This window comes from Nerophis ophidion, linkage group LG12 (assembly GCF_033978795.1).
Source record: "Nerophis ophidion isolate RoL-2023_Sa linkage group LG12, RoL_Noph_v1.0, whole genome shotgun sequence".
Lineage (NCBI taxonomy): Eukaryota > Metazoa > Chordata > Actinopteri > Syngnathiformes > Syngnathidae > Nerophis > Nerophis ophidion.
The window spans coordinates 25,239,334-25,311,422 of NC_084622.1; the positions used below are offsets into that span (position 1 = coordinate 25,239,334).

The 72,089-nt window shown below is 40.2% G+C and overlaps 2 protein-coding genes across 2 annotated transcripts; one reads left to right on the forward strand and one right to left on the reverse strand.

Moving 5' to 3' along the window:
- Positions 1-3,286: 3,286 nt before the first annotated feature.
- Positions 3,287-43,251, forward strand: smad3b (SMAD family member 3b). Its single transcript, XM_061917145.1, has 9 exons — positions 3,287-3,760; positions 10,475-10,668; positions 19,082-19,216; positions 22,165-22,239; positions 22,347-22,397; positions 28,527-28,739; positions 30,229-30,366; positions 30,453-30,597; positions 40,392-43,251. The coding sequence occupies exons 1-9, from the start codon at positions 3,558-3,560 to the stop codon at positions 40,513-40,515; spliced, it is 1,278 nt and encodes a 425-aa protein (XP_061773129.1). The 5' UTR covers positions 3,287-3,557; the 3' UTR covers positions 40,516-43,251.
- A 190-nt stretch (positions 43,252-43,441) lies between these two features.
- On the reverse strand, positions 43,442-48,580 carry aagab (alpha and gamma adaptin binding protein). Its single transcript, XM_061917146.1, has 10 exons — positions 48,402-48,580; positions 46,584-46,774; positions 46,415-46,511; positions 46,221-46,310; positions 44,611-44,694; positions 44,456-44,535; positions 44,289-44,379; positions 44,110-44,214; positions 43,987-44,036; positions 43,442-43,906 (listed from the first exon to the last, which is right to left on the reverse strand). Exons 1-10 carry the CDS (start codon positions 48,493-48,495, stop codon positions 43,829-43,831), a joined length of 960 nt encoding a protein of 319 aa, XP_061773130.1. The 5' UTR covers positions 48,496-48,580; the 3' UTR covers positions 43,442-43,828.
- Between the last annotated feature and the right edge of the window lie 23,509 nt (positions 48,581-72,089).

Consider the following 72,089-nt stretch of genomic DNA (forward strand, 5'->3'; position numbering starts at 1 on the left):
CCCCGCACCCTTTTTGTTTTAGCAATCAAGACTATTTAAGTTGTCGTTGTCCTCCTTTGTGTGGACATTGTTGATTGTCATGTCATGTTTGAATGTACTTTGTGGACGCCATCTGCTCCACACGCTGTAAGTCTTTGCTGTCCTCCAGCATTTTGTTTTGGTTTACTTTGCAGCCAGTTCAGTTTTAGTTTCGTTTTACATAGCCTTCCCTAAACCTCAATACCCTTTCTCAGGGGCACTCACTCACCTTTTTTTGATTTTTGGTTTGACTAAAGGCCTTAGTGGCCACATGCATGGACAGCACCTTTTAGCTCTTATTTCCAAAATTGTGTACACTACTGAATCGGGGTCTTATGCCGACACATGGACAATTATACTGCTATCTGGTGGTGTCAGAAGAGTATAACATAAAATGGAATTTGGAAAAAAAAGTGTAAAAATAAAAAATTGCATGTCATTACACATGAATTACACGTTTGTGTACTTATGGACTATAAGTACATCACATTAAAAGATGATTTTTAGTTGTTATTCTAATTAGGGTCCAATAAGCCCAAATAGCAAAGAGAAATACAAAAAGCATGTAAACAAACAGCTTGGGCCTTAAAGGCCTACTGAAACCCACTACTAACGACCACGCAGTCTGATAGTTTATATATCAGTGATGAAATATTAACATTGCAACACTTGCCAATACGGCCTTTTTAGTTTACTATATTGCAATTTTAAATTTCCCGTGAGTTTTTTGTTGAAAACGTCGCGGAATGATGACGCTTACGCGTGACGTCACGGACTGTAAGGAAATATTAGCGCTGCACCAAACACAGCTAAAAGTTGTCTGCTTTAATCGCATAATTACACAGTATTTTGGACATCTGTGTTGCTGAATCTTTTGCAATTTGTTCATTTAATAATGGAGACTATAAAGAACAATGCTGTTGGTGGAAAGCGGTGGATTGCAGCTGTCTTTAGCACCGAGACACAGCCGGTTTTTGTTTGTTGTGAAGCTTTAAGCGAACATGTTTTCTCTACATCAACCAGCATGTTTTTGGATGGGGAAATTGTGATTTATATTTTACCGGAGACATCAATTGATTATTCGTCGTCCTGCAGCAGCTGTCAAAAAAGGCAGCTGTGAGCTTGGCTCCTCGGCTTCTCTCTGAGACACTGCGTGTTCACCACAGCCAATCCGACCTGAAGGTATGTCTTTACAATCTTTAAAATCTCACTAAAACACTATTAAAACAATAAGCAGATAAGGGATCTTCCAGAATTAACCTTGTAAATGTGTCTAATTACATCTGAAACGCTCACACTGCTGCCGCCCGGAGCCGTCGCTTTTTTTTTTTTTCTCCTAGTCCTTCACAATCAATATTCTAATTCACAAATCTTTCATCCTCGCTCAAATTAATGGGGAAATTGTCGCTTTCTTGGTCCGAATTGCTTTTACTGCATATTCACATTGCTAAACAATGTGAATATGTGTGGAGCCCTGCAACTCGTGACGTCACGCGCACATACTTCCGGTAAAGGCAGAGCTTTTTTATTAGCGACCACAAGTTGCAAATTTTATCGTGGATGTTCTCTACTAAAACCTTTCAGTAAAAATATGGCAATATCGCGAAATGGTCAAATATGACACATTCTGTAGAATCGACCTGCTATCTCCGTTTAAATAAGAAAATCTCATTTCAGTAGGCCTTTAAAAGGTCAAAGGCCTACTGAAATGAGATTTTCCTTTTAACCTCTTAAAGGCCTACTGAAATTAGATTTTCTTATTCAAACGGGAATAGCAGGTCCATTCAATGTGCGTTACTTGACCATTTCGCGATATTGCCATATTTTTGCTGAAAGGATTTAGTAGAGGACATCCACGATAAAGTTCGCAACTTTCGGTGTTTAGAGAAAAGCCCTGCCTCTACCGGAAGTCGCAGACGATGAAATCATGTGTGAGGGCTCCTCACATATTCACATTATTTTTAATGGGAGCCTCGAAAAAAACTGCTATTCGGACCGAGAAAACGACAATTTCCCCATTAATTTGAGCGAGGATGAAAGATTTGTGTTTGAGGATATTGATAGCGACGGACTAGAAAAAAGAAAAAAAGAAAAAAAAATAACTTAAAAAAAAACGCGATTGCATTGGGACGGATTCCGGTGTTTTTAGAGACATTTACTAGGATAATTCTGGGAAATCCCTTATCTTTCTATTGTGTTGCTAGTGTTTTAGTGATTTAAACGGTACCTGATAGTCGGAAGGGTGTCTCCACGGGTGTCTTGACGCGCAGTGTCTCAGGGGAGTCGACGGCAGCTATGGACAGCACAAGCTCAGCTTTTGTCCGGTAAGAACTGACTTTTTAACCACAATTTTCTCACCGAAACCTGCTGGTTGACATTTGGTAGGGATCCATGTTGGCTTGACCGCGCTGTGATCCATAAGAAAGTTTCACCTCCAGGAATTTTAAACAAGGAATCACTGTGTGTTTGTGTGGCTAAAGGCTAAAGCTTCCCAACTCCATCTTTCTACTGTGACTTCTCCAATATTAATTGAACACATTGCAAAAGATTTAGCAGCACAGATCTCCAAAATGCTGTGTAATTATGCTGTTAAAGCAGACGACTTTTAGCTGTGTGTGTGTGCAGCGCTCATATTTCCTTAAAACCTGTGACATGTTGCGTACACGTCATCATTACACGACGTTTTCAAGACGAAACTCCCGGGAAATTTAAAATTGTAATTTAGTAAACTAAAAAGGCCATATTGGCATGTGTTGCAACGTTAATATTTCATCATTGATCTATAAACTATCAGACTGTGTGGTGGGTAGTAGTGGGTTTCAGTAGGCCTTTAAGCATTAGATATTTTTTTGCCTGCACAGCGCCTCCAGCTGTCGTCAAGTATTACATGGTTACTCTTCTGAGCTTGAGACAGCACCAATACTCAACAATGGCACATTTGCGGATTATAATTACTATTTTGCAAGTAATATTTTTAACCCAAATAGGTGAAATAACATCATCATCCACGGCACACCAGACTGTATCTCACGGAACACTAGCATGCCGCAGCACTGTGGTTGAAACACACTGAACTATATGAAACAAAACATTCTAAGTTATTTCTGCAAAGATGCACCAGCCCTTTGCCTCGTTTTACTTTTCTTTTTCCCTCATATCCGAGACTGAGACTTGTGCCAGTCCCTTTTTGTAATGAGTGTACTTTGTAGAATGAAATTAGTATGTTTATGCAGCAGGTGGAGGGATGGTGGAGCAGCTGAACGGCGAGCAGCAGCAGCAGGAGGAGGGGCGGGCAGAAAGGCAGGCAAGAGGACACAGGCGCCAGGCGGGTGTTCTGCTGCTGTCTGACCGACATTCAGTCGACTTAAGCGGACAGACACGGGAGACGCTGCCCTCCCCTAAGCTACCAGCCACCTTTTGGGGAGAGGGCGAGTAAGCAGGCGGCTTAGCTTACACATTCGCTGGAGGGAAACGGCAGTTTTTAAATGTCTTCCTGCACTTAAAATCAAACTAGTGTTAATTAATTTCGACATTTAAAAATGTCCATATTACCCTTCACGCCTCCGATCGTGAAGAGGCTTCTCGGTTGGAAGAAGGGGGAGCAGAACGGCCAGGAGGAGAAATGGTGCGAAAAGGCTGTGAAAAGTCTGGTGAAGAAGTTGAAGAAGACGGGACAATTAGAGGAGTTGGAAAAGGCCATCACAACACAGAATGTCAACACCGAATGTTTAACGATACCGAGGTAAGCAGCCTGAGCGCTGGCTAAAGCTGAGCTAAGCTAGCAAGCTAACGTGATGTTGACAGCGAGCGCCTGCAGAGTAGTTAGCTGTTAGCTTTAGCATTGCTAATATCACAACATGACAATTCTACAATGTGTTGAATGTACTTGTGTTAAAAATAACACCCAAACATATAGCGAAACCCAATAATAGCGTGCATTGTGAGTACTTCCAAAACATGCCATAACCTACTTTTCACATTTTTGCTTGATTCGGTCGTAATAATTAAACTTACCAAAGCTTTATGGATAACCGTTCAAATGTCAATTTTTCTTTTAGTTTTATTTTTAATATTGAACAACACACTTACATTTATGATTCAGACACAAGTCAATGCACTTTCAACATCAAGGAAAGAAAACACAATTAAATACAGAGAGTAATAATGTTATAAGCACAATACCAATGGCGCGCAATTTGCAAAATGCGCTACCGCATTTTGCTAATTTAATGTCAAATCAAATCAAATCAAATGTTTATTGGATTCATCACTATACAGTGTACATCCACGACTAAACTACTGACTCAACTACTATCAAGTGTGGATTTAGGCCGGGTGGCCTATTTCAGGTTCCAGGTAACCCTACATTATTATATTTTATAAATAGTAAACCAAGTTGTGGTTGTAGTTTAGTCAGTAGTTCTGTCGTGGATGTACACTGTATAGTGGTGAATCCAATAAACATTTGATTTCATTTGATTTGACATTGCGTGCCATTGGTATTGTGCTTACAACAACAATATTATAAAATGTTTAAAAACTGGAAAAAGGGGCTACCTAAATCACTTTCACTGTTTTTAACAAATATATCAATTTAAGGCTTTTTTCAATCTTAATTACTCTCCAATATCCATCCATCCATTTTCTACCGCTTGTCCCTTTTGGGGTCGCGGCGAGTGCTGGAGCCTATCTCAACTGCATTCGGGCGTATTTGATTGACAATTGTCACCCATTCAGGCAATTAGAAAATGTAGGCCCATCCATCCATCCATTTTTACTGCTTATTCCCTTCAAGGTCGCGGGGGGCGCTGGAGCCCATCTCAGCTACAATCGGGCGGAAGGCGGCGTCCACCCTGGACAAGTCGCCACCTCATCACAGGGCCAACACAGATAGACAGACAACATTCACACTCACATTCACACACTAGGGCCAATTTAGTGTTGCCAATCAACTTATCCCTAGGTGCATGTTTTTGGAGGTGGGAGGAAGCCGGAGTACCCGGATGGAACTCACGCAGTCACGGGGAGAACATGTAAACTCCACACAGAAAGATCCCGAGCCCGGGATTGAACCCAGGACTACTCAGGACCTTCGTATTGTGAGGCAGACGCACTAACCCCTCTACCACTGTGCTGCTCTGAAAATGTAGGCCTTACATTCATAAATTGACATTTATGTAGAACTTTTTTGTCTGGAGCATAATTACGTTGACACGTTCAAATATATAATTTTTTGTGATTTGTGATGCTCACTCGATGAGCGTCACACTTTGCAACCTAAAAATCCAAAACGTGAGTGAGTAGAAAACATTTAAGCATTGTTTTCTATATTAATGTATTGTAATGTATATGTAGCAGACATGTGCCTCACAATACAAAAGTCCTGAGTAGTCCTGAGTTCAGTCTCGGGCTCAGGATCTTTCTGTGTAGAGTTTAGTCCTGAGTTCAATCCCGGGCTCGGGATCTTTCTGTGTGGAGTTTGCATGTTCTCTCCGTGACTGCGTGAGTTCCTTCCGGGTACTCCGGCTTCCTCCCACCTCCAAAGACATGCACCTGGGGATAAGTTGATTGGCCACACTAAATTGGCCCTAGTGTGTGAATGTGAGTGTGAATGTCTGTCTATCTGTGTTGGCCCTGCGAGGAGGTGGTGACTTGTCTAGGGTGTACACTGCCTTCCGCCCGAATGCAGCTGAGATAGGCTCCAGCCCCTCCCTGTGACCGCAAAAAGGGACAAGTGGTAGAAAAAGGATTGATGGATGTTGGAGGTGTGACTCGGAGGATGTTGAGACTGGACTTTGGGAATGATGGAATAACAGTGCATCACATGTGTTCACTACAGTATAATGCTGGTGCTAAAAAACTGATGGCAATGTCACCTGGATCAATACGATCACTATCTGACTGACTTTTTTTTATTTCTGCTTATGGGATGATGGCCTATGAACTTTGGAGTGCCCCTCTTGTGACGTCTTCATAATAGTTGCCCAGTTTTTTGGGTGTGAATCAGGGCTGGGCGATATATCGATATACGATATATATCGCGGGTTTGTTTCTGTGCGATATAGAAAATGACGATATCGTAATATTCAAGTAGACGTTCTCACGCAGCTGCGGGCATTACACTCTCCTCGCTATTTCCTGTGTCTCCTCACAGACAAGCAGGCGCACATTCCTACGTCACTTACTGTCACGTCATACATCACATACGTATACGATCTCGCCCAGCGGAGAGGGAGCAGCGTGGCTAACGTTAGCTGTGATGCTAGCGGGTTGTTGCAGAGAAAGAAGGTGCTAATCTCGTAACAAATGAAGGAAGAACTAATTCCCAAGAAAAACAGCAAGGGGCTCATCGTCTGGCGGTGGTTCGGCTTCAAGCGGGAATTTGTCAAATAGAAAACTTTAATTTGTCAACTGTGGGGCACAAGCGTTGCTACCAAAAGTAGCATTACTGCTAATATTAAGCATAATTTGAAAAGTCACCTGCTAATAACTTTACTAAATACAGTGTTGGTCAATTGACTTAGTTGTGATTTCCCTCTCTGCATCAAAGTTTAAAAGTAGCATATATTAGTGCAGTATGAAAAAGAATGTTTTAATGTAGACTCATAGAATCATCATACTGCTGTGATTAAGTGTTCATTCAAGGCTAAGGCAAAATATCGTAATATATATCGTATATTGCGATATGGCCTAAAAATATTGCGGTATTAAAAAAAGGCAATATCGCCCAGCCCTAGTGTGAATGCGCTTTAAACTCCAGGAGGGCGTGGGCCACTGTTTAGATTATGGTTTAATTTCACTGGTTGAGAGGCTGCAGGTTTACAAAGTAGCAGCTGTCTGCTGGATGCATGAGAGGGAATCATTTGTTCTATTCTGCTTCAAACTTGCACTTTCCTTCTCTAGTGTGGTGGAATAGGCCTTGTTTGTCAGCATTTATCCTGAAGCTCAGTCAAAATTCCCCGACAAGAGACATATCAAGTGCAATGTTGGTGTTCAAATATCACCCAGTATTTGGGTGCCTTTTGATTTCTTATTACAAATAAGAAAGACTGTTTCCTAGTATGCAGTGGCATGCAAAAACACCAAGGTGGATACTGTGTGGGGTTACTGCTTTAAAATTAAAATGGCATCCCCAAAATAAACCCCAGAATATTATTACGCACGGACGCGCGCAATTTTTCAGGACTTATACAGATCAGCAGGTGCCAGAAGGTAAGAAAAGTTGCATTTGCATAATATTGCAAAACAAAACGCCAGATAATATGTCTTACTTATTACACACACCATACTAATACTCTTATGTTTAATGTGCCGACAATCCTTCAAACGTTGCGGCTTCATAGCTTACCAAAGTGGTACTAAAACATTTTGATAGAGTTTTGAGTGGTATATGTAATGTTCTATATTTTCAATGAAACATTTAAAATGTTGGTGTTTACTTGAGACATTTTGCCATCATAGTGCAGCCTACACTTATCTCTTATGTTTGACTGCCATTTACTGCTCACAATTATCATTGCACCATGTACCAAATAAAATATTTTGAGGTGGGTAAGCTCAAACAAACTTATTCCTTATACTAGGCACAGCGGCTAATAAGGCGCACTGTCGAGTTTTGAGAAAGAAAAAAAAAAAGATTTTAAGTGCGCCTAATATTCTGGAAAATATGGTAGATTCTTCCAATTCTTGTTGGTTACGTGTTGGAGAAAATGTGCACCTTCGGACAGTTGTTCTCAAACTTTTTTCACCATGTACTACCTCAGAAATAACTTGGCTTTCTAAGTGCCCCCATAATGACCAACATTAAATATACAGTAGTGTAGTAGGTCTAAAAAGACATCGAAATCAAGGCAGAAGCTTTATTTAACAAGTATGTTTACAAACCCCGTTTCCATATGAGTTGGAAAATTGTGTTAGATGTAAATATAAACGGAATACAATGATTTGCAAATCCTTTTCAACCCATATTCAATTGAATGCACTACAAAGACAAGATATGTGATGTTCAAACTCATAAACTTTGAATTTCATGGCTGCAACAATTGCCAAAGTAGTTGGGAAAGGGCATGTTCACCACTGTGTTACATCACCTTTTCTTTTAAAAACACTCAATAAACGTTTGGGAACTGAGGAAACTAAATGTTGAAGCTTTGAAAGTGGAATTCTTTCCCATTCTTGTTGTATGTAGAGCTTCAGTCGTTCAACAATCCGGGGTCTCCGCTGTCGTATTTTACGCTTCATAATGTGCCACACATTTTCGATTGGAGACAGGTCTGGACTGCAGGCAGGCCAGGAAAGTACCTGCACTCTTTTTTATTTTTACAAAGCCACGCTGTTGTAACACGTGCTGAATGTGGCATGGCATTGTCTTGCTGAAATAAGCAGGGGCGTCCATGAAAAAGACGGCGCTTATATGGCAGCATATGTTGTTCCAAAACCTGTATGTAACTTTCAGCATTAATGGTGCCTTCACAGATGTGTAAGTTACCCATGCCTTGGGCACTAATGCACCCCCATACCATCACAGATGCTGGCTTTTGAACTTTGCGTCAATAACAGTCTGGATGGTTCGCTTCCCCTTTGGTCCGGATGACACGATGTCGAATATTTCCAAAAACAATTTGAAATGTGGACTCGTCAGACCACAGAACACTTTTCCACTTTGCATCAGTCCATCTTAGATGATCTCGGGCCCAGAGAAGCCGGCGGCGTTTCTGGATTTTGTTGATAAATGGCTTTTGCTTTGCATAGTAGAGCTTTAACTTGCACTTACAGATGTAGCGACGTACTGTATTTAGAGGCAGTGGTTTTCTACAGTGTTCCATAGCCCGTGTGGTGATATCCTTTAGAGATTGATGTCGGTTTTTGATACAGAGCCATCTGAGGGATCGAAGGTCACGGTCATTCAATGTTGGTTTCCGGCCATGCCGCTAACGTGGAGGGATTTCTCCAGATTCTCTGAAACTTTTGATGATATAATGCACCGTAAATGTTGAAATCCCTAAATTTCTTGCAATTGCACTTTGTTGACTATTTGCTCACGCAGTTGTGGACAAAGATATGTACCTCGCCCCATCCTTTCTTGTGAAAGACTGAGCATTTTTTGGTAAGCTGTTTTTATACCCAATCATAGCACCCACCTATTCCCAATTAGCCTGCACACCTGTGGGATGTTCCAAATAAGTGTTTGATGAGCATTCCTCAACTTTATCAGTATTTATTGCCACCATTCCCAACTTCTTTGTCACCTGTTGCTGGCATCAAATTCTAAAGTTAATGATTATTTGCAACAAAAAAAATGTTTATCAGTTTGAACATCAAATATGTTGTGTTTGTAGCATAGTCAACTCAATATGGGTTGAAAATGATTTGCAAATCATTGTATTCCATTTATATTTACATCAAACACAATTTCCCAACTCATATGGAAACGGGCCTTGAATTATTTTTGGCCACTTTAACATTATGCACAATTTAAACTTAGAGTGCCCTTTACGTCGATTGCCAGCCAGGCAATAAAATAATAAGACTTAAAAATTAGCGATCATCCATCTACACCACTATCGTCACTTGATTGACATTCACGGCACCCGAATGTCTTGAGATTACGCTAGCTGCTCATTATTAAGAAAAAAATGACTGATAGGAAGGCGATAAACACTTTAATGCTTTGGGGCTGTTTTTCTACTAAGGGGACAGGATGATTGATCTGTGTTAAGGAAAGAATGAATCGGGCCATGCATCGTGAGATTTTGAGCCAAAACCTCCTTCCATCAGTGAGAGCTTTGAATGGTTGACCAAATACTTATTTTCCACCATAATTTAGAAATAAATTCTTTAAAATTCATTCAATGTGAATTCCTGGATTTTTTTTCACATTCTGTCTCACAGTTGAAGTGTACCTATGATGAAAATTACAGACCTCTGTCATCATTTTAAGTGGGAGAACTTGCGCAATTGGTGGCTGACTAAATACTTATTTGCCCCGCTGTATATACTCTGATGATTAACTTGTGTGAGGACTGTATTATGCTGATAGTATTTATTTGTACCATGAATTGATTTACATGGACCCCGACTTAAACAAGTTGAAAAACGTATTCGGGTGTTACCATTTAGTGGTCAATTGTACGGAATATGTACCGTTCTGTACAATCTACTAATAAAAGTTTCAATCAATCAATCAATATTCGACACTGGAAATTTGGTTTCATGCCTGGGTATATTATTTACTATGCACTGATGCAACCGTGGACATTTATTGTTTAAAAGGATACTGCATACATGCAAGGAAGACTATGAGCTGTAAATTTTAAAATAGTACTTATTACCCTTCCACCTCATTCATTTTGTGTTCAACATCATTTCAAAAACCACATGGTTCTCGTCGTAATAAAGATCCCTCATCTCTTCAATTATGGAGGCTAATAATTCATTAATTGTTGGTATCATTCAGGTCACTCGACGGTCGACTCCAGGTCTCGCACAGAAAAGGTCTCCCTCATGTCATCTACTGCCGCTTATGGCGCTGGCCCGACCTGCAGTCCCACCACGAGCTGAGGGCCGTCGACCACTGTGAATACGCCTTCCATACAAAGAAAGATGAAGTGTGTGTGAACCCTTATCACTACCAGAGAGTGGAGACGCCAAGTGAGTGCCACTCCCTTTGATGTAGGGTTGGACAATTAATCAAATGTTTGTCTCAATTTCAATTTTGACTTCTCACAATCATGAAAATATAATATAAAAAACGATTAATGGGCCGCGCAAGGTGCATGTAAATTCCTGCGCTTGTAACGGTGAAACGGATGAGTGAGCGTAACAGTAAAAAAAAAAGACGTCTACCTGAAGTTTGAGATCTCACCATGGTTGCTACTTTTTATTTCACACAGCGCTAGTGTGCCTTATATGATTTCCACGTTAATGTCACTGGGGACAAAATCACATAATTGACCATAAACTGTAATCCGCTGTGAAAAGCATATCTTGGTAATTAACATGCATGCAGGTTAGTTACTGAAAACCACTAACTAGTTACTTTATTTCAGAAGTAACTCAGTTACTTAGACCAAAAAGTAACACGTTACTGTGAAATGTAAGTATTTAGTGAATTCTATTTTATTTTTATTTTTTTATTTCTATTTTTTTAAAGCCCTCTTTAATGCCCTTTTAGCCTTCATTTCAATGCTGTTATTGCACTAAAAAAATACAATCTGTTGATCAACTTGACATGCATTTGCATCACTGAACTCTGCTAAGCCATGTTGTCTACATACAACACACAAAAACAAATATATGTTTCTAAGGGCCAATGTTTTTCAGACCAGATTAAATTGACAACACTAATTTAAATAGCTGCAACAAAACATACATAAGTAACAAACGGCATAACAGCAACGTAACCGTTAAACCAAGGAAGGCACACACTGCATACATAAAGCCTAACCAAACGTTTTCTTTCCCTTAAGGAATTCTGAAATAAAATCATGTCTGAAGCCCAGACACTCTACACATTTCCCCAGTTTTAGTTTAGAGATAAGGAAAGATTGGTCTGGCCTTAACTTTATAGTCTATACATTTAGAGTGATGTGATAATCAAACACTCTAGAAGTCTAGAATGAAAGATTATATAGGAGAATTGACAAGAGTGTGTGTACCTTCAGTGCTGAATGATGAGCAGAGGCAGAGTTTGGAGTGTCTTCTTTCGCTTGCTTTCCATGTTTATGTCCTCACAGTCCACTGTGTCCAGGTACGTGGAAAATGTTTTCCATGCCATTTGCTGTTTGATGTCCGATATCATACTAATTAGCTGCCTGAAAACGGGTGACTCCACTGTAGAAATAGCCTGCATGTCTTCTAGCACATACACTGCAATGGCTCTATCAATGTTGTCCTGGCTAGCAGTCCCTCCGTTAAAATCCAGCCGCCGTTGCTTAGATGGTGTTGGGGGTGAAGTGTCTCTCTCTTTACTAGCTTCGTCGAAGCATGTTGCTTTTGTAGTTGTTTCGGCAGATTTGAATTGCTGTTTTGGGCAGTAGATAGGATCGTTTATCCAAGACACAACTTACATTAAACTAAAATGTTCTTTTCTTTGTGCTCGACAAAAGAAGAGTAGTGAGAATATCTCCATGTTAAGAAACTCGACTTAGGCTCAGCTTTAATGTCTTGTTAGTAAACACAGACCTCCCCCCCACCCAACACACACACACACACACACACACACACACACACACACACACACACACACACACACACACACACACACACACACACACACACACACACACAGCGTGCCTCTTCTCCCGCACCTCTTCTGCAGCTCTCCAGTAAAACATACTCAGATCTGAGTTACTGAATATAAAAAATAACGCCTTAGACTACTAGTTTCTGCCAAAAATAACAGCGTTACAATAACGCGTTACTCTGTAACGCGTTAGTCCCAACACTGCATACATGTGAGTGAAATGCTGTCATTGTGAGGAGAAAGAACATTTGTTTGGGAAAATACAGTCCTGACCTGTATAAACAATGTCGAGATGTCCACTTGAAACAGCGATTAAACAACAAAACTAACGCTAACAAGAACAATCCATACACCCACATCACATCTTATCTGGTTGTGTTGTTGTGAACGACATCATTGATGCAACTAGGGCTGCAACTAACGATTCATTTGATAATCGATCAATCTGTATATTATTACTTCGGTTAATCGATTAATAATCGGATAAAAGAGACCAACTACATTTCTATCCTTTCCAATACTTTATTTAAAAAAAAACGCATACTGGCACCATGTCCTTTCGACTTGCCAAATAAAACAAGGCAAGTGTTACAAAAATATATATATATTTTTTTTTATAAAGTGCACCATTGTCATGCACAATAGCAATCATTTTGCTTAGGGGAATTTCAAACTTGGCTTTTACCTATTTCAACTAATCTGCAATGTTGGATGCTGAATGTCTTTCCTCTAGTGGCATGGTCGTAAGGCAAATTGACTTCATGTTCCATTCGTCTCCAATGTAGTGGCAGGTATTGCCAAGGTAGGCTACACTTGTCCACACATCAGTTGTGAGAGCAAGTTTGCTCTGGGTGGCTTTTATGTCAGTTTTTACAGCTTGAAATGTCTGCTCATACTTCCTCTCCATCAGTTTGGTAAAATGGGTCTTCAAGGGAAGAGTGCAACCAGGGTTGAGGACATAAATCATTTTTCTGAAACCGTCATCCTCCACCATTGAAAGTAGCCTCATGTCAGTTACCAACATATTCAGGATAGCATCAGTCAATGCAGCCGCTTGCTGTGGTGTGCACACCTTCCTTTGTACCAAGTCTCTAATGATAGCTTGTTTCTTTCTGAAATGAGAGAAACCATATTATGAACGTACATAGTAGTATCATTTACATGTAACTTAATACACACCTAGTTGATTTATTTAATAATTTCTGATGTAAAAGGCACATTTTTTTATATCATGGTTACTGCTGCCTAGTTTGTCTTGTTATATGGTTATTTTTACTATTATATTTTTATTCTTATGTTGCTTTTTTATATTTATTCTTATTGTAATATTTTCTTTTTCCATTTAAACCCGCATTATTTACTTTTTAAATTCGATCTCAATTCTGTACACTGCTGCTGGAATTTAAATATTCCTGAGGAAACTCCCTGAGGGTATCAATAAATGTATCAATCTATCAATGATTATCTATATAGCCCTAAATCACTAGTGTCTCAAAGGGCTGCACAAACCACAACACAAACCACAACGACATCCTCGGTAGAGATCACATAAGGGCAAGGAAAACTCACACTCAGTGGGCCGTCAGTGACAATGATGACTATGAGAAACCTTGGAGAGGGCCGCATATGTGGGAAATGGGGAAATTGTCGTTTTCTCGGTCCAAATAGCTTTTTGTTGGAGGCTCCTATTAAAACAATGTGAATATGTGAGGAGCCATCAACATGTGACGTCATCGTCTGCGACTTCCGGGAAAGGCAGGGCTTTTCTGTTAGCGACCGAAAGTTGCGAACTTTATTGTGGATGTTCTCTACTAAATCCTTTCAGCAAAAATATGGCAATATCGCGAAATGATCAAGTATGACACATAGAATGGACCTGCTATCCCCGTTTAAATAAGAAAATCTCATTTCAGTAGGCCTTTAAAAAAAAGTTACATGAAATAAGTTGACATAGGGGATGTAGCATACAACAATAATAACACAGACATGTAACTCATCGGATCAGAACTGAATCAGAATTTGTACACGTTTCTGTTGTGAATTATAAAGGATTCATTTTAGGCTGCCTCTGAATGATAGCACAAAATATTCCAGCACCTTCATAACGTTTAGTTATACTAAAGCGTCACTCAAGTCTAAATAGATGTATATAGCTTTATTGGGCCTGGCTACATTGATCCTATTATGAAACCAACCTGAGATATTTCTCTCCGTTACGTTTATTTCCAAACTGGTAAACGTGCGTGTAAACAACTCCAGCCGTCACCGTGTGGGTTGCATGGACAATTCAGGAAGGACATCGCTGAGCAGGTTTGACTCTCGTTTATTCTTTCAATAAACAAAGTTTCAGTGTCGATCGGGGCGCTTTTCAGCTCCTCCTCCTCCGTTGCTCGTCTTGGTCGGCTTTTCAGCTGCCGGTGACGTCGTCTTCCTCTGAGGCTCATTCTCGGATCGTTCTTGTTTTGCTTCTGCTGCAGTCCTGCGGACACTCCACCTTCTTCCTCCTGATCTTTCCTCCTTCTCCCCTCTTAAACAATGTGAGGAGATAGGCAAATTGTGAACCGGTGTGTGAGGCACGCACCTGATCTCTATTGCTGCAGCGTGGCTCCAGTTACACCCCGCATCTTCGTTCCGCTGCATTCTCCTCGTCCCGGCCGCCGTCTTGAGCTGGGCCAAAGCGTGTCCCGCCCCGCCATCGGCCCGTCGGCTCCGCCTCTCCACAGTGCGTTTTCTTTCTCAAAACAGAGTCAAATGTGCCGGAGACACACTATTAGCCCCGCGTTGCAACAAAGGGATAACGTCAACGTTACTCACAAAAAAGCTGAACTTATGAATGCCTGTTGCCACTCATACCAACATGGACAATGAAGACGTCGCATTCTCCAAAAAGTTCCTAACACTCTGAAAGTTAATACACAACAGTTGCTGCTGCGCTTCCTGAAAAAAATCTCCTCGTTAACAAAATATTAAAAAGACACAAAGACGGACACAACGGATCAATGTACTCGGACTATGGACTGAAAAAGTTACGTACCGTGAGTTTTCCCTTCATTCATGGCTCCCACATGCTTCCTGTTCAGGTGCTCCCGAAGCGATGTAGTACTTCCGTGCCACGCAGGAAACGGTCTTCTTTGCAGTGTTTAAAGTGAAGTATTCCCACACTTTTGATGACTTAGGTCGTACACTTTTCTCCATTGCAACGTTACCTCCGGATGATTCTGCGCCAAACTATCGGTACTGTTTACCGCCATTTTCCCAATATTTCCAAGCAAATTAGACTGTGTGGTCATGTGAGCTGCACATGACACATCATTGGCTGGCTTACTGCCACCACATGAGACGTAGCCTCAGCGCCGCCCTGGCGCTATTTTGTACTTATTTTGATTATTGTTTCTCAGCTGTTTGTAAATGTTGCAGTTTATAAATAAAGGTTTGCGAAAGAAAGAAAGAAAACCCAAAAACAAAAAACTGCATACATCCAACGAATCGATGACGAAATTAATCGCCAACTATTTTAATAATCGATTTTAATCGATTTAATCGATTAGTTGTTGCAGCCCTAGATGTAACATTAATGTACAAACAAGACAGCCGTCGCAACTTGAGGCTCTTTTTTTTTTTTTTTTTTTTGAACAGCCTCAAGTCATCTCCTTAGTTGTTGAGCTCAGAACAACAGATCATGTCCCCCTTATACAATAGCAGTGCTGTACGGCACAGCCGGTCGTGAGTGTGCCTACAAATTAAAGGTTTCAAAAAAGTACCTTACACCCATGGAGATCGCTTGATGTGTTTTTTTCAGGGCTGCTACCAATTATCTGTAGTGAATGAGGCCGATAACCGATATTTGGAGCCAATATTTATTTACAGTAAAAGTGACATATTGGCGACAACATTTCGAATAATAGTTTTAAAAATTCCAACACTTAACTTTCTTTAAATGACTGAAGCATGCTTATCCAAAAAAAAAAGTGCCAGTTGGCACAGTAGCATCTCTTATAAAGTTAAATAAAAAATTGAATAAATAAATAGCTCCCTAAAGTTTTGTATCCCTGTCACACAGACAGGCTGAATGAAATATGTATCACTAATGACGCCAACTGTGATAAATTAAATTATTCCAAATTCAAAAGTGTTAATTCTGACAGACCGTTAGCAGGCTGATCACCTAGCAATATGACACTTTCTTACAAAATGGAAAACGTTTTTTAAGACATTGTCATGCAGTAACAAAGTACAAAATGTAATGGACAGGTCAAAAAGCATTATTTAGGTACCGGTAGTAATATCATAGGTTACATTATTAACATCTTCATCAATGCTTAATCGTAACAATCCACATTTTGTATTATTATACACACACACACACACACACACACACACACATGCGCACGCACGCTTGCACATATAAACACACGCGTATATATAGCGGCATATACTAATTATTTCAGGATCTCTCACGAAAAACTGTTTGCTGTTCTTTAGCACACACAAAAACATGCTTCTAGTCAGTGTTGGGACTAACACGTTACAAAGTAACGCCGTTACTTTCAGCTGTAACTAGTAATCTGACACGTTTTTAATATTCAGTAACTCAGTTACCGTTCCTACATGATGCGGTACAGCGTTATTTTACGTTATTATTTTATGTAGTGTTGGCTAGAAACTGAGAAAAATTGAGTGTGTTTTATTGTAGAGCCGCAAAAGAGGCCAGGGAGAAGAGGCGAGCTGCGTGCGTGCGTGGCGTGTCTGTCTTTACTAACACATCATGGCGTAGCCGAAGCCGACTTTCTTTAACATGGAGATATTCTCACTACTTTTCTTTTGTCGATATTCGAGCCCAGTGAAAACAACATTTTAGTTAAATATAAGTTGTGTCTTGGTCCCAAAAATACTATCTACTGCCCAAAACAGCAATTCAAATCTGCTGAAACAGCTACAAAAGCAACATGCTTCACATTCACCTAAGGATTTTAACGGATGGACTGCTAGCCAGGACAACATTGATAGAGCAATTGCAGCGTATGTGCTAGAAGACATGCAGGCTATTTCTACAGTTGAGTCACCCGCTTTGAGTCAGCTAATTAACATGATACCGGCGTCAAACAGCAAATGGCACAAAAACATTTTCCACGTACCTGGACATTGAGTATATAAACATGGAAATGGAAAACGAGCTAAAGAAAACACTCCAAACTGTGCCTCTGTTCATCATTCAGCACTGAAAGTACACACACACTGTCAATTCTCTTATATACTGTTTCATTCTAGACTTCTCGAGTGTTTGATTATCACATCACTCTAAATGTATAGACTATAAAGTTCACAAACATAAAGAGGGATCCTAGTGGGCCAGGCCAATCTTTCTTTTTCTCTAAACTAAAAGTGGGAAAATGCGGAGAGTGTTCTGAGCTTCAGTACAGTGTTGATCTCCTGAACACATGATTTATTTCGCAATTCCTTGAGACAAAAAAATGCCTGATTAGGCGTGTGTATAGCAGTATGTGTGACATGACATATAATCATGTCATGTGTACCTTCCTTTGGTGAAGCAAGGTTTACAGCTATGTTGTGACATGTTGTTATTATGTGGTTTGTTACTTATGTATGTTATGTTGCAGCTATTTAAAAAAGTTTTGTCAATTTGTTCTGGCCTGAAGTAAATTGGCCCTCTGAAACATATCTTTGTCTTTGTGTGTTGTATGTAGACCACATTGCTTAACAGAGTTCAGTGATCCAAATGCATGTCAAGTTGATCAACAGATTGTATTATTCTCCAGTGCAATACCAGTACTGAAATGAAGGCTAAAAGGGGATTAATGGGAGCCTTAAAAAAAAGAAGTAACTAAATAGTTACTTTTCAGAGTAATGTATTACTTTTTGGTGTAAGTAATTAAGTTAGTAACTGAATTACTTTTGAAATGAAGTAACTAGTAACTGTACCTAGTTACTGGTTTTTAGTAATCAAGCCAACTCTGTTTCTAGTCTAAAAGACTTTTTTCATATCCATATTTTGATCCACAGACACGTCACAAAGTGCCAAGAGCTAGCAGCTGCCACTTATGTTAATAAAGTTTTTTTACGGTATTCTGCTCATTGCAACGTTAGTAGTATTTGTGACATGTAGAGGACTGGGATGTTTATTACAATTATGGGAGAGTTGTATGTGTTCACATACCTTTGACACATCGTACAGCCACCTAAGTTAATATACACACTTTTCTCTCCGCCATGTGTATGAGAATAAGCCTGCAAAAGACCCCGGTTTCTGATAGGCTCTGTCTCTTACAAGTGCGTGGTTTGCATAACTAATCAAGTGACACAGGAGCAGAGCGGCTGCATCTGAGCCAAAATAACCAGTTTTAAATGTGTCCGTCGAATTTAAAATAGGTATTTGTTCAATGATTGTTACTTTTAAAATTATAGTAATGATGGTCAAGGTAACTATTACTATTCAGTATCAATAATGAAAAAATACAATTTAATAAAAGGGCTGACACCAATATACATCAAAATGCCAAATATTGTCAAAAATAATTAGCCAGGCCAATAATTGGTCAATCTCAATTACACAAGCATAATGCACTTGAAGCACTTATTGATACATTTACAAAAGTATTATGCTTTTCACTTAAATGTTGGTCAATATTGTCCAAAGATGTATTGCACCAATAAATGTAAGGATTTTTTAAAATGTTGGATTTTATATATTGTACCAAATTAAACGTGAATATTATTTTAGCCATAATCGTCCAGCCCTACTTTGACATGATCCAAATACCTACACAGTGGTCTCTGATGAAAATACATGTGTGTCTCCAGTTTTGCCCCCTGTCCTAGTTCCAAGACATACGGATATCCCTGCAGAGTTCCCACCGCTGGATGACTATAGTCCTTCCATCCCTGAGAACACCAACTTCCCTGCTGGTATTGAACCACAAAGTAACTACACACCCGGTGAGAGAAAGTGTACATCGGTAACACAGAAATGAAAGCATTGCATGTAACAAAGGGTCTTCATATTTAGCATGGGTATGATGTGAGGATGAACAAGTGAAATTTCATCACTACCATATGTATTGTAACATGAATTTGGTGTTGAATTTTAATAACATTTGCTCCATTGTTATGGTATGACCAAGTCGTATTTTTTTGTAACTGAATTCCACATGGATAATGGGTTGTTTGAATAATAAAAAAAGTGTTATGACAAATACTGCAATATTGTGACATAATCAAGACGGCTCAAGTCCGTACAGGAAAGGATTTGTTTTGATACAATTACACCACAATCACAGTCGGGATGGGCGATATGGCCTAAAGTCTTTATTACAATATATACTGAAGCCTCTTGCGATAATCGGATGGGATTAGGGATGTGTACTGAGTGCCGGTATTTTTTGGTACCGGTTCCTAGTTGGGTCAGTCCATGAAGTCCTGTGAAGATTCTGGACTAACGATACAGCTATCGGTATTTTTTGTAATTATGACACACTGTCACATTTAGTTCAGCTGCCGCTGCTACACATTTTTATCAGCTTTGAATAAAACCTAAAGGGAAGCAACACCACGCAAAAATTCGAAACACAATATTTCCTCCTCAAAGTCACGCACGCTTTACCAGCTTGAAGTGAACATGAGGAGTCACGATCGGTCACGATTGCGTTTTATGAACCGTACATATTAATATTGATCCACTCCAAAAAGTGAAAAATTGAGATAGTATAATAATCCATGAAGTTGTTTTGAAGCAAGATAGTATCCATTGTGACTGACAGGTCTCTGGTTGCCATCTGACGTCACTTCTTTGCGCCGCGTTTGCATGTCAATAAAACACATTTTGCTTAAATGTTTTTCAGTTCTGGCTCTTGACTGCAAACTGGACGATCAAGCATTCCATTTGCTCACTGTCTTTTTTATATATATAATACACACTACACACACACATACATCAGTAGCTGCTCTTACTCAATATGGCTTCCAGTCCATCACTCAAATAAATTTCTTATTGTTACACAATACACACACACACAGCATGCTAATTGATTGTATTGATGTATATGATACATCTGAAATATCATGTAAAAGGTATGTGCTTTGCACAAGCATGCAATACATACATATTATTTCCAGCTGAGTGTATTTGTAACGAATAAAAACAGTGTGCATCTTTACAAGAAGATGACATAATTGCATTACACCTTGCACGGCACATATAGTTGACGTCTTTAAGAATTAAAAACAGCTGCTCATAAAACACTTTCCTGCTCATCATGTTGGAAATGTTATGGTTTAATTTGTACTAATAAAAACGCTAATTAAAATGCATTGTTCACATTATTTATTTCCACAAATTACATACAGTACCGATGAGAGTCGCGATAAATACCGGTACTCATAAGGAATATTGATAAGGGTATCGTACCGATAAAATCTTTACGATACAGCCCTAATCACGATATATTTTTTGCCATATACTGTAAATGATAATTGTGAATAATTTCAAAATTATTGAATTATAAAAACATGTATCACAATTATAAAAACACAGGATGGCTGTGTAATACTATCAATATTTACTTTTTTTTTTAAATTCCCTTTCATCATTTACAAAATGTATATTAAAGTCCAGTTATCTATCAAATTTTTATACCGGTTATCCTCATTAGGGTCGCCGGGTAGCTGCAGTTGGCCCAGCTACTTCGGGCGAGAAGCGCAGTACACCTGAGACTGGTCGCCAGCCAATCGCAGGGCTTACAATAAAGTCAATAGTGCAAAATAATTTTGAAAAAGCAAAAAACTACTATTGGCTCTCATTTCCTGAGTTTTTTTAAACAATAACGAAAACAATTTTGTGATAATAAAAAATATCAATAGTATCAACCATTTACTGATTCTATACAGAGTATCGTTACTGTCAATATTTTTAACGAACCGCTCACTCTTGTTTACTTTTAGCTTAGTAGTAAACTTAGCTTTTTTTTAATCCCCCTGCGGTGTGTACTGTGTTTAGCTATTCCTCGCCCTCTAGTGATGATGTACGTTTATTTGCTACTGTGGAGGCAAGGATCGTGATATAAATGTTGCACTGGGGAGGGGCGTTAGCCACGAGCGAGAATGCTACATTGTGTTGAGGACGCGTTCGTTTGCTTGTCGCCTTCAAATTTGCAGGACATAACTAGAATATCACAGTCAAGGTTTATTTATTTATATAGCGCAATTCGGAAACAGCTACTAGTGCCCAGAAGTGCAGTACATATTAAAAACAAAAAGATAAATACATTTATTAAATAAAAATCACAATAAGTATAGAACATTTTGTATAAAAACACAGTTTCTACAAACCAATTACAAAAATTGTAAAAACAACATAAGCACAATGGATAAAATAAAATAAGGAATCTCCATAAAAATGGTTAAACATTATAAATAAAAACATTAAAATGTCCATAAATATGTCCAGTTCAGCTTGTGTTAAATGCCAGCGCAAATAAAGTGTTTTTAAAGAAGATTTAAAAGTCTTAAGAGTTACAGAGGTAGAGCGTTCCAGAGTTTAGGGCTTGCTTCTGCAAAAACTCTCATCTGGTCTTCAGTTTCCAACTTGTAGATGATGTGTCATCAACATCCATGATCACAATATGATGATAAAAATAAAAGCTCCACTGTATCGTCAGCCAAATGTATTTTGCATATTGTTCATATTGCACAACCCTAATTTACAGGCACATAAGGAAATATCTTAAACCAGACAATAGTAACTTTTAGTTATGTTTGAAATACTCATGTAGGTTCTACTGTAGTTTAATTTTGTGTTAATTAAGGTGAGGCTAAATTATTTGAGGCTTAATTTTTTTTTTTTTAATCAGCAATTTTTGTGAGTTTTTTTTTTTCTTTTTCCCCCCCAGAAACACCCCCACCCGGATACCTGAGTGAGGATGGCGAGACAGGAAATCACCAGCTCAACCACAGCATGGATACAGGTTTGTCCATGTGCACAAAAGTTCAACCCAAACCTTTCTAACTATACATTAAATATACATTAAATCAGTATAGCTAAGGAGGACCTGTTGTTACCTTTTTATTTCAGGTTCACCCAGCCTGTCACCCAATCCTGTGTCACCCATAAATAATAATCTTGGTAAGAAACAATTTCACTGTAACATTTTAGCTTCTGTATCATTATTGGGTGTGCCAGCACAATCTAATAGACTCCTATACAAGATCAAGATGAACTCTTGCATGAATAATCAATCAATGTTTATTTATATAGCCCTAAATCACAAGTGTGTCAAAGGGCTGCACAAACCACAATGACATCCTCGGTAAAGCCCACATAAGGGCAAGGAAAAACCCACCCCAGTGGGACGTCGGTGACAGTGACAATGATGACTATGAGAAACCTTGGAGAAGACCGGATATGTGGGCAACCCCCCGCACCCCCAGGGGACCGAAAGCAATGGATGTCGAGTGGGTCTAACATGATATTGTGGAAGTCCAATCCATAGTGGATCTAAAATAACCGTGAGAGTCAAGTCCAAAGTGGATCCAATATAGTAGCGAGAGTCCCGTCCAAAGTGGAGCCAGCAGGAAACCGTCCAAAGCGAAGGTGGATCAGCAGCGCAGAGATGTCCCCAGCCGATACACAGGCGAGCGGTCCATCCTGGGTCCCGACTCTGGACGAGCGGCCCATCCTGGGTCCCGACTCTAGGCAGCCAGTACTTCATCCATGGCCACCGGAGGGAAAGGGGGACAGAGGAGAAAAAGAAAAGAAACGGCAGATCAACTGGTCTGAAAAGGGGGTCTATTTAAAGGCTAGAGTATACAAATGAGTTTTAAGATAAGACTTAAATGCTTCTACTGAGGTAGCATCTCGAACTGTTACCGGGAGGGCATTCCAGAGTACTGGAGCCCGAATGGAAAACACTCTATAGGCCGGGGACTTTTTTTGGGCTCTGGGAATCACTAATAAGCCGGTGTGTTTCGAACGTAGATTTCTTGCCGGGACATATGGTACAATACAATCGGCAAGATAGGCTGGAGCTAGACCATGTAGTATTTTATACGTAAGTAGTAAAACCTTAAAGTCACATCTTAAGTGTACAGGAAGCCAGTGCAGGTGAGCCAGTATAGGCGTAATATGATCCAACTTTCTTGTTCTTGTTAAAAGTCTAGCAGCCGCATTTTGTACCAACTGTAATCTTTTAATGCTAGACATGGGGAGACCCGAAAATAATACGTTACAGTAATCGAGACGAGACTTAACAAACGCATGGATAATGATCTCAACGTCGTTATTGGACAAAATGGAGAAAATTTTAGCGATATTACGGAGATGAAAGAAGGCCGTTTTAGTAACGCTTTTAACGTGTGACTCAAAGGAGAGAGTTGGGTCGAAGATAATACCCAAATTCTTTATCGAGTCGCCTTGTTTAATTGTTTGGTTGTCAAATGTTAAAGTTGTATTATTAAATAGAGGTCTGTGTCTAGCAGGACTGATAATCAGCATTTCGTTTTTTTTTGGCGTTGAGTTGCAATAAGTTAGCGGACATCCATTCTTTAATTTCATTAAGACACGCCTCCAGCTGACTACAATCCGGTGTGTTGGTCAGCTTTAGGGGCATGTAGAGTTGGGTGTCATCAGCATAACAGTGAAAGCTAACACCGTATTTGCGTATGATGTCACCTAGCAGCAGCATGCAGATGCTGAAGAGTGCAGGGCCAAGGACCAAACCCTGGGGAACTCCACACGTTACATTAACATAGTCCGAGGTCAGATTGTTATGGGAGACGCACTGCATCCTGTCAGTAAGATAAGAGTTAAACCAAGATAGGGCTAAATCTGCCATACCAATTTGTGTTTTGATACGCTCTAATAAAATATTATGATCGACGGTATCGAAAGCAGCGCTAAGATCGAGGAGCAGCATCAGAATCCATCGTTAGCAATAGATCATTAGTCATTTTTGCGAAGGCTGTCTCCGTAGAGTGATTTGCCCTGAAACCGAATTGAAAGGTTTCACATAGATTGTTAGACGCTAAGTGTTTATTTAGCTGCTCTGCAACAATTTTTTCGAGGATTTTCGAAATAAAGGGAAGGTGACACACCGGTCGGTAGTTTAGAAATGAGGTCAGGATTGAAGTTAGGTCTTTTAAGGAGAGGATGAATAACCGCTTTTTTGGGGTGGGGGGGGGCGGCGTGGCGCAGTGGAATAGTGGCCATGCGTAACCCGAGGGTCCCTGGTTCAATCCCCACCTAGTACCAACCTCGTCACGTCCGTTGTGTCCTGAGCAAGACACTTCACCCTTGCTCCTGATGGGTGCTGGTTAGCGCCTTGCATGGCAGCTCCCTCCATCAGTGTGTGAATGTGTGTGTGAATGGGTAAATGTGGAAGTAGTGACAAAGCGCTTTGAGTACCTTGAAGGTAGAAAAGCGCTGTACAAGTACAACCCATTTATCATTCATTTATAATTTATTTTGAATGCTTTTTTGAATAATAATAATGCACACTTTTGTTTGACGTTGTCACCTCAATATGTTTATTATTGTGGTTGTGGTTAGATTCAGTCAGGGGTTTGGACTATTTGAGCTACTGTTAGCGTTATTGTTCTGCAGGTGTCAAGAGCTTTGTCCACTAAAATATAGCCATTACGCCTAATTAGTTGGAAAGTGATGGCAACAAAAAAATACAACAAATAACTGAACTCGATTTTTCCAACGGTGGAAACAACGGAACTTCAAAATGTTCAATACATGCCATTTTTTTCTAACAGAGGTTGAAGGTGCATTTTTTTTTACACATTTAAGATCATTACAAGGTATTGACCTTCTGATTACAATGCTAAACATACTAATGAGAAATAAAGGTTTTATTGTGTTTTGAAGGGTTACTTGTATTATTAGTTTTCCATTTCATCATTACATTAGTGATTTATTTAGTGTCAAAATAATGCTGACCGTATTTTTTATCTGCAAAAAGCGGAAATCCGCCTTTTTCAAACATTAATTTTCACCACACAAAAAATACTTTTGCGTTTTTTTATTTAGGAAATATAAAAAAGAAAAACACCTTAACAAAATGTGTTGAATGATCTCCAAAGCCGCAGTTACTCGCTGTTCCTCTTGCCTAAATGCCGCACAGAGTTGCTGGACAGGGAGACAATCAGGAGCACCAAAATAAGTTCGCAAGTTAGCATAGTTAGCAACGTCTATCTAGCTTACTTGTTATCACCTACTACTTTTGCTCTCCAAGCCACAACATTGACAGCTGTCTACTTTGCTGTTAATCATATTTGGATGATTACGATCTAAACAATGTTAGTTCCAAACCAGTTGTAGTTCTTAAGTATTTATTTAGTCGCCAGGGAGAATGTATATTTTTGACAAGACTGATTGTACAAACCCCGTTTCCATATGAGTTGGGAAATTGTGTTGGATGTATATATAAACAGAATACAATGATTTGCAAATCCTTTTCTGCCTATATTCAGTTGAATGCACTACAAAGACAAGATATTTGATGTTCAAACTCATAAAGTTCATTTTTTTTGCAAATAATAATTAACTTAGAATTTCATGGCTGCAACACGTGCCAAAATAGTTGGGAAAGGGCATGTTCACCATTGTGTTACATTACCTTTTCTTTTAACAACACTCAAACGTTTGGGAACTTAGGAAACTAAATGTTGAAGCTTCGAAAGTAGAATTCTTTCCCATTTTTGTTTTATGCAGAGCTTTAGTCGTTCAACAGTTCGGTGTCTCTGCTGTCGTATTTTACGCTTTACAATGTGCCACACATTTTCGATGGGAGACAGGTCTGGACTGCAGGCGGGCCAGGAAAGTACCCGCACTCTTTTACTACAAAACCACGCTGTTGTAACACATGGCTTGGCATTGTCTTGCTGAAATAAGCAGGGCGTCCATGATATCGTTGCTTGGATGACAACATATGTTGCTCCAAGACCTGTATGGACCATTCAGCATTAATGGTGCCTTCACGGATGTGTAAGTTACTTATGCTTTGGGCACTATTGCACCCCTATACCATCAGCGATGCTGGCTTTTGAACTTTGCGCCAATAACAATCCGGATGGTTATTTTCCTCTTTGTTCCAGAGGACACCACGTCCACAGTTTCCAAATATAATTTGAAATGTGGACTCGTCAGACCACAGAATACTTTTCCACTTGGCATCAGTCCATCTTAGATGAGCTCGGGCCCAGCGAAGCCGGCGGCGTTCCTTGGTGTTGTTGAGAAATGGGTTTTGCTTTGCATAGCAGAGTTTTAACTTGCACTTACAGATGTAGCAACCAACTATAGTTACTGACAGTGGTTTTATGAAGTGTTTCTGAGCCCATGTGGTGATATCCTTTACACACTGATGTCTGTTTTTGATGCAGTACCGCCTGAGGGATCAATGGTCCGTAATATCATCGCTTACGTGCAGTGATTTCTCCAGATTCTCTGAACCTTTTGATGATTTTACGGGCCGTAGATGGTAAAATCCCTAAATTTCTTCCAATAGTTCGTTGAGAAATGTTGTTCTAAAACTGTTCGACAATTTGCTTACAAATAGGTGACTCTCGCCCCATCCTTGTTTGTGAATTACTTAGCATTTAATGGAAACTGCTTTTAAACCCAATCATGGCACCCATTTGTTCCCAATTAGCTTGCACACCTGTGGGATATTCCAAATAAGTGTTTGATGAGAATTTCTCAACATTATCAGTATTTATTGCCACCTTTCCCAACTTCTTTGTCTCATGTTGCTGGCATCAAATTCTAAAGTTAATGATTATTTGCACAAAAAAAAATGTTTATCAGTTTGAACATCAAATATGTTGTCTTTGTACCATATTCAACCGAATATGGGTTGAAAATGATTTGCAAATCATTGTATTCTGTTCATATTTACATCTATCACAATTTCCCAATTCATATGGAAACAGGGTTTTTAAATAGAGTTCACAACACTGGAAGTATATTACTTGAGGGTGTGTGGTTACAGGTCAGGGAAATGTTTTCTGACTTATTTTCATGCATACTATAGAATTTTACATTACATTTGAAATGGTAATAATGTTAGTAAATTATCTACAAAAAAAAAAAATTCTGCGGCACGTTACATGGGGCATGTAAGTGTCAAAAAGACAAGAGAAAAGAGGTGGGTCAATGAGAATAATTCTAATGGTAAAAATATAGTGTAGAACTGCACCCATTTGCAGGAAATGAAGTCTTGATTTTTTAAATTTTCTTTCGAGGTTTGCGTGGCAGAACTTAGTGCTTTTTTTTTTGTCAGAGGGTGCTCACATGCCTGAATATTGTCTGAATACTGAATATTGTCCAATATTGTCCAGCCTATCTCAGCTGCATTCGGATGGAATGCGATGTACACTCTGGACTAGACACCACCTCATCGCAGGGTCAACACAGATAGACAACATTCACAGTCACATTCACACACTAGAGCCAATTTAGTATTGCCAATCAACCTATCCCCAGGTGCATGTCTTTGGAGGTGGGAGAAAGCCGGAGTACCCGGGAGAACAGGCAAACTTGTGTAGCAATATATCATTCAGTAATTAGCCAAGCATGAGCAGAGGACTGGACCATAGCGGCAGGATGATGTGCAACTTGCCTGTGAATGTTGTGTCTCCATGTAGCACACCAAGCAGGTGGCCTACGGGATACTGTCAAATAAACACATCTGTGAAATATCCCACATGGTGCGGTACAGTTAATTAAATAAACGCCCCAATTAGAAGAAATACACTACTTGAGTGTTTCATCCCATCATTAAGGAAATATGATGATCATGGAAATATGTTGTTTTCCCTATTATTTTTGCTCATGCAAAAAGCTTGCTGAGGTGATGCTAATGTAGGCCATCTTCTCAGAGTACAATACAACAGTGAGTGTATGTAAGGCTTAGCCTTAAGCCGTTAGCAGAGTAACTATGGAATAAAAAGTGTTAATGTGTTTGCGTGTGATGGGGGGAAATCAGGTACAGGCATTTCAAAGGTAATAATGTGTGAATATTCGGTTTGTTGGTTAGTTAATATAGAGTATGTGCAAAGTCATGAGCAAGCCAGCATTAAAACAAATACATAGCTGCGTTGTTTCTTCACCCCTTGTGGCTGGGGTCATGGAAAAGTGTGTGTAGAAGACAAATATAAGACAACAATTATCTGCAATGTTCATCTTCACTAATAAAAACTGTGTCTTTCTTCTTCGCATAAAATCTTAATCCCTCAAATTTCCTTCACACAGACTTACAACCCGTGACATACTGCGAGTCTGCCTTCTGGTGTTCCATCTCATATTACGAGCTCAACCAGCGTGTTGGAGAAACCTTCCACGCCTCCCAGCCCTCTCTCACAGTCGATGGCTTCACTGACCCCTCCAACTCAGAACGCTTTTGTCTGGGCCTGCTGTCCAACGTCAATCGCAATTCTGCAGTGGAGCTCACACGTAGACATATAGGTAATTGAGTAATATTGTATTTATTTAATAATGTGGTCTTAGGAGACATGCACTGTATCAATGTATATATTATATTTACAGTTGTGGTCTAAAGTTTACATTTACTTGTAAAGAACATAATATGGCTGTCTTGAGTTTCCAATCATTTCTACAACTCTTGTTTTCATTGTTCCATTTACTCTCTGTAAAGCACCAGTTGCATTGGCAGCAGAAAGCGGTCTGTGCTGTTCTGTCTGATGAAAGAAAGAAGTGGTACCTCATTCCAAAAGACACAGACATGACAACTTTGTAAACATTAAGGGATGTTCTAGGCTCCACTTAGTAATTTCCCAGTTACCCTCAGTGGAGAGAACGAAACAACACTCATCAGTCCCGCCACTGCCGTGGAAAATACAATCCTGCCTTGAAGATAGGGAAGGTCCACTGGCACTGGAAATGAAACAAAAGATGCAGAGAAAACTTTGATCAGAGATATGATAGCCATGATCTGAAGATGGCACTCAACATTTCCACTTACCTTGACCCAAAATTTAAGAGTATGTTTGTTAATATGAAAGAAGAAGTTAAGGGCAAATTGCTCTCTAAAGCTCACACAGTTTCATTTCTTGGGGAGCAGAGACACGAGCAACAAGAGGGATCAGAAGATTGACGAGCAGGTGCTGCAGCAAAGAAAAGAAGAAGTGGTCTAAAAACCTTGCACTGCATGATCACCTCAGAAAGAATGGGACTGACAGTCCCACAACAAGACAAAAATCGGTCATACTGACACCACCCAATGATAAACTAAACTGTGAGATGACAGACTATAGGCAGTAGAGAGACTTCAGTGCTGCAAAGGACCCCCTGCTGGCGGAGGCAAAATGAGGCAGACTTACCCATCCTGGCTCAGTTTGCAAGACAATATCTGCATTCCAGCATCAAGCTGTGCGTCTGGACGTGCATCGAGCACATCTGGAAATATCTACAGTCCAATGCTTTCTAGATTGAGTGAGAATCACGTAGACATTTTTGTTTTCTTGGCGAAAAATCTGATGAAGGATAAAGGCCTGAGTCAGTAGAGACTGAACAGCCAGAAAAAGCTGCCTTGTGGGGAGTAGGGAGAAGGGACATAACATAGAGACCATATGTATATTTTCCTGCTACTTTTATTTTGATTTGAATGTTTTAATAATGTATTTATTTTCATTGTCCTAAGTTTGTGTTAAGTGTGTATGTTACTTACTTGTTACTAAAAGAGAAGTTGTCCAGTATGTTTGTAGTGTTATTTAGTACCATTTTAGCCGAATATGTTCAATGACTTTTATTTTTATTTTAATGTTCTAAAACTGTTATTTAAAGGCAGGAACAAATGTATGTTTGTATTAGCATATGATTTTCTTTTAAAATAAAGTCAGAATTGAACATTTTTGTGGTCCCCTTTTTGTATTAACTACAGTTGTGTGTATTTCTGGAATGTATAATCAAACTTTTACACTCTCTTTTATTTTAGGAAAGGGTGTCAGGTTGTACTACATTGGTGGAGAAGTGTTTGCTGAGTGTCTCAGTGACAGCGCCATCTTTGTCCAGAGTCCGAACTGCAACCAGCGCTATGGATGGCATCCTGCTACTGTCTGCAAGATCCCTCCAGGTCTGTTCAGGAGAAGTATAAACATAAACCTAAGGTTAGCGGAAAAGGCAAGCCATAAAGTCAGTATACGTTTTTTTCTTTGTTAGGTTGCAACTTAAAGATCTTCAACAACCAGGAATTTGCTGGTCTTCTTACCCAGTCGGTTAACCAGGGCTTTGAGGCGGTTTACCAGCTCACCAGGATGTGCACCATTCGTATGAGTTTTGTCAAAGGATGGGGAGCTGAGTACAGGTACGTTTAAAGAGTTTGACACTGTGACATTCTCAGGGCACTCAGTGTAATTGCTCCTACTTTGTGCAGTTTTTGTCTCACAATGTGGTTGAAGAAAGCAACAATTTTCTTTTCACTTTCTTAAATGATGGTACAGGTAGTCCGTGGCTTATTGAGGAGTTCCAATCATAGACAGTTGTGAGTTTTAGCTAAGCCCACTCGCACTGCACACAGAACACATGAAAGACATAAACACTATATTTTCATATTCAGTCAAACCGGTCTATACCGACAATTCAAGGAAAAATGCAAAAGTGGCTACTATAAACCGGTGGCCACCAATGTTCCGCTTAATTTTTCATGTGTCTGAGCAAATGCACACACTGCCTGAGCATTCCTTGCACCACTTGTGAGCAACATCAGATGTGCACACTGCGGCCACACAGGTATTACACCTGTCCCAAACCTGACATAACAGCAAATTTAATTCCTTTTTTTTACAAATCCTGTTTCCATATGAGTTGGGAAATTGTGTGAGATGTAAATATAAACGGAATACAATGATTTCCGAATCCTGTAACACGTGCCAAAGTAGTTGGGAAGGGGCATGTTCACTACTGTGTTACATCCCCTTTTCTTTTAACAACACTCAATAAATGTTTGAGAACTGAGGAAACTAATTGTTGAAGCTTTGAATGTGGAATTCTTTCCCATTCTTGTTTAATGTAGAGCTTCAGTCGTTCTACAGTCTGGGGTCTCCGCTGTCGTATTTTACGTTTCATAATACGCCACACGTTTCCGATGGGTGACAGGTCTGGACTGGAGCCGGGCCAGGAAAGTACCCACACTCTTTTTTTACAAAGCCACACTGTTCTAACACGTGCTGAATGTGGCTTGGTATTGTCTTGCTGAAATAAGCAGGGGCGTCCATGAAAAAGACGGCGCTTGGATGGCAGCATACGTCGTTCCTAAACCTGTATGTACCTTTCAGCATTAATGGTGCCTTCACAGATGTTCAAGTTACCCATGCCTCGGGCACTAATGCACCCCCATACCATCACAGATGCTGGCTTTTGAATTTTGCGTCGATAACAGTCTGGATAGTTCACTTCCTCTTTGGTCCGGATAAAACGATGTCGAATATTTCTAAAAACAATTTGAAATGTGGACTCGTCAGATCACAGAACACTTTTCCACTTTGCATCAGTCCATCTTAGATGATCTCGGGCCCAGAGAAGCCGGCCTCGTTTCTGGATTTTGTTGATTTTGTTGCTACAGATGTAGCGACAAACTTTATTTAGTGACAGTGGTTTTCTGAAGTGTTCCCCGAGCCCATGCGGTGATATCCTTTAGAGATTGATGTTGTTTTTTGATATAGTGCCGTCTGAGGGATCGAAGGTCACGGTCATTCAATGTTGGTTTTTGGCCATGCCGCTTACGTGGAGTGATTTCTCCAGATTCTCTGAACCTTTTGATGATATTATGGACCGTAGATGTTGAGATCCCTAAATTTCTTGCAATTGCATTTTGAGAAACGTTGTTCTTAAAGTGTTTGACTATTTGCTCACGCAGTTGTGGACACAGGGGTGTACTTCGCCCCATCCTTTCTTGGGAAAGACTGAGCATTTTTTGGCAAGCTGTTTTTATACCCAATCATGGCACCCACCTGTTCCCAATTAGCCTGCACACCTGTGGGATGTTCCAAATAAGTGTTTGATGAGTATTCCTCAACCTTATCAGTATTTATTGCCATCTTTCCCAACTTCTTTGTCACGTGTTGCTGGCATCAAATTCCAAAGTTAATGATTATTTGCAAAAAAAAGAGAAGTTTATCAGTTTGAACATCAAATGTGTTGTCTTTGTAGCATATTCAACTGAATACGGGTTGAAAATGATTTGCAAGTAATTGTATTTCGTTTACATTTACATCTAACACAATTTCCCAACTCATATAGAAACGGGGTTTGTACAATAATCAAATTGCATTGGTCATTTCCAGGTAATTTGTAATATAAGTGATTTGGCCCATTTACAATGAAAATAACAAACACATTTTGTTTTTATGACCTGTATGTTGGGATCCATTATTGGGAAAAATTCAGTATGAACCCCTTTTTAGAGATCAAATTTAGTTCAACTGAAAAAAGCATGGAATAAAGTTTACATTCCTGTAACTTTTTGTCTATAAAATCTATTCTTACACACATTTTAAATAGCATGTATGTATTATAGTAACAGAATTTCATGATTGATATCCAATAAATATAATTATTGATGAATGACATTAGAATAAGCACAAATCTAATTTGGCAATATGCCTGTTCTTTTCACCATAATAAAACTTTGCAGCATTTACCTCTCTTAACTCTGCTGCAGTGTTAGCTACAAGCTAACATATGCGCAAAACACACTTATAATAACACTGATTGGCTGCATTGTGCATTAAGTGTAACAACCTGCTAGTGACAGTTTGTGTGGTGTTGGAGTATTCTGACTTTTTGTGTGGCCGTGAACGCAACATTATACAAGTATAACCCACTTGTTCACTTGTTGACGCATGTGAAAGAGAGAGACTGGCTGCTGTTGATACGACAGAGTTTCTTTTGATGTGATAAAGACAGAAAAAGATAAATTTTCAGTTTTGTTGCTGATGTTGTTTTGATGTGGTTACAGCCGAGAGAAATCAGTTTTGCTTAATCAAGTGATTGTTGATGGAACACCTCTTTTTCCTCCTTAAAACATTTCATCAGAAGTTACGGTACAATAATTAAAAAAAAAAAAGTATTGATCATTGTTTTATCTGTTGTTACCGCTTGTTGTCCCCTGTCATTCACAGGGTTGCATTGGAAAATGGTACAAAATGAATTTATGTGGTTATTTTGTTTAAAGTGTAGGTTGGATTTTATTTTATGGCTGCATTTTAGGGCTGGGCAATATGGCAAAAAATAATAATCACTTTGTAATAACAATTTTTAATTTTTAATTAAAGGGGATTGTCTCGTGCAGGATTATACCGAGTACCGCATCCTTCCTGTTTACTAGTGCAGTATCTTGTAACAGACATCTCCTCCATGTTTGATTGAGGTAATATATGCTAACAGCTGACAACTATAATTTTGTCCATATCTATGTTTGTGTTTACTAGATGTGCAACAGTACAGGTAACCCACGCTACGCTCGGTTTTAGAGACACAGTTTTGCTTATTTTTTGGTACGTATTGTGGAGGTCAAAATAACCTTTTTTCCTCTGGCTTGACCTCACAAACATTCTGCAGTGAACAAAGAATAGTTGGTGTAGTAAATACTATAGGACTTTTCTTTCAAGTTAACATTTACCAAGCCACACTTTCAAATGGTAAACTATTATTTGTATTCTTTAATTACTTGTATACATCATTGCTTCTCACCCGGTACTTTGGCAAACGGCAAGCGGTGACCCTCATTGTGGAGTTTTTACAACTCAAATTATGTATCTTATACTGAATGAAAATACACTAAAGTGCAGTTTGAATTTAAGGTACCGGAAAATAATGTGTACGAACACACAAATCAAGTTTAAAGGCCTACTGAAACCCACTACTACCGACCACGCAGCCTGATAATTTATATATCAATGATGAAATATAAACATTGCAACACATGCCCATACGGGCGGTTTAGTTTACTAAATTACAATTTTAAATTTCCCGCAGAGTTTCTTGTTGAAAACGTCGCGGAATGATGACGCGTATGATGACGTGTGTTTGTGACGTTAATGGTTGGAGGGGATGTATTAGCTCAGCACCCCTTACAGCTAAAAGTCGTCTATTTTCATTGCATAATTACACAGTAATTTGGACATATGTGTTGCTGAATCTTTTGCAATTTGTTCAATTAATAATGGAGATTATAAAGAACAATGCTGTTGGTAGAAAGTGGTGTATTGCAGCTGTCTTTAGCACCGAGACACAGCCGGTATTTTTTTGTTTGTTGTGAAGCTTTAACACAGAGCGGTCAAGCGAACATGTTTCTCTACGTCAACCAGCATGTTTTTGGATGGGAAAATTGTGATATATATCTTAACGGAGACATCAACGGATTATGCGTCCTTCTGCAGTAACTGTCAAAAAAGGCAGCTGTGAGCTTGGCTCCTCGGCTTCTCTCTGAGACACTGGCGTGTTCACTGCAGCCATCCGACTTTGAGGTATGTCTTTACAATCTCACTAAAACACTATAAGCAGATAAGGGATCTTCCAGAATTATCCAAGTATATGTGTCTAATTACATCTGAAAGGCTCACACTGCTGTCGCCCGGAACCGTTGCTTTTGTTTTATTTTTTCTTCTAGTGCTTCATTATCAATACCCTCATCCAGGAATCTTTCATCCTCGCTCAAATTAATGGGGAAATTGTTGCTTTCTCGATCCGAATTGCTCTTACTGCTGGTGGCTCACATTATAAACAATGTGAATATGTGTGGAGCCCTGCAACTTGTGATGTCACGCGCACATACTTCCGGTAAAGGCAAGGCTTTTTTATTAGCGACCAAAAGTTGCGAACTTTATCGTCGATGTTCTCTACTAAATCTTTCAGCAAAAATATGGCAATATCGCGAAATGATCAAGTATGACACATAGAATGGACCTGCTATCCCCGTTTAAACAAGAAAATCTCATTTCAGTAGGCCTTTAATGTCTTACCAATGTGTGTTTTATGTCAGAAACATTTGTTTTATCCACAATCAAAAAAGAACACAATGTGTCTGTCTGCAGAGTTTTTTCATACCGGTACTATTGTGTTTGTTACTCCAACAGCAGGGATACATTTTTAGTACATGTTATAACAGAGGAGTGTAATCTTTGCAGACACGTAAAGCTCCCGCCATCAGTGTGTGAATGTGTGTGTGAATGGGTGAATGTGGAAATAGTGTCAAAGCGCTTTGAGTACCTTGAAGGTAGAACAGCACTATACAAATGAGTTAAATTTAAAAGTTAAAGTACCAATGATTGTCTCACACACACACTAGGTGTGGTGAAATGTGTCCTCTGCATTTCACCCATCCCCTTCATCACCCCCTGGGAAGTGAGGGGAGCAGTGGGCAGCAGCTGTGGCCGCGCCCGGGAATCATTTATGGTAATTTAACACCCAATTTCAACCCTTGATGCTGAGTGCCAAGCAGGGAGGTAATGGGTCTCATTTATTTATAGTCTTCGGTATGATTCGGCCGGGGTTTGAACTCCCAACTTACCGATATCCGGGCGGACACTCTAACCACTAGGCCACTGAGTAGAGAAATATAACCCATTTACGTAGACAAAAAGTCTGATTAAAAAAGAAAGCCCAAAACAATATCACACTTATGTTAATATTCGACCAGTCAGCGATTGTTTTTTTGATTAGTCGACTCATAAAACGATTAACTAATTTTAAAAACTTATTATCAAGGTTTGGCCCCGATGTAATTGATCTTGGCGACGACCACGGCAAAATAAAAGTTGCCACCCCTTCTAAATAAGGTTGAGATTTTATTACGTGAAAACAAATTTAAGTAATGTCCATCCATCTTTTTCCGCTTATCCGAGGTCAGGTCACGGGGCCAGCAACCTAAGCAGAGAAGCCCAAATTTCCCTCTCCCCAGTCACTTAGTCCCGCTCCTCCCAGGGGATCCCGAGGCGTTCCCAGGCCAGCAGGGAGACGTAGTCTCCCCAATGTGTCCTGGGTCTTCCCTGTGCCCTAAACACATCCTCAGGGAGGCGTCCGGGGGGAATCCTGACCAGATGTCTGAACCACCTCACCTGGCTGCTCTCGATGTGGAGGAGCAGTGGCTTTACTTTGAGCTCCTCCCGAATGACAGAGCTTTTCACCCTATCTCTAAGGGAGAGCCCCACCACCCGACTGAAGAAACTCATTGCTCGTTGTTCGTAGCCGTGTCTTGTTCTTTCGGTCATAACCCAAAGCTCATGACCATAGGTAAGGATGTGAACGTAGATCGATCGGTAAATTCAGGGCTTTGCCTTCCAGCTCAGCTCCTTCCTTACCACAATGGATCGATATAGTGTCCGCATCACTGCTGACGCTGCACTGATCCACCTGTTGATCTCACGATCCACTCTTCCCTTACTCATGAACAAGACCCAGATGTACTTGAACTCCTCCACTTGGGCCAAGATCTCCCAACCCGGAGATCTTGGAGGTGCTGATTCTCATCCCAGTTGTGTCACACTCAGCTGCGAACCGTTTCAGTCAGAGCAGAAGATCCTGGCCAGATGAAGCCATCAGGATCACATCATCTGCAAAAAGCAGTAACCCAATCCTGCAGCCACCAAACTGGATCCCCTCAATGTCCTGACTGTGCCTAGAAATTATATCCATTAAAGTTATGAACAGAATCTGTGACAAAGGGCAACCTTGGCACAGTCCAACCCTCTCTGAAAATGGGTCCGGCTTACTGCAATGTGGACTCTCTAATGGGAGATTATGCAAGATGTTCCCAGCAGACCCTCACAATTTGTTTTGGCCTGCCAGGTCTGTCCGGTATCCTCCCCCACCACCAGAGCCAACTCACCAGCAGGTGGTGATCGATAGAAAGCTCCGCCCCTCTCTTCACCTGAGTGTCCAAAACATGAGACTGCAAATCCGATGATACAACCACAAAGTCGATCATCAGACTGCGGCCAAGTGCACATATGGACACCCTTATGTTTGAACATGGTGTTCGTTATGGACAATCCGGGACAAGCACAAAAGAGCAATAACAAAACACAACTCATGTTCAGATCCAGAAGGCCTTTCCTCCCAATCACGTCTCTCCAGGTTTCACTGCCCTTGCCAATGTGAGCGTTGAAGTCACGCAGCAGATCAAGGGAATCACCTGAGGGAGCACTCTCTAGTACTCCCTCGAGGGAATCCAAAAGGGGGAGGTCCTCTAAAGTGTTGTTTGGTGCATAAGCACAAACAACAGTAAGGACCCATCCCCCCACCTGAAGGCGGAGGGAAGCTACCCTCACTACCATCCATCCATCCATCCATCCATTAATTTTCTACCGCTTGTCCCTCTTGGGGTCTCAGGGGTGGTGGAGCCTATCTCAGCTGCATTCGGGCGGAAGGCGGTGTACTCCCTGGAGAATTCGCCACCTCATCACAGGGCCAACACGATAGACAGACAACATTCACACTCACATTCACACAATAGGGCCAGTTTAGTGTTGCCAATCAACCTATCCCCAGGTGCATGTTTTTGGAGGTGGAAGGAAGCCTGAGTCCCCAAAGGGAACCCACGCAGTCCCTGAGAGAACAAGCAAACTCCACACAGAAAGATCTCGACCCCGAGATTGAACCCAGGACTACTCAGGACCTTCGTATTGTGAGGCACATGCACTAACCCCTGGTTCACCGTGCTGCCCTCTACCCTCACGTCTACTGGGTTAAACTCCAACCCACAAGCTTTTAGCTGGGGGGGCAACAAGAATTGCCACCCCAGCCCTTTGCCTCACTGCGTGCAATGCCATAGTGGAATATATTAATAATAAGTAATATATTCTATTAATGGTTATATAATAAATAATCTATACCATATTTTTCTGACTATAAATCGCAGTTTTTTTCATAGTTTTGCTGGGGGTGCGATTTATGTGTGAAATTATTAACACATTACCGTAAAATATCAAATAATATTATTTAGCTCATTCTTGTAAGAGACTAGACGTATAAGATTTCATGGGATTTAGCAATTAGGAGTGACAGATTGTTTGGTAAACGTATAGCATGTTCTATATGTTTTAGTTATTTGAATGACTCTTACCATAATATGTCACGTTAACATACCAGGAACCTTCTCAGTTGGTTATTTATGCTTCATATAACGTATTAACATATTAATATATTTAGCCTGTTGTTCACTATTCTTTATTTATTTTAAATTGCCTTTCAAATGTCTATTCTTGGTGTTGGGTTTTATCAAATAAATTTCCCCAAAAAATTCGACTTATACTCCAGTGCAACTTATATATATATATATATTTTTTTTCTTTATTATGCATTTTCGGCAGGTGCGACTTATACTCCAAAAAATACGGTATTTACGCACTATTTGCCATAATTAGTTTGAAAAACATATCAAACATCTTAAAAATGTTATTCTTTGCTTTAATTTGAAAACATGCATCTGAATCTTCTGTCAGCATAATCATTACAGCTGGTAGTACACCTGATTGTCCCTAGAACAGAGTTGGCACTAGGCAAAAGTAGTGAAGTATGAAGACTACCCTAATATGGACATCACAATTGACAGTAGCGTCGAACTGTACGCCCTGTGCGTTTTCGAACCCCCGTTTTTACATCTCTGTGTAATGCATACATGTTCTTGTCGTGTGTGCATGGGTTTTCCCCTGATACTCCAGCTTCCTCCCACATTCAAAAAATATGTACGTTAAGGTCTTTGGAAACTCTAAATTGTCCATTGATATGAATGTGAGTGTGACTGGTTTTTGTCTGAATGTGTTCTGCGATTGGCTGGTGACCAGTCTAGTATGTTCCCCACCTTTCGCCCGGAATCAGCTTGGATCAGCTTCAGGTTAACCCGCCACCTTCTTGAAAATAAGTGGTATAGAACATGTGTGGATGTACAAGTTTATTCTGCTGATTTTCCATTAGCATGCTAATAAGCTGCTCCATTGTACGTACCAAACTGTACTATTTTTTTTTTACGTGATTTCTACATGTATGTGCACCTACTGTTTAAGTTGATGTACTTTTTGTGTATATTAATGTGTGCTTAGTTATACAGTGACTTCATGGACTGTTTACATATTTGACAAACTGAATTCCAACATTCAGGCATGGCAGAATATAGTGCAACCTGTACAATAAGCAATTGGATTTGAAAAAGAGAGCAAAACAACAATACAAAATGTATCTCAATACAAATGTATGAATGTATTTTGCCTTTTTATAATCAATTGGCCCTAGTGTGTGAATGTTGTCTATCTGTGTTGGCCCTGCAATGAGGTGGCGACTTGTCCAGGGTGCACCCCACCTTCCGCCTGAGTTCAGCTGGGACAGGCGGTAGAAAAGGGATGGATGGATAATACGTATATGCATCATCGACGTGTATGCAAATTATATGATGTCATATTGGCCACGCGTCCATCAACACAGGTATTTTGGCAATCTGGGAAACCCCAATTTTTGTACCGGTACATTTATTGTAACAAAATAAACATAAGTGACTAAGGAAAGAATGGTTTTATAAAATGTCCTGTAAACATTCAGTGCAAAATGTTTATATCCACTACTGTTAGGTTATTTAGCTACAATTATTTACCTAAAAGTGTAAATACGACCATTCCTCATGGTCTATCAAAGTTTTAAGTTACACGTCAACAATAAAAAGTTTTTGTTGAATAATTTTTATATTAAACGTTGCAGCCCCACAAAACAATAGCATTGCAATTTTTACAACTAGTGACTACTGCAGTATACTGTGGAAAAAAAATATATAAATAAATTCCCAAATGCAAAATAAGAGCTGAAGATGGGGGAGGAGTTGGTTCTGCTGAAAGTGTGTGGGTTGAGTACCAGAGGAGGAATGTTGCAGGCATGCAATGAGAGGTGAACATGTATCAGAGACACTTGCAAAGGGGATTCCCACTGCCCTACTTATGTTTCTGGCACAATGCGCCTTAAGAGAACCTTGGATGACTTATCCGCACACCCCAATTGAATCCTCAATAACTCTCCTGACACAATTATGCTTCATAATTCCATGACTGTGTTCTTAAACTACACTAACAGTATCCTGAAGAATGTATCAATCAACACATTGTCTTTGTTTTGCAGACGTCAGACAGTGACCAGCACCCCCTGCTGGATAGAACTGCATCTTAACGGCCCTTTACAGTGGCTGGACAAGGTTCTCACACAGATGGGTTCCCCCAGCATCCACTGCTCGAGTGTGTCTTAAAGACAGCCTCCTCCAGGTCACACTCACAGGCTCTCACTTGAAGTGACATGACACTACAGCAGTATTCAGATCAACCTCACACACTTTGCTTCTGCACGCTCGTGTCTTCAAGTGAAGCCGCAGGGTATTTTCTGCAGGTTTCACATACAATACACCTTCTGTTTCTTCATAAACGACACGTTGTTCATGGTGAGTACCTTGACTTTGAACTTAGTTCTTACATTTTCATTAATTTCTCAGGAAATACTTCACCCTTATACAAACATCAGGCTTATTTGTAAAACGTTTTGGAAATACATCCAAATCCTCTGAATCTATCTCTTCTCATGTATCATGTTACACAACATTTTGGATTCTATGAATGAACTAAACTTTCTACCAGTGTTTATGTCCCAGTACCACTCTTTGTAAGTCGCTGAATTTGGGAGTTTATTGGTCAAGCAGTGGGGAAAAACATGATCAATGTGATTAAATATATATACAGTGGAAACAAGGTATTCAGACTTCATCAAAATGTTCACTCTTTTTTTCATTGCAACTATTTCCTAAAATCAAAAAAGTTCATTTTATTCCCCATATTTACAAAAAAAATTTAACTTTTTGCCAATTTAAAAAAAGAAAAACTGAAATATCACATTGAGATAGGCACCAGCGCCCCCCGCGATGGATGGATGGATGAAATATCACATGGTCATAAGTATTTAGATGCTTTTCTCAGTATTGAGTAGAAGCACCCTTTTGATCTTGTACAGCCATGAGTCTTCTGGAGAATGACTCAAGATTTTCACACCTGGATTTGGGGATCCGCTGCCATTCTTTCTTGCAGACCCTCTCCAGTTCTGTCAGGTTGGATGGTGAAAGTTAGTGGACAGCCATTTTCAGGTCTCTCCAGAGATGCTCAATTTGGTTTAGGTCATGGTTCTGGCTCGGCCAGTCAAGAATGTTCAGAGTTATTCCGTAGCCACTCTTTTATTTTAGCTGTGTCCTTAGGGTCATTGTCTTGTTGGAAGGTGAATGTTTGGCCCAGTCTGAGGTCCTAGGCACTCAGGAAGAATTTTTTTTTTCCAGGATATCTCAGCACTTGGCCACATTCATCTTTCCTTCAATTGCCCTGTCCCTGCAGCTGAACTACACCCCCATAGCATGATGCTGCCACTACCATGTTTCACATTTGGGATTGTATTGGGCAGGTGTTGAGCAGTGCCTGTTTTTTTTGTCCACACATTCCACTTTGTTTAACTAACACCCAACATTTAATCTTGGTCTCATCAGACCAGATAATCTTAATTCAGTCTGGGAGTCCTTCATGTGTTTTTTTGGCAAACTATGCAGGCTTTCATATGTCTTGCACTGGGAGAGGCTTCCGTCAGGCCACTCTGCCACAGAGTCACTTTCTCCCATCTCCCTACTGCATCCCTAGTGCTCAGCCAAAGTGATATTTGGGCTCTTCTCCCACGATGGCTCAGTTTGGCTGGACAGCCAGGTCTAGGAAGAGTTGTGGTTGTCCCAAACTTTTTCTATTTAACAATTATGGAGGCCACTGTCCTCTCGGGAACCTTCAATGCTGCAGAAATTATTTTGTAACCATGGCCAGATCTGTGCCTTGCCACAATTCCGTTTCTGAGCTCTTTGGGCAGTTTCTTCAACCTCAGGATTCTCATTTGCTCTGACATGCACTGACAGCTGTAATGTCTTATACAGACATGTGTGTCCCTCTCTTAATCAAGTCCACTCAGTTTAATTAAATACAGCTGTGTTTAAATGAAGGAGAATCAGAAAAAATGGACACCATGTGAGTTAAATATATGTGTCACAGCATAGGGTCTGAATACGTATGATCATCTGATATTTAAAATTTTTTCAAAGTTCTACATTTCTGTTTCTTTTCTGTCAAGATGGGGTGCTGAGTCTACATTAATGACAAATTTGTTTTGATTTTGGAAAATGGCTGAAATGAAACAGAGTGAAGATCTTAACAAGGTCTAAATACTTTCTGTAACCATTTAGTTTAAGTACAAGGTACTTAGCCCACAATGATTTCATCATATTAATGAGAGTTAGATGATTACTTTCTAATTGGTGTTTTAAACAGCAGCACGATTATTAATAATCCTTGTATGGAAAAAATATTTTGCTCAATGAAAGATACATTTTATAAGTTATTTTTGCATACTGTCCTGCATAGAAGTATATTTTTACGATTGCCTCAGTATGGTTGTACATACATAACTATTTATAGCTTGTGATTTCTTGTAGTTCTGATTGAATCAGTGACTCCACCTGCTTTATTGTTGCCCTTTCTTTAGTGTTTGGTTAACTGAGGTCTAACACACACTGTAGAATAATGGCACATGCTACTTCTGTTACATAGCACATACACTGACTGACTGATGGGCACTCCAGCATTTTTGCTAAAACAACAAACGTCTTATCTCATAGCACCAATCTGGTCCAGGTGGATGAATGATGCACTTCTTGTTGTTTACCGTGTTGATTGTTGTGCAGCTTCTGTTGTAGTTGTGTGTAATTTCCTTAGACATGGTCTTTGCCATGTTAATATTCATGCACCTCCAGTACAGTCATAACCTATTTAAAGCAGTAACACAGCGCATTAGTTTTTAGAGCATTGTATCTTCTTATGGTCTTGCTTAAATGTCCTGTTACATGTGTGTTCTTTGTTCACGGGGTCAAATATTTGTTCTGTCTAATAGTAAATAAATGTAAAGAGACAACATACTACTGTCTGTATTTTTCACCAAGCACATGCAAACCAACAGGACACCTCCAAGCGTTTCCAAGCTTTTTTCCCTGTCATTTACACCCGCCAGCTAAAATTTCATTTTTGAAAAGATGCTGATTTTTATTTCCCGATATTGATTTTTTTTTAAAGGGTCCTAAATCTTAAAAATCCAGTCATTCACACATCCAAAAGAAACATTTTTATGTTGACTCAACACAATGTTCATTATTTGTCAGACAGTAATTTTAAATAAGGCACATCATGTCACTTCCAAGATATGTGACTACTGCACCCAAAGGAAAAATGCATAAATTAAAACATTGTGAGTGTGATTGACCTTTCTATCATTTATTAATGTTCACTGGCTGACCCATGTCTGGGGACCCATTTATTGCATCTCCTTTCTCCCTAATAGGATATGCACCCTGCTAATCCAATGTATGTTTTGGCCTACAGTACAGTCCATTAACATGTCTGCTTTCAAAGTTCAAGTATCCATTCACGGTAGGAGCTGGATCTTGCAGGACACCAGGAAAGGTAAGAGATATGTTAACTGGCTATAGGTCCCTTTTGTTAGCTTTCCTCGCCCGATGATAACCCGTCAATCTCATCGTCATCACCGCCGATGGCCGTCCAAAAGGCTTTTGCTACCTGGAAAGCCGATTTTGTCCACAATGTAGAAGCAATTCATAGTACAGGCGTACTTGTCATTAAAATAGGCTGTTGCTTACCTTCTCTGCGTGAACCTTTCTCTGCTCATGGGGTAATGAAGATGCTTTGTCTGAAAGTTGCCGGAGAAAAAAACGCATCTTTAAATAACCTTCTTGTCCCAAAACCATTGTACTTTCATCTACCTTTCATCTCTTTTAATTTGGTGAAGAGGCGCTCAAAGTTATCCACATCTGCATCTCCAGCTGTGAGGTTTGCAAGCTCCTGAATGTCCAAATTAGTCATTGCATCTGAGAGCAACCCATTACAGATTAAGGCATGATTTATTATTACAGTTAACAGATACTATTTAATGTTAACTCACCAACAACTGCGTTACTATCTTGAGAGTTGGTTCTCTCTGAATGGCGAGACACTTCATTGAAAAGAACCCCCTCTGCTGGCAGACTGGAAGACTGTTACAGGAGTAGAATATAGTATGTTAAAAGAAAAACAAGATTGAAAATAAAATGAGAAAAACGTGGCACTGACTTGCGGCTCCTGACAGTTACGAGGGTTGTTGTGTCTTGCAGCCACCAAAGTACTCATGAGACCAAAGCCCTGATTGTGTCCTGTTTGGTGACAAAATCAATACAGATTATAAAGTTGCTTTTGAAAAAATCAACAGTGAAAGTGTACTTGCAGACCATCCTTCATTTCTACAGTGGACCACACATTCGCATTGAGAGCCTGAACAATTCTCTTTACTCCAGTAGATTCTGGAAAGTCATCTGACAGAAGGAAACAAATTGAGACCAAATCAGGTAAAAAATGAAAACGCACAATATGACAATCTTAAATACTTACTTCAACAGTGTCAAACGATATTTACATTATAGCAGTGTTGTTGAGTTGAGTTTAAGTTTATTTGGAACATGCATGCATACAACATGATACATCACCTTTTCCAGTTTCTCTTTTCAACATGTTTGAAAAGTAGCAGAGCTTATTTAATCCTACCCTTTCTTCTTTTACATAACAGTTGCTAAAACTTTTGTTCACTTCCATCCATCCATCCATCCATTTTCTACCGCGTATTCCCTTTGGGGTCGCGGGGGGCGCTGGCGCCTATCTCAGCTACAATCGGGCGGAAGGCGGGGTACACCCTGGACAAGTCGCCACCTCATCACAGGGCCAACACAGACAGACAACATTCACACTCACATTCACACACTCGGGTCAATTTAGTGTTGCCAATCAACCTATCCCCAGGTGCATGTCTTTGGAAGTGGGAGGAAGCCGGAGTACCCGGAGGGAACCCACGCATTCACGGGGAGAACATGCAAACTCCACACAGAAAGATCCCAAGCCTGGATTTGAACACAGGACTGCAGGAACTTCGTAATGTGAGGCAGACGCACTAACCCCTCTCCCACCGTGAAGCCTTTTGTTCACTTCCTGTTCTCAATTTATTCACAATGTACTCCATAAGTAATCAAAATAAAAATAAATGAATAACACTTGGTGAAAAAGGTTACATTTCATATGGTGAGATGAGTAAGATTATTTTGAAAATGAACGGATGGATAAATGAAATAAATTCAGAATGTTTATCATGGTTCTTCTTATTTGTACATTGTGAACAGTAAGTTTGAAGAGTTTCTTGAAGTGGATCATATTAGTACATTTTTTATTGCTTTTCTTAATCCATTCCATAATTTATTTCCACATACAGATATAATGAAGTTCTTAAGTGTTGTACATGCATACAAATGTTTTAAATTACATTTTTCTCTAGGACTACATTTCTCCTCTTTTTTTGAGATGAATTGTACATTCTTGGGTAGCATATTATAGTTTGCTTTGTGTATAATTTTAGCTGTTTGCAAATGTCGTAAAATTTCTGTATTTTTGATTCAATAAATAAAGGGTTTGTATGTTCTCTATATCCAACATTATGTATTATTCTAACTGATCTTTTTTGTAACACCGTTAATGAATGAAGTGTAGTTTCGTAGCTATTTCCCCATATTTCTACACGCATAACTCAGATACGGTAACACTAGCAACAGTAGACTGAAATGTTTTTTGGTCTCGAACATGTTTTGCTTTATTTATTATTGACGTGTTTCTTGCTACTTTATTTTGTATATTTTTTAGATGAGATTTCCAGTTCAATTATCATCAGTCATTACACCTGTTGTTTTCTGCAAGCGGAGAGTGAAATAATACATCTACCTCCAGGTATAAAAATATGAGATACCTTTCAATTCTGGAAGTACAAAACGTGATGGCTAAATGGTTGCCGCTTTCTCACCATCTTCATCTGGCAAATCCTGAGGGTTGAGCTCCACTAGCTCAAAGCTGTGTCCCAAACACCACTGCTGGGCTTCATGTCTGGTGACCCCTTGAAAATAAACATGGTGAGAAAAATGTTAAAGTTAAAGTACCAATGATTGTCAGGCAATACTAAGAATATTCAGTCAGTGTGCGATATTGGAGGAAGCATACCATCTTCACAGACTCTGTCACACACTAGAATGAGCACTTCTGGAGCAATGTCCTCCACCACCGATATCCATGGATGGAGCTTCTCCAGACTACCTTTCTGCAAAACACATTGAAACTGCTTCAATATATCAGTGAGTCAACTAAGGCATCCGAGCAATATATTCCATACCTTTGTGCTATCAAAATAAGCAATGAAAGCCTGCATGGATTGTGCAATCTCTAGAGACATTTGGAAAGTGCTTGGTACAACACACAGGCTGACATCTGCTGTGTAATACTTGTTGTTGATGGTCCATGGATACCACACCACTGCTGCTTCTCTCTTCCTCGCCTCTGGCAACGTCTTCGAGGCCAGGATTTCTGTAAACAAAACACCACCATTAGTAAAACCAAAGTAGCGGTTTTCCTAAATTGGTTATAAGCCAAGGGAGCTCACAGGCTACAATGAAACCACCTATGTCAGGGGTCGGCAACCTGTGGCTATGGAGCCGCATGTGGCTCAGCTGCACAATCGCAGACCCCCCCGATTGTTACGGAGGGATTCCATTTCTTGGAGCCTCTTACTTGACGTCAACATTCTTCGATTTTCACTCGGACAACAATATTGAGGGCGTGCCGTGATGGCTTTACTTTCAGCGCCCTCTACGTTTTGACACGTTTCACCAAATAATGAAGACAATGGGAGCCGCATCCATTCTAACGAAAAACTGCTGGTGGGCACCCAGATAACAGTAATAAGGGCGTGCCTTTAACGCCTTCTACAACATGTACAGACATCTTGCCAGTCCATTAACATGTATGTGGCCTCCGCAGAAACACGTACACGACTGCAAGGCATACTGGGTGACACAGAGTACACTGAAGGTTGTGATATAAATAATTTTAACAATTTTTCTGTGTGGAGTTTGCATGTTCTCCCCGTGAATGCGTGGGTTCCCGCCGGGTACTCCGGCTTCCTCCCACTTCCAAAGACATGCACCTGGGGATAGGTTGATTGGCAACACTAAAATTGGCCCTAGTGTGTGAATGTTGTCTATCTGTGTTGGCCCTGCGATGAGGTGGCGACTTGTCCAGGGTGTACCCTGCCTTCCGCCCGACTGTAGCTGAGATAGGCGCCAGCGCCCCCCGCGACCCCAAAAGGGAATAAGCGGTAGAAAATGGATGGATGGACTCTTACTAATATGCACCACACTGTGAACCCACACCAAACAAGAATGACAAACACATTTCGGGAGAACATACAGTAACACAACATAAACACAACACAACAAATACCCAGAATCCTTTGCATCCGTGATTATTCCTGACTATATTAAACACGCCCGCCCACCTCAACCGACGCACGGAAGGGGGGGGGGGGCGGGTTTTGGTGCTAGCGGGGTGTATAATATAGCCTGAAAGAGTCATGGATGCATAGCATTCTGGGTAATTATGTTGCGTTTATGTTGTGTTACAGTGAAGATGTTCTCCAGAAATGTATTTCTCATTCTTGTTTGGTGTGGGTTCAAAGTGTGGTGCATATTAGTAAGAGTGTTAAAATTGTTTATATCACAACCTTCAGTGTCACCCAGTATGCCTTGCAGCCGTGTACGTGTATCTGCGGAAGCCACATTCAACATGTTACTGGACAGGCAAGATGTCTGTACATGTTGTAGAATGCGTAAACGGCAATGGCTTCTTAGCACGCCCTTGTTACTGTTATATGGGTGACCACCAGCAGTGAGAATGATTGCGGCTCCCATTGTCTTCTTCAATTTGTTAAACGGGTCAATATGGCTCTTTGAGTGGTAAAGGTTGCCGACCCCTGACTTACGTAGTTTAACTTAATTATTCCTTAACAGCAACACGCAAACATGTATTTTAATAGGCCTGTGACAATGTCACAAAGCTAAAGATTAAAACATGTTTAACCTAACAATGGCAGGTAAACATACTAGCTAGCATTAGCATGTGTGACATCGACAGTGAATTCCAGAGCAGCGCTTACGTTTGATCAGTTCCTCCTCCTTAAAGTCAGTGTCACAACTAGTGACCACTACACACGGGATGGCCATGGCTGTCGCATCCTCGGAGTCGGACATTTTAATAGAATTATTACGGAGAAGAAGCTCCGTTAGCTTCCAGCTTGAAGTGACGTAAACCGCCAAAAGTGACGCAAAAGTGTAGTAAATGAAACAATTTCAACTCTGACTTCCGGTGTAGAGTTAAACATATTTTCTTTAAACTTTCGATATATAGGGGCATAAAGATGATACATTATTGAAGTTAACCCAATAAAATAAAAAAAATGTCATTTAATACGCTTCCGGTGAGTTTAAAATGTATTTATTTTTATGTTCGGAAGTGGTTCGTCATATTGTAACTTTTGATATTAAGCCAACTCTAAGTAAATACATGGCCAGAACAGCAAATACTGATACCGATGGTTAAAGAGGTTTCCATAGACTGTATGATGAAGGACAGAGATGTTACATATCTTGCCTAAGCTCGCTTTGAACTGTAAATCCATAAAAAAAAAAAATTCACTCCGACAATATTTTGACTTGAAAGCCACATTGAGAGAAAAAAAGTGTCTGGGGGGGCCTAGGTGTATGTTTGTATAAATGATATATTAGGCTGACCATATTCTGAAATCCTAAAAAGAGGACAAATATATGCGTGCCAAGGCCGGGACTAGTTGAAAATTTGCCAATGATATTTGAACTTGCTTTATAAATAATATATTTATTTAAATAAAGCATGTTTGTCCTCTGTTGACAGTACAACAAAATAAGTCACATTTATATTATGTAACCTTCGCGGTTTTAGAAAAAGTACAGAGGTAGAAATATTCAAAATAACCTCTTGTATATATAATATACACAAAAATAATGCCTCAAAACAGGTTAATTATATTTAAACAAAAAACAGGTAACAGCCCATTCTTTAAAATGTCTCTTCTCACTCTAGTGGACCATTCTAATGTGAAAATATAAATAATGCCTCAAAACATTTCAAACAAAAACAGATGTTCTCAGAGAATACACCATAGGTGAAGGGTATTTAACAAATCAGTTAAAACAACAAAAACAGAGGTAGCATTTCTTGCCGATTGTATTGTACCATATGTCCCGGCAAGAAATCTGCGTTCAAAGGACTCCGGCTTATTAGTGATTCCCAAAGCCCAAAAAAAGTCTGCGGGCTATAGAGCTTTTTCATTTCGGGCTCCAGTACTCTGAGATGCCACCTCAGTAGAAGCATTTAAGTCTCACCTTAAAACTCATTTGTATACTCTAGCCTTTAAATAGACTCCCTTTTTAGACCAGTTGATCTGCCGTTTCTTTTCTTTTTCTTCTATGTCCCACTCTCCCTTGTGGAGGGGGTCCGGTCCGATCCGGTGGCCATGTACTGCTTGCCTGTGTATCGGCTGGGGACATCTCTGCGCTGCTGATCCGCCTCCGCTTGGGATGGTTTCCTGCTGGCTCCGCTCTGAACGGGACTCTCGCTGCTGTGTTGGATCCGCTTTGGACTGGACTCTTGCGACTGTGTTGGATCCATTATGGATTGAACTTTCACAGTATCATGTTAGACCCGCTCGACATCCATTGCTTTCCTCCTCTCCAGGGTTCTCATAGTCATCATTGTCACCGACGTCCCACTGGGTCATTATTGTCACCGATGTCCCACTGGGTGTGAGTTTTCCTTGCCCTTATGTGGGCCTACCGAGGATGTCGTAGTGGTTTGTGCAGCCCTTTGAGACACTAGTGATTTAGGGCTATATAAGTAAACATTGATTGATTGATTGATAATTACACAGTAATTTGGACATATGTCTTGCTGAATCTTTTGCAATTTATTCAATTAATAATGGGGACTATAAAGAACAATGCTGTTGGTGGAAAGTGGTGTATTGCAGCTGTCTTTAGCACCGAGACACAGCCGGTGTTTCTTTGTTTTTAACACTGAGGGGTCAAGCGAACATGTTTCTTTACGTAAACCAGCATGTTTTTGGATGGGAAAATTGTGATATATATCTTACCGGATACATCATTGGATTATTCGTCCTCCTGCAGTAGCTGTTTAAAAGGCAGCTGTGAGCTTGGCTCCTCGGCTTCTCTCTGAGACACTGCGTGTTCACCGCAGCCATCCGACCTCGAGGTATGTCTTTACAATCTCACTAAAACACTATTTAAACAATAAGCAGATAAGAGTTCTTCCAGAATTATCTTAGTAAATGTGTATAATTACATCTGAAACGCTCACACTGCCGCCGCCCGGAGCCGTCACTTTTTATTTTATTATTTTTTTTTTCTTGTCCTTCGCTATCAATATCATCATCCACAAATCTTTCATCCTCGCTCAAATTAATGGGGAAATTGTCATTTTCTCGGTCTGAATAGCTCTTGCTGCTGGAGGCTCCCATTAAAAACAATGTGAGGACGTGAGGAGCCCTCACCCTTGTGACATCATCGTCTGCGACTTCGGGTAAAGGCGAGGCTTTTTTATCAGCACCAAAAGTTGCGAACTTTATCATGGGTGTTCTCTACTAAATCCTTTCAGTAAAAATATGGCAATATCACGAAATGATCAAGTATGACACATAGAATGGACCTGCTATCCCCGTTTAAATAAGAAAATCTCATTTCAGTAGGCCTTTAACAACATATGAATGTCGCTCCTCTTTTTTTTTCTCAGACCACCTCCTCCAAAGTTGTGTATCTTTTACAATCAAGCAAAACACAACACAAATGTAAAAACCGGAAAAACATGCAGTCCAAGTGTAATAAACACCTACAATATGATATACTATGACGTAAAAATCGGCTCCCGCAACGGTTTCTGACACACTGGCTGCTCTGAAAACAAACCACTCTGCTTTGTTCCTGGTCTGAGCTGCTGTGACGTAGAATATCGTAATAACTCGTGCAACACACAAAAGTGCAGATTTCAACCATTGAAATACTTTCTTTCGTTCAAAACTTATGGTCATTTAAAAACAGCAATGCATATGGTAATAGTGGCGACAGTTTTTATGTTAGAAGGTCTTAAAAAATTGATGTAGAACATCCGGCGGGCCGGATTGAAAATCATAACGGGCCGCATGTTTCATGGGTCAAATTTTGCCCAGGTCTGATCGATAGACATGGCTTAATAGAGAACACATTTCTGATTTTTTTATATCCATCCATCCATCCATTTTTTATACCGCTTGGCCTCATTAGAGTAACAGATAAGATGGAGCTAATTGATTCTTGATACACTAGATTGCCAAAAGTATTTGGCCACCCATCCAAATGATCAGAGTTAGGTGTCATAATCACTTGGTCCGGCCACAGGTGTATAAAATCAAGCACTTAGGCATGGAGACTGTTTCTACAAACATTTGTGAAAGAATGGGCCGCTCTCAGGAGCTAAGTGATTTCCAGCGTGGAAATGGCATATGATGTCACCTGTGCAGTTGTGAAATTTCCTCGCTCCTAAATATTCCAAAGTCAACTGTCGGCTTTACTATAAGAAAATGGAAGAGTTTGGGAACGACAGCAACTCAGCCACAAAGTGGTAGGCCATGTAAACTGACAGAGAGAGGTCAGCGGACGCTGAAGCGCATAGTGCAAAGAGGTTGCTGACTTTCTGCACAGTCAGTTGCTACAGAGCTCCAAACTTCACGTGACCTTCCAATTAACCAACGTATAGTACGCAGAGAGCTTCATGGAATGTGTTTCCATGGCCGTGCAGCTGTATCTAAGGCATACATCACCAAGTTCAATGCAAAGTGTCGGAGGCAGTGGTGTAAAGCACGTCTCCACTGGACTCTAGAGCAGTGGAGAGGCGTTCTCTGGAGTGATGAATCACTCTGAAAATCTGATGGACGAGTCTGGGTTTGGAGGTTTGCCAAGAAAACGGTACATTTCGGACTGCATTGTGCCGAGTGTGAAAGTTGGATTTATGGTGTGAGGTGTTTTTTTCAGGAGTTGGGCTTGGCCCCTTAGTTCCAGTGAAAGGAACTTTGAATGCTCCAGGATACCAAAACATTTTGGACAATTCCATGCTCCCAGCCTTGTGCAACAGTTTGGAGCGGGCCCCTTCCTCTTCCAACATGACTGTGCACCATTGCACAAAGCAAGGTCCATTAAGACATGGATTACAGAGTCTGGTGTGGATGAACTTGACTGGCCTGCACAGAGTCCTGACCTGAACCCGATAGAACACTTTTGGAATTAATTAGAACGGAGACTGAGAGCCAGGCATCATTGTGTGACCTCACCAATGTGCTTTTGGAAGAATGGTCGAAAATTTCCACAAACACACAGAGCTGTAATAGCTGCAAAAGGTGGACCGACATCATATTGAACCCTTAAGGTCATATGGGAGTCAAGGCAGTTGGCCAAATACTTTTGGCAATATAGTGTGCATTAATCTAATTCCAAAGGGTATTGTTAACTTATAATACCATATTTGATGCAAACTTGTTCTTGTAGTTCATTCATTTGTGATGTTTTCTTGTTATAGGGCATACAAGCTCATTATATTGCAATGTATTAGCATTAAATCAGTTCCATTTATCCACTTTGAAGATGATTAAATTGAGTCCCTCTGTCCAGAGAATTACCTTGATGAATTATGCCTACAAAACATCCCTCACTATATTACAAGACCTTGCGAAACAACTGTGATAAATTGGATATCAGCGTTGCTTTTACTGATATTTACTCCTTCAATCAGCAGGATTGCCTCCCCATGCAAGAGTGAAGAGTGATGGCCGCGCTCCGCATTTTTAGAAGCTTAAAGGTCTCATTCACAGAGCGATGGAGACATAAAGGTCAGCCCACACCTGTCACAACAAACACATTCATCTCTCAAAAGGTCAGAATTCCTTTTAGATATAGTTTACACACTTTCTACAGTACTCCTGACGTGACGAGGAAGAGGCCCGATACTGTCACATGTGATATTGGACAGATGGAAAGAGTTGGATGCAAAAAAAAAAAAAAAGCAGCAGATTGCCGCACATCAGCATTCTTCTAAAGAAGCAGGCAGTTGATTGCTGTGCTATGGGCTACTGCTCTACAGCTGTCTCAGGACAGACGCCTCTACCTGCTCTAGCATGCCAATAAGACAGCCGTAGCTTCCCCAACTGCTAATCACTGGCTATCTGCCGACTTTCCTCCCAGTCACGCCAGCTTTACTCTGTGTCGCACCTGTGCCAGGGAATGTGCTTCTGGAATTTCCAAAAAAGGTGCCCCCATCCTCACAACCCTGTGGGAAACAGATGTGAGCCTTTGAGCGCAGCATCCCTCAGCACCTGTTCTCTACTTGGGGCCTGTCAAAAAGCTCAGTGGTCTGCAGAGAACATGGAAGTCGGGGCAGCAAGTCGGGAAGGCGTGCAGAAACTTGTGTTTTATGAGTGATGACTCATTCCAATCAAGACCTGAATAACAATTAGAGACGTTACATGTGTATGACGATGGTAGCGGAACCTCCGAATGAAGCTCTTACAAGAGAAATAGGCCTTCTACGTGGCCCAAAACCTCAGGTTTTAAACTGTTGTCACGACTTCCGTGTTAGGTGACATTATGGTCTGATTTAAATAATTGCCCGTGATGCATTCAAGGGAATACAGAGGCTGTAGGACAGGGCTGTCAAACTTACAGCCAGGTTTGACGTGATGAGTTTGCCATATGACGATCTCTCACTTCATTTCTCTTTGTGCTTCCTTGTTTTGTGTTTATTTCCTGTCAGTGCTCTTATTTTGGTTCTATTTCCTGCGTGTCCTGCTGAACGCTGTTTTTCCCCTCAGCTGCTGTTGATTGGCAGCCGGTCCACACCGGCCGCCAATCAGCATGTTTCCATCTATTCCTCAGTGCTGGAGGATTGACTTTGTGTTTGGACCTTATATTTCCTGTTTGAATTACATTAAAATCCTCTTACCTGCTCTCTGTCTTCCTGGTTCCTGCATCTTGGGGTCACAAATACTGCAGCCATGCAAGCTCTTAACATGTATAAAAATGTAACAGTATAAAAATGAACGTTTTTTCGTTTTGTTTTGTTTTTTTAAGGAAAGATACTGTTAGGAACTTGCATGACTGCGGTATTTGTGACCCCAAAATGCAGGAATCAGGAGAACGACCAGCAGGTAAGCTGTTTTTTTAAATGTATTTCAACATACAAACCCCGTTTCCATATGAGTTGGGAAATTGTGCTAGATGTAAATATAAACGGAATGCAATGATTTGCGAAGAATTTTCAACCCATATTCAGTTGAATATGCTACAAAGACAACATATTTGATGTTCAAACTGATAAAAAAATTGTAACAGTATAAAAATGAAAGTTTTTTTGTTTTGTTTTGTTTTTTTAACGAAAGATACTGTTAGGAACTTGCATGACTGCGGTATTTGTGACCCCAAAATGCAGGAACCAGGAGAACGACCAGCAGGTAAGTTGTTTTTTTTAATGTATTTCAACATACAAACCCCGTTTCCATATGAGTTGGGAAATTGTGCTGGATGTAAATATAAACGGAATGCAATGATTTGCGGATAATTTTCAACCCATATTCAGTTGAATATGCTACAAAGACAACATATTTGACGTTCGAACTGATAAAAAAATTGTTTTTCTAAATAATCATTAACTTTAGAATTTGATGCCAGCAACATGTGACAACGAAGTTGGGAAAGGTGGCAATAAATACTGATATAGTTGAGGAATGCTCATCAAACACTTATATGGAACATCCCACAGGTGTGCAGGCTAATTGCGAACAGGTGGGTGCCATGATTGGGTATAAAAGCAGCTTTCATAAAATGCTAAGTAATTCACAAAAAAGGATGGGGTGAGGGTCACCACTTTGTAAGCAAATTGTCGAACAGTTTTAAAAAAAAAAATTTTCAAGGAGCTAATGCAAGGAATTTAGGGATTTTACCATCTACTGTCCGTAAAATAAAAAAAGTTAACAGAATCTGGAGAAATCACTGCACGTAAGCGATGATATTACGGACTTTTGATCCTTCAGGCGGTACTGCATCCAAAACCGAAATCAGTGTGTAAAGGATATAACCACTAGGGCTCAGGAATACTTCATAAAACCACTGCCAGTAACTACAGTTGGTCGCTACATCTGTAAGTGCAAGTTAAAACTTTATTATGCAAAACCAAACCCATTTAACAAACACACCCTGAAACGCCTCCGGCTTGGCTGGGCCCAAGCTCACCTAAGATGGACTGATGCAAAGTGGAAAGGTGTTCTGTGGTCTGACGAGTCCACATTTCAAATTAAATTTGGAAACAGATGACGTGGTGTCCTCCAGAACAAAGAGGAAAATAACCATTCGGATTGTTATAGGCGCAAAATTCAAAAGCCAGCATGTGTGATGGTATTGGGGTGTATTAGTGCCCAAGGCATGGGTAATTTACACATCTGTGAAGGAACCATTAATGCTGAAAGGTCCATACAGGTTTTGGAGCAACATATGTTGTCATCCAAGCAACGTTATCATGGACGCCCCTGCTTATTTCACCAAGACAAGTGTTACAACAGCGCGGCTTCGTAAAAAAAAGAGTGCGGGTACTTTCCTGGCCCGCCTGCAGTCCAGACCTGTCTCCCATAGAAAATGTGTGGCGCATTATGAAGCGTAAAATACGACAGCGGAGACCCCGGACTGTTGAACGACTGAAGCTCTACATAAAACAAGAACGGGAAAGAATTCCACTTTCAAAGCTTCAACAATTAGTTTCCTCAGTTCCCAAACATTTTTTGAGTGTTGTTAAAATAAAAGTGATGCAACACAGTGGTGAACATGTCCTTTCCCAACTACTTTGGCACATGATGCAGCCATGAAATTCTAAGTTAATTATTATTTGCAAAAAAACAAACAAAGTTTATGAGTTTGAACATTAAATATTTGTTTTTTGTAATGCATTCAACTGAATATGGGTTGATAAGGATTTGCAAATCATTGTATTCTGTTTATATTTACATGTAACACAATTTCCCCAACTATAATATGTAATATATATATATATATATATATATATATATATATATATATATATATATATATATATGTGTGTGTTTTTTTTTTTTTTTTCTATCAAGCGATATAATTGTATAATTTCACAGCCCCTGCATGGATGCCTTAAGGGGCTGATTAAAACAAATTCCATTGATGTGTTTTGGTGGCGGCTGGCGTTTTTTTTTTTTTTTTTTAATTCTAAATTTTAATTTATGATTACAATATATCTCCTACTGTATATGAAATAAAGTCCCGCAATATGCATTTACTTGTACTTGGATCAATCCAGACACGTGAATGCCCTACAGGGTTGTTATTGTCCACCGCCTCTCTGCCGTGCGCGATGTTAGTGGGCTAAAAATAGTTTGCCATTCTAAATTGCAGGAAATGTGCATGTTACTGATTATAGATGTGTGCTGCTTGCTCAACATTGCAAAACACACAGGCCGGAAAGCACAACATGAATGTGGAGGGAAATGAGTGTTTCCATGGCCACACAATGCAGGTATACAACACAAAAAAACAAAATTTAAAATCGGCACATCTTCACCAGTTATCAATTGCACACACAGTCTTAATAATGGGCGTGTCTCGCAACACGCCCATTAATAGTACATATTAGTTCATAGTTTGCACACGCTGTTTAGAGCGTAGTATTTGGACTTTAATTTGTGATGACGATCGCGATAGTCAAGAAATAGGTAACAAATTCACGGCTGAAATTGCTGGTCATTTTATCCTCTCTGAGCTATTTATCAATCATCAATCAATCAATGTTTACTTATACAGCCCTAAATCACTAGTGTCTCAAAGGGCTGCACAAACCACAACACAAACCACTACGACATCCTCGGTAGGCCAACATAAGGGCAAGGAAAACTCACACCCAGTGGGACGTCGGTGACAATCATGACTATGAGAACCTTGGAGAGGACGAAAGCAATGGATGTCGAGCGGGTCTAACATGATACTGTGAACGTTCAATCCATAATGGATCCAACACAGTCGCGAGAGTCCAGTCCAAAGTGTATCCAACACAGAAGCGAGAGTCCCGTTCATAGCGGAGCCAGCAGGAAACCATCCCAAGCGGAGGCGGATCAGTAGCACAGAGATGTCCCCAGCCAATACACAGGCGAGCAGTACATGGCCGACGGATCGGACCGGACCCCCTCCACAAGGGAGAGTGGGACATAGGAGAAAAAGAAAAGAAACGGCAGATCAACTGGTCTAAAAAGGGAGTCTATTTAAAGGCTAGAGTATACAAATGAGTTTTAAGGTGAGACTTAAATGCTTCTACTGAGGTGGCATCTCGAACTTTTACCGGGAGGGCATTCCAGAGTACTGGAGCCCGAAATGAAAACGCTCTATAGCCCGCAGACTTTTTTTGGGCTTTGGGAATCACTAATAAGCTGGAGTTCTTTGAACGCAGATTTCTTGCCGGGACATATGGTACAATACAATCGGCAAGATAGGCTGTAGCTAGACCGTGTAGTATTTTATACGTAAGTAGTAAAACCTTAAAGTCACATCTTAAGTGCACAGGAAGCCAGTGCAGGTGAGCCAGTACAGGCGTAATGTGATCAAACTTTCTTGTTCTTGTCAAAAGTCTAGCAGCCGCATTTTGTACCAACTGTAATCTTTTAATGCTAGACATGGGGAGACCCGAAAATAATACGTTACAGTAATCGAGACGAGACGTAACAAACGTATGGATAATGATCTCAGCGTCTTTAGTGGACAGAATGGAGCGAATTTTAGCGATATTACGGAGATGAAAGAAGGTCGTTTTAGTAACGGTTTTAATGTGTGACTCAAAGGAGAGAGTTGGGTCGAAGATAATACCCAGATTCTTTACCGTGTCGCCTTGTTTAATTGTTTGGTTGTCAAATGTTAGAGTTGTATTACTAAATAGAGGTCCGTGAATAGCAGGACCGATAATCAGCATTTCCGTTTTTTTGGCGTTGAGTTGCAAAAAGTTAGCGGACATCCATTGTTTAATTTCATTAAGACACGCCTCCAGCTGACTACAATCCGGCGTGTTGGTCAGCTTTGGGGGCATGTAGAGTTGGGTGTCATCAGCATAACAGTGAAAGCTAACACCGTATTTGCGTATGATGTCACCTAGCGGCAGCATGTAGATGCTGAAGTGTGCAGGGCCAAGGACCGAACCCAGGGGAACTCCACCCGTTACCTTAACGTAGTACGAGGTCACATTGTTATGGGAGACGCACTGCATCCTATCAGTAAGATTAGAGTTAAACCAAGACAGGGCTAAGTCTGACATACCAATTCGTGTTTTGATACGTTCTAATAAAATATTATGATCGACGGTATCGAAAGCAGCGCTAAGATCGAGGAGCAGCAACATAGATGACGCATCAGAATCCATCGTTAGCAATAGATCATTAGTCATTTTTGCGAGTGCTGTCTCCATGGAGTGATTTGCCCTGAAACCGGATTGAAAGGTTTCACATAGATTGTTAAACGCTAAGTGTTCATTTAACTGCTCCGCAACAATTTTTTCGAGGATTTTTGAAATAAAGGGAAGGTGAGACACCGGTCGGTAGTTTACCATGAGGTCAGGATCGAGGTTAGGTCTTTTAAGAAGAGGGTGAATAACCGCTTTTTTGAATGCTAGGGGAACAGTGCCCGGGGAAAGTGATAAGTTTATAATATTCAGCACTGATGGAGCTAATAATACAAAGAGCTCCTTGATAAGTTTCCCAGGAAGTGGGTCAAGTAAACATGTTGTTTGTTTTATTCCATTTACACGTTGTAACAATTCCTCTAATGTTATTTCCTCAAAACGAGAGAAACTATTTTGGAGGGCAGTATCCGCCGTATATACAATCGTATCTTTGTTAATAAAACCCAGTTGTAGCTGGGACGCATTGTTTTTAATCTCCTTTCTAATGACTTCAATTTTCTTACTAAGGAATTGCATAAAGTCATCAGCTGAGTGGGTGGAGCTACTGGAAGGGGTCCCTTGTTGGGTTAGCGATGCTACCGTACTAAACTAAAATTTAGGATCGTTTTTATTACGGTGGATGAGATTTGAGTAATATTTAGCTTTAGCTAAGTTAAGCATGCGTTTATAAGTTATTAAACTATCACTCCATGCTTGATGGTGCACTTCAAGTTTAGTCGTGCGCCATTTGCGTTCCAGCTTTCTACATCATAATTTATGATGTTTACTTTTATGCCCACGTTACACTGCTGCATGCAGGTAGACCTATTGACATCTGTCAAGTTAACTTTAAAGTGGCGTTACTCATGTAGTCTCCTCAATGTATGTACTTTGCAACTCTGTGAGCTCTCAAACTCAAAGCACTCAGCACACACAGCGGCATGGCCCACTCTGACAACCCTCCGCCGCGCTCACTGCAACTACTTTAGGAGCAATCTGTTCACTTGTGTGTTGGATCAATGTTAATGGGTTTTTGTTGAAAAATATAAATACATACAATTAAAATTTAAGAAAAAATGTCTACCACACTAAAGCTTAAGTGCACTAGATGGAGAACTGGGAACCTCTTTTAGATTACCGCATTTAAAATCCTTCCATTTTCTCAAAACTCAACAGTGCACCTTATAAACCGGTGCGCCTAATGTACGGAATGATTTCGGTTGTGCTTGCCGACCTCAAAGCTTTATTTGGTACATGGTGAAATAATAAGTGTGACCCGTAGATGGCAGTCACACATGAGAGATACGTGTAGACTGCAATATGACTCAAGTAAACAACACCAAAATGTTATATGTTCCATGTTCCATTGAGAATATAGAACATTACACACGGCACTCAAAAATCTATCAAAATGTTTTAGTACGACTTTGGTAAGCTATGAAGCTGCACCGCTTGATGGATTGTTTTGTGCTTTGACATACAAATATTATTATGGTGTGTGTATAAGGTAAGACATATTGCCTGGCGTTTTGTTTCGCAATATTATGCAAAAACAACTTCTCTTAGCTTCTGGTACCTGCTGATCTGTATTTGGGATCTGTATAAGTCCTGAACATCTGCCTTTGTAGTCGGTGCCGACACCGTAGTAGATAAGCTTCTTCTTTTCTCTATCTTCCTGTTATGGGACATCCATCCTCCGCTGTTACCATTTCTAATATAAAGTAGTGCAAAGTTCTTACTTATATCGGTCAGTAAACGCCATGAAAGTGCTAAAACATACCGGTATAGTGAGTGTACATTATCCACCCAAGGAACTTTATTTTTTATTTTTTTTGTTCTGGTCGGACAGTTTTTCACGGGACATATTTTCGGCGTTGTTATTGCACTAGTGAGCCACGGATGAGGAGATACTGCTCCGTTATTAATTGAAGTAAAGTCCGAATGTCATTAAAACGGTTAGCTCCATCTTTTGACACTTCTTCCATTCCCATCCTTGCATGCTACACCGCTACAACATTGATGACGGAGAGAAGACGCTGCCGAAAGGTGAGCCGAGTAAATAAGACCGCCCATAAAACGGCGCATCCTGAAGCGGTTGTCAGAAAGCGGTTTGAAGATGATCTGTAAAACATAATTAATGCAACATTTTGACCAAAGAACCACCATTAAATGTTATGTCAACCACAAGGAAGTGTTTTCCATTTAGAAAAAGATCAATCATAATATGACTCCTTTAATGCGCCCTATAATCCGGTGCTCCTTTTGTATGAAAAAAAAACTTGACTAGACTCTCTCATCGGCAGTTTACTTTATAATCGAGTGCGCCCTATGGTTCGGAAAATACGGTAATTAAAGATAATAAATCATGCGGTCTGCTACCAGATTAAGTTCAGTTTGTTTAAATAACTATTTTGTGACAACAACCTATATGTTATGATGATGTGTTGATGCAGTTTTACAGTCCTAACTTGAGTTTACTTTTGCATTACAGTTGTTTCCATTTGCTTACACACAATTTTACTAACTGTGTCTTTTTTCAGAAGGATTTACACACTTTTCCAAACACCACATTCAATGTTCTTAATTCCTAGACTATTTGCAAAATTCATCAAAATAAAGCAAGCATTTGTAAAAATGCAGTTTTATTTTCACACAGACTTCAAATGATGAGACACTATTGGAGTGAGTTACCCAGAATAGTGATAAATACAAAACACATTTTACTATTTTACTTTAAGAAAAAATATGTTTGGGGCATTTTGGCCCACCTTTTAGCATATCAATCAATTGTTTATTTATATTGCCCTAAATCAGAAGTGTCTCAAAGGGCTGCACAAGCCACAACGACATCCTCGGTTCAGATCCCACACAAGGGCAAGGAAAAACTCACAACCCAGTGGGATGTCAATGTAAATGACTATGAGAAACCTTGGACAGGACCGCAGATGTCCATTTTTTTTCCCAAAACTTGAGTTGTTTTATTTTGGAAAACCTTGTTACATTGTTTAATGCATCCAGTGGGGCATCACAACACAATTAAGCATAATAATGTGTTAGTTCCACGACTGTATATATCGGTATCAGTTGATATTGGAATCTGTTATTAAGAGTTGGACAAAATTGGAATATCGAATATTGGCAAAAAAGCCATTATCGGACATCTCTAGTGTACAGCATTGTGTGTAATATTTCGCAAAAAATGTGAAGCGGTTGTCTATGCCTGCACAGTGGTTGTGTAACTTTAACTGTGTGAAAATGTAAAATTTAGTGTGTATGCAATTGGAAAAAAACTGTAAAAGCTATTTCACAATGACCCAACATTTCTTATTTACATAAACTGCATTTTTTTTTTTTTTAACATTTTTGTCCAATAAATAGGGCAGCACAGTGGAAAAGGTTCATGTGCCTCACAATACAAAGGTCCTGAGTTGTCCTGGGATCAATCCCGGGCTCGGGATCTTTCAGTGTGGAGTTTGCATGTTCTCCCCGTGACTGCGTGGCTTCCCTCCGGGTACTCCGGCTTCCTCCCTCTTCTAAAGACATGCACCTGGGGATAGGTTGATTGGCAACACAAAATTGGCCCTAGTGTGTGAATGTGAGTGTGAATGTTGTCTGTCTATCTGTGTTGGCCCTGTGATGAGGTGGCCACTTGTCCAGGGTGTACTCCGCCTTCTGCCCGAATGCAGCTGAGATAGGCTCCAGCGACCCCGAATGGGACAAGCGGTAGAAAATGGATGGATGGATGAATATCCAATAAATAATTTTTAACAGAATTTAAAAGGCACCCCACACTCCTCGTTTCACACTTCATTTCAAACAGTGCTCATTTTACTCATGATACCGAAATGATGTTTGACAAGGATCTTATTTTTATGAAACGTATATTTATATATAATGTATTAACACTGTGAAATTATTAATTTTTTTAAGATTTGAGCTTTTCAGGAGATTAGTCATGTTTTCTCTTTATAAGTGCAGTTTATGAAGATTGGACATATTTGTAAATCCTAACACTTACTTAGCACTACAAGATCATTTAGTGCTAACATGTGTGTGCGTGTGTATGTGTGTGTGTGTGTGTGCATGCGTGTAAATGTGTGTGTACATGCAGAAGATGCATGTTCTCTCTCTTTAAACATCCGACGCCTGTTAATTAAACCTGCTTATCATCCTCTGGCAGTGGCCTGGTGTACTTCGCTGATTGGCCTAATTGTGAGAAGATGTTTTCTAAAGTAAACGCCTAAATTAATTAAGGTGTCTTTATGCTTGGTTTGCTTCCCGGGGAGAGAGAGATTGGCCATGATGCGTTTGAGGAGTGCAGCAACGTGATGATTTGTGTGCGATCGCTCGCTCGCTCGCTCGCTCTCCCCATTGCCGGCATCTGCCAGCCAACTGGAAAACACATTCAGTCCTCCAAGTGCGCCATTACAAGCAACACACACACACACACACACACACACACACACACACACACACACACACACACACACACACACACACACACACACACATACACACACACACACACACACACACACACACTGGTTATCATTTGAAGTTTTTGATCATCACTTGTGGGGACCATCCTTTATACAGGTTGTGGAGGCATAAAAAAGATAGGTAAAACGGCCACTGCCCAGTTAGTTCATACATGTCTTTAAATCTTTGGATTGATGAAGTAATGTGCTGATCATTCTGTCATGTTCGGTGGTCTGGATTATGTTTTTGTTATTTTCTGTTGTTTTGAACTCCATTAGTTCCTGTTTTTCGGTGCACTCTTTTTTGTTGTGGTTGCCATGGTGACTTCTGATTTTCACCTGCCGCTGGTGTTGGGACGCTCACCTGGCTCTAATCATGAGACTATTTAGACCGCCCTTGCCAGTCAGTCGGTCTGGCGACATTGATAGTTTTCATGCCAGAGTTCATGCTGCTTGCTTTTCATGCCAAGTAAGTTTTGTTCATTCATGCCACAGTTTAGTGAGTTTTGTTTCTTGTCCATAGTTCTAAGTTATGTTTCTGCCTCGTGCGCATTTTTGTTTGTTCCTACTTTTGATGGTTATTCATTAAAAATGTTCCTAACTTCACGCCGGGTCCAGAGCAGTCCGCTTGCATCCCGGGAGAACAAACCTCGCAGCAAGCTGCGTGTGGAGAGGCGGAGCTGGCAGTGAGGCAGGGCACACCATAACCCGCTGCAAGATGGCGGCGAGGAGGCGTGGCCGGCAGTCCGACAGCAAGGCAGGGTACGCCCAAGATGGTGGCGAGGAGGTGTGGGCTGCGAGCAAGCAGCAAGGCTGGGCGCGCTGGAATCAACCCCGCAAATATAATCAGGTGCGTGGGTCGCCCAGCTGGGCACAATTTAAATCTCGTCTCACTGTATAAAAGGGCAGCAGCAGAGGAGTTTGAGGAGGAACGTGTTGGAGAGACAACAGGGCAAGCAGCAACCCATGCAGCACGGAAGAGAGCGCGAGAAGATTTAGTTAATTCTCCCCAGGTGCGCGATCCACGCACCTGATGTTAAATGTGGCATCGCCCTCGCCGCCATTATTTTTAATTATCATTATAATTTGAAACTTGATTTTGCATGTCACTATAAGCCTTGCTTGTTTAATATTCAATGCAAAACTTGTTTGGGTCCCTAGTAAAAGGTTAATTTGTTCGACCTTGACCCGCGACTCTGTTCAGTTTTAAATTTTGGCTCACTCTGTATTTGAGTTCTGTGATGAGGTGGCGACTTGTCCAGGGTGTACCCTGCCTTCAGCCCAATCATAGCTGAGATAGGCTCCAGCAGCCCCTGCGACTCCAAAGGGAATAAGCGGTAGAAAAGGGATGGATGGATGGATGTATTTGAATTTGACACCCCTGCTTTAGGGGAGGGGTTCTCAAATGGGGGTGCGCGTACCCCTGGGGGTACTTGAAGGTATGCCAAGGGGTACGTGAGTTTTTTTTTAAATATTCTAAAAATAGCAACAATTCAAAAATCCTCTATAAATTATTTATTGAATAATACTTCAACAAAATATGAATGCAAGTTCATAAACTGTGAAAAAAAAAATAATGCAATATTCAGTGTTGACAGCTAGACTTTTTGTGAACATGTTCCATAAATATTGATGTTAAAGATTTCATTTTTTGTGAAGAAATGTTTAGAATTAAGTTGATGAATCCAGATGGATCTCTATTACAATCCCCAAAGAGGGCACTTTAAGTGGATGATTATTTCTGTGTAGAAATCTTAATGTATAATTGAATAACTTTTTTTTTCAACAAGTTTGTAGTTTTTTTTATGTGTTTTTACCCAAATAGTTCAAGAAAGACCACAATAAATGAGCAATATTTTGCACTGTTATACAATTTAATAAATCAGAAACTGATGACATAGTGCTGTATTTTACTTCTTTATCTCTTTTTTCAACCAAAAATGCTTTGCTCTGATTAGGGGGTACTTGAATTAAAAAAATGTTCACAGGGGGTACATCACTGAAAAAAGGTTGAGAACCACTGCTTTAGGGGACCTTTTTTTTTTGTCCCCCATACCTTCAGAGGTCCCCTAAAGGTTAACGTTAAAAGTTAAAGTACCAATGATTGTCACGCACATACTAGGTGTGGCGAAATTATTCTCTGCATTTGACCCATCACCCTTGATCACCCCCTGGGAGGTGAAGGGAGCAGTGAGTAGCGGCCGGGAATCATTTTTGGTGATTTAAAGGCCTACTGAAATGACATTTTCTTATTTATACGGGGATAGCAGGTCCATTCTATGTGTCATACTTGATTATTTCGCAATATTGCCATATTTTCGCTGAAAGGATTTAGTACAGAACATCCACGATAAAGTTCGCAACTTTTGGTGCTAATAGAAAAGCCTTGCCTGTACCGGAAGTATGTGCGCGTGACGTCACAAGTTGCAGGGCTCCACACATATTTACATTGTTTTTAATGGAACCACCAGAAGTAAGAGCAATTCGGACCGAGAAAGCAACAATTTCCCCATTAATTTGAGCGAGGATGAAAGATTTGTGAATTAGAATATTGATCGTGAAGGAATATTAAAAAAAAAAAGCGACGGCTCCGGGCGACGGCAGTGTGAGCGTTTCAGATGTAATTTACTAGGATAATTCTGGAATAAACCTTATCTGCTTATTGTTTTAATAGTGTTTTAGTGAGATTTTAAAGATTGTAAAGGCATACCTCGAGGAAGGATGGCCGCGGTGAACACGCAATGTCTCAGAGAGAAGCCGAGGAGCCAAGCTCGCAGCTGCCGCTGCTGCAGGACGACGCATAATCCAATGATTTCTCCGGTAAGATATATATCACAATTTCCCCATCCAAAAACATGCTAGTTGACGTAGAGAAACATGTTCGCTTGACCGCTCCGCTTCACAACAAACAAAGAAAAATCGGCTGTGTCTCGGTGCTAAAGACAGCTGCAATCCACCGCTTTCCACCAACAGCATTGTTCTTTATAGTCTCCATTATTAAGTGAACAAATTGCAAAAGATTCAGCAACACAGTTGTCCAAAACACTGTGTAATTATGCGATTAAAGCAGACGACTTTTAGCTGCGAGTGGTGCAGCGCTAATATTTCCTGACAGTCCGTGATGTCACGCGTACACGTCATCATTCCGCGACGTTTTCAACAAGAAATTTGCGGTAAATTTAAAATTGCAATTTAGTAAACTAAAAAGGCCGTATTGGCATGTGTTGCAATGTTAATATTTCATCATTGATATATAAACTATCAGACTGCGTGGTCGGTAGAAGTGGGTTTCAGTAGGCCTTATAGGGCAGTATAGCTCGGTTGGTAGAGTGGCCGTGCCAGCAACTTGAGGGTTGCAGGTTCGATTCCCGCTTCCGCCATCCTAGTCACTGCCGTTGTGTCCTTGGGCAAGACACTTTACCCACCTGCTCCCAGTGCCACCCACACTGGTTTAAATGTAACTTAGATATTGGGTTTCACTATGTAAAGCGCTTTGAGTCACTAGAGAAAAGCGCTATATAAATATAATTCACTTCACTTTAACTCGCAATTCCAACCCTTGATCGTGAGTGCCAAGCCGGGACGCAACGGGTACCATTGTTATAGTCTTTGTTATGACTCAGCCTGGATTTGAACTCACAACCTACTGATCTCAGGGTGGACACTCTAACCACTAGGCCACTGAGTAGGTGGTGACTGTGTCAACAGAGCGATGTCCCCATTAAGTCAGCATTGCCAGAACACACCCACACACACACACACACACACACACACACACACACACACACACACACACACACACACACACACACACACACACAAGTCCCTTTTATGAGAAGGTTTTTCTGCACACACACTTTGTGTCTCACCACCGGTCACAGTGGATGAACTGGTTCAAATGAGTCTCTGCAGGAAGATGACGGCTCCCCCTGCCAGGGAGCGGAACAATTTAGTCTCAATTGCGCTTTGATTTGCAGATTAAGCAAATGAAAAGCCATTACATTAAATATTTGCAATTGGCACAAAGGTGTTTTCCCTACTGTGACAAAAATCAAATAAAGTTGAGACAAAATGATCTCCAAAGTGCAAACTGGGATGCTCTAATTTAACCACCATGTTATCAGACGCGTGCGCGGGAAATCATTTCGCCCGCGTCGGAAAATTATTAGGCCTAATTACCAGCAGATGGAATGCTTTTTGTGCACTTGGGGTGGCTGCGGAGAGTGCTGTGTGAACAAGGATAATTAGAAAGTTGAACCCCATTGTTGTTAATTAGCATGAATCCAATCATTTAATTACCTTGATTCAGTTGAGGATTGTGGCTCAGGCACAAATCCGGAGTAGACTCCCGGAGCTTTTTTAGCTGGGTGTGGACGGACATGATGCAACAGGTCGCCCTGCTGCACGCCAGACGTCGCACCTGCGAGGTGGTGACAGAAATTAATCGTCACACGACGCCTCTGTATGATTAGACGGAAGGAGCCCACCCCCAAGGTCTATTAGGGAACTCAACAGGGGGTGGTAGTGCTGAGCTACAGCTTGTGAGTGGAGGCAATTAGGAGGAATATGAAACAGCGATGTGAAACATTGTGTGGCCCTATTCTTCCAGGGGACCCCTCAAGAGTCGTTGTGGTGGAGCTTGAGGCAAGTTGACGTCCTGCAGAACATACGAGAAGCCGAACTCTAATATAAAGGGTGTTGGCATAGCCCGGGTGTCAGTAACCCGCACTCGTGGCTCCCTGGAGTATTTTTAAAAAAGGATTAGAAATGGAAAAAGATGGGAGAAAAATATTTGTTTTGGTTTTTGTATGTTTTTTGTTTGAGGACAAACATGACACAAACCTTCCCAATTGTTAGAAAGCCCACTGTTTAATATGTTTGTGTGTATGCTTCACTGATGACAGTATTTGGTGAACATCGTTTTGTCCTAGTAATTTTGGCGGTTCTTGAACTCACCATAGTGTGGACTGTGACGCAACAGTTTGTTTACATCTAAAATATTCTACTCCTTTGTCTCATTTTGTCCACCAAAACTTTTATACTATGCGAAAATGCACAAAGGTGAGCTTTGTTGATGTTATTGACTTGCTGAAGTACTAATAAGGCATATTTGGTCAGTGCATGACTGCAAGCTGATCAATGCTAGCATGATATTTAGGCTAGCTGTATGTGCATATTGTAACATTAAGCCTCGTTTATAGGTACATTTCAGCTCATTTAATATCCTTTACTTGCATTCTCTTTGTATATAATTTAGTTTTGCATGTCTCCTGACCCATTATCTGTATGTAATATTGGCTTCATTTCTGATAGTTGTTTATGTGCCATGTTGTACCAGACCACAGCAAACGTTACCCAGCTCGCCAAAGGTTTTAATAAATCTATTACAGAATAAGACAGCCTGCCGTTTCCTTTAACTTGGACACACACTTTTGGCCATTAAAAGCCAGTGTTTTTCTGGAGTTATCTCACCTTCTGATTTACTAATGGTTTCTAATGTTTTAAAAATGTGTGAAACATTGTGTGGCCCTATTCTTCAAGAGTTGACGTCCTGCAGAATATCCGAGTAGCCAAACTCTGATATAAAGGGTGTTGGCATCGCCTGCGGAGTTAGCAACCCACACTCGTGGCTCCCTGGGGCATTTTTAAAAAAGGATTAGATGGAAAAATATTTAGTTGTTTTTTTTCTTTGAGACAAACGTGACACAAACGTTCACTGATGAGAATATTTGGTGAACATCGTTTTGTCCTACTAATTACGGCAGTTCTTGAACGCACCATAGTGTGCACTGTGGCGCAGCAGTTTGTTTACATGTGAAATCTTCCACTCTTTCTTTGTCTCATTTTGTCCACCAAAAGTTTTATGCTGTGCGTGAATAGACAAAGGTGATCTTTGTTGATGTTATTGATTTGTGTGGAGTGCTAATCAGGCATATTTAGATAGATAGAGAGATAGATAGATAGATAGATAGATAGCTAGATAGATAGATAGATAGATAGATAGATGGATAGATACATAGATAGATAGTAATTTATTGATTCATCCAGGAGAGTTCCCTCAGGAAAATTAAAATTCCAGCAGCGGTGTACAGAATTGAGATATAATTTAAAAAAGTAAACAATGGGGGTATAAATGGAAATAAAAAAGACAATATTACAATTAGAATGAAAATAAAAAGCAACAAAAAGAATAAAAATATAACAGTGAAAATAAGAAAATGTAAACTAGGCTGTAGTGACCTTGTTATGAAAATGTATTGCATTTGGTCAGTGCATGCATGCAAGCTCATCCATGCTAACATGCTATTTAGGCTAGCTGTATGTACATATTGCATCTTTTTGCCTCATTTGTTGATATATTTCAGCTCATTTAATATCCTTTACTTTTATTCTCTTTGTATATAATTTATATTTGCATGTCTTGTGACACATTATCTGTATGTAATATTGGCTGCATTGCAGATAGTTGTTTGTGTTCCATGTTGTTCCAGACCACAGCAAATGTTACCTAGCTTGCCAAAGACTATAATACATATATTAAAAGAAGACAGCTTTAACTTGGGCGTACACATCTATACCTTTGGCCATTAAAAGACAGTATATTCCAGGATGTACCTCACCTTCTGAGTAGCCTCTAATTTACTTAAGGTTTCTAATGTAAAAATGTGTAGAATAATTATTACATTTCAACATTTCTGTCAACGAAGATTTGCTTCAGCCTGCGACACATAGTCATTTTGATAGTAGGCTATTATAGCCAATATAGACACTTACATCATGTGTTGCCTTCATTATAACACTCATTAGATTAGATTAGATTAGATAGTACTTTATTTATTCCGTCAGGAGAGTTCCTTCAGGAAAATTACAATTTTCACCACAATCCCATTCAAGATCAGACAAACATTACAGGGAGACAGAACAGGATCGCTGACGGGTCTGCCGGCTTCCAGCGCCCCTTACAAAAAATATAAGGCTTTTAGAGTCATTTTGATAGTAGGCTATTATAGCCAATATAGACACTTACATCATGTGTTTCCTTCATTATAAGACCTATTTACAGCTTTTCATTTTTTCATTAGTTTTTGTATTTTTGGTCAACTATGGCTCTTTCAACATTTTGGTTTGCCAACCCCTGGCATTGCCTTACATGTGTTTCTTTCAAGAACTTTATCTATAATGTATAGAATAGAATAGAACGTACTTTATTGATCCCTGGGGGAAATTCAGCACCACAGTTCGCTCACAATAGACAATAATTACTATTGTATTGCTCGGTTAGTAGAGCGGCTGTGCCAGCAACTTGAGGGTTCCAGGTTCGATCCCCGCTTCTGTCATCCTAGTTACTGCCGTTGTGTCCTTGGGGAAAACAATTTACCCACCTGCTCCCAGTGCCACCCACACTAGTTTAAATGTAACTTAGATATTGGGTTTCCCAATGTAAAGCGCTTTGAGTCACTAGAGAAAAACACTATATAAATATAATTCACTTCACAAATACTATACAGCATAATTCACATGTGAATAATATAAATATATTATACATATATTCTACATTTAAGTGCAGTCAAGAAGGATGTATATAGGATGAAGTATACATCTCATCCAGCGTAGACTATAATGCACTTTTTCTGCACATAAAACTGCACATTGTTGACTTTTATGGTTTATTTTATTCACTTTTTTTTTGAAGAAGAAATGTACACATTTGAGCCCACAAGGCTGTAATTTGTAAATCTTCCTCTAGGGGGTAATAGAGGAAATGGTAACCCAATGTTCACGTTCTACAGTATTTGTCATTCCTTTTTCTTTTCTTTTTTTAACTGCCTTTCAAATTGAACATCTGTTTTGTTTTGGATTAATCACCAAAGATATATAGTTTGACTTAATTATAATATATTTATTGCTTTCTGTCCCGCTTTCTTTGTTTTGATTAAATCCATTTAACGGCTGCGTTTGTAGAAATTCTGCATTGTTGTTATTTTTACGGCCCTCAATCTGATACTGCATTAATGTTTCACATCCGGCCTTTCCTTGCATCTATTACACCATTTTGCAATTCGGTGACATTGTATTTTTCATTTATTTCTATTGATTTTCCAGCTGGTTTGTTGTGTGAGTGCTCCAGACGAGTTGCGGAGATGAATCACTGCCACCTATGGCTGCCAGCGCATTCTGCTCTGTGACAGAAGGGATAATTCCTTGAGGATCAAATAAATACAGATGTGAAGTAATTAGTTTAATTCCCGAGGAGCTCATTGCTGGCGCACATTAAAGACGTGAAGGATAGAACTGGCCTCCCGTCGGCAGCTTTTATCAATTCAACCCGCCGGAATACAGGAGAGGTCAGGAGCCTGCTGGCTCTTACTATAATAGAGCTGTTGTGTGCGTATGCTGTGATAAATCAGGTCAGGAAACGACCTTTGGAAGATAACTTGTAGCAGTTGTAATCTTTTCCTTCTCTCTTGCAGACCCCTAATGTGTGACTATAAATATTGTCCACGCACCCTCGGGAGAATCAGTGCAAGGAGGTCTGCAATGTAAGTTCCCGTCTGAGGCCTCCAGCCAAGTAAGTCCAGTGAGGTGAGGTGGCTATGTTACGGTGTGGTTGGCGGTGTGACCCCAAGTTGCAGAGGCGCCAGGCAATGTACAAACCCCGTTTCCATATGAGTTGGGAAATTGTGTTAGATGTAAATATAAACGGAATAGAATGATTTGCGAATCATTTTCAACCCATATTCAGTTGAATATGATACAAACACAACATATTTGATGTTCAAACTGATAAACATTTT

What these genes read in the sequence shown, in the direction of transcription:
- smad3b (XM_061917145.1), top strand. Translation starts at nt 3,558, where the DNA reads ATGTCCATATTACCCTTCACGCCTCCGATCGTGAAGAGGCTTCTCGGT. An exon ending in GAATGTTTAACGATACCGAG is followed by an intron (nt 3,761 to 10,474) that starts GTAAGCAGCCTG and finishes GGTATCATTCAG; the next exon opens with GTCACTCGACGGTCGACTCC. An exon ending in ACCCATAAATAATAATCTTG is followed by an intron (nt 22,398 to 28,526) that starts GTAAGAAACAAT and finishes TCCTTCACACAG; the next exon opens with ACTTACAACCCGTGACATAC.
- aagab (XM_061917146.1), bottom strand. Translation starts at nt 48,495, where the DNA reads ATGTCCGACTCCGAGGATGCGACAGCCATGGCCATCCCGTGTGTAGTG. An exon ending in GTAACTGTCAGGAGCCGCAA is followed by an intron (nt 44,380 to 44,455) that starts GTCAGTGCCACG and finishes CTCCTGTAACAG; the next exon opens with TCTTCCAGTCTGCCAGCAGA. An exon ending in CAAATTAAAAGAGATGAAAG is followed by an intron (nt 44,037 to 44,109) that starts GTAGATGAAAGT and finishes GGCAACTTTCAG; the next exon opens with ACAAAGCATCTTCATTACCC.